General features: G+C 35.4%; 1 protein-coding gene and 4 long non-coding RNA genes across 7 annotated transcripts; 2 read left to right on the plus strand and 3 right to left on the minus strand.

Annotated features, from left to right (window-relative positions):
- The first annotated feature begins 1,317 nt into the window (after positions 1-1,317).
- LOC126815633 (uncharacterized) lies at positions 1,318-10,106 on the plus strand. The gene is made up of 2 exons (XR_007678006.1): positions 1,318-1,586; positions 7,876-10,106. It is a non-coding gene; the product is annotated as an uncharacterized LOC126815633 (long non-coding RNA).
- Positions 10,107-14,454: 4,348 nt separating this feature from the next.
- LOC126815750 (uncharacterized) lies at positions 14,455-19,783 on the minus strand. The gene is made up of 2 exons (XR_007678047.2): positions 19,258-19,783; positions 14,455-18,189 (listed from the first exon to the last, which is right to left on the minus strand). It is a non-coding gene; the product is annotated as an uncharacterized LOC126815750 (long non-coding RNA).
- A 4,837-nt stretch (positions 19,784-24,620) lies between these two features.
- LOC126815820 (uncharacterized) lies at positions 24,621-31,942 on the minus strand. Of its 3 annotated transcripts, none has more exons than XR_007678073.2 (4): positions 31,267-31,942; positions 28,313-28,463; positions 26,139-26,207; positions 24,621-25,992 (listed from the first exon to the last, which is right to left on the minus strand). It is a non-coding gene; the product is annotated as an uncharacterized LOC126815820 (long non-coding RNA). The 3 variants fall into 3 exon arrangements; XR_008787722.1 differs by lacking the exon at positions 24,621-25,992 and adding an exon at positions 30,222-30,343 and having other exon boundaries at positions 26,032-26,207; XR_007678072.2 differs by lacking the exon at positions 24,621-25,992 and having other exon boundaries at positions 26,032-26,207; positions 31,267-31,940.
- Positions 31,943-37,610: 5,668 nt separating this feature from the next.
- On the minus strand, positions 37,611-46,975 carry LOC126815755 (UV-stimulated scaffold protein A). Its single transcript, XM_050541663.2, has 14 exons — positions 46,757-46,975; positions 45,737-45,880; positions 45,055-45,230; positions 44,585-44,739; positions 43,995-44,115; positions 43,230-43,777; positions 42,549-42,681; positions 42,161-42,241; positions 40,964-41,225; positions 40,434-40,494; positions 39,956-40,078; positions 39,493-39,595; positions 38,658-38,868; positions 37,611-38,338 (listed from the first exon to the last, which is right to left on the minus strand). Exons 2-14 carry the CDS (start codon positions 45,865-45,867, stop codon positions 38,239-38,241), a joined length of 2,205 nt encoding a protein of 734 aa, XP_050397620.1. The 5' UTR covers positions 45,868-45,880; positions 46,757-46,975; the 3' UTR covers positions 37,611-38,238.
- Positions 46,976-47,362: 387 nt separating this feature from the next.
- LOC126815712 (uncharacterized) lies at positions 47,363-49,440 on the plus strand. Its single transcript, XR_008787708.1, has 4 exons — positions 47,363-47,538; positions 48,080-48,142; positions 49,069-49,112; positions 49,424-49,440. It is a non-coding gene; the product is annotated as an uncharacterized LOC126815712 (long non-coding RNA).
- The last annotated feature ends 20,470 nt before the right edge of the window (positions 49,441-69,910 follow it).

The raw sequence follows: 69,910 nt of genomic DNA on the forward strand, positions 1-69,910 counted from the left end.
TTAGTCATTTTTAGATGCTCGTAGCAGCGCTAAGGGTGCCTCTGCGCCTCTGGGGGTAAATTGTTAGCCGCTACAGTAACAACTAACAAGGGCAGCCTTTGTTATCTACTATTAGCAACCAACAAAGGCTGTAATAGTTAGTAGACCTATCCGCTATTAGCTTATTTATAAATCATTATTTTCTCGATCTCCGATAAATGGGAATAAAAGATAGAATTTGTATAGACTGCCTTCTTATGACGACCCGAACAATCTTCCAAGTTAGAACAAATCTTTCAAAAAACTTTGGCCTAAAATATATAGCCTACCGCCCGTCGATCCTCGCCACTGTATGTTACCGGGGGATCGAACCCGTAGCGTTGAACCTGGGTGTAGATTAGTCTATAGCGTAAAAGACTATGGAGTGCAGTAATTAATAAATTGTTTTAATAGCATTCGGTAATTGAACTGGAATATACAGGTCACACTAAAAGATTATATGCAACACAAATACCGTACTGCTTATTAGGCTGGAGGGGGGTCTGGAGTTTGCTCCCGGTGTGAATCCGTCGTGATTTTTTAGGCAAAGTTTACCCTTGTCAGTAGGACAGGGCGGAGTGCCTCAAGGAAAAGCTATATAGTCGTTCAGATGGGACAGAAAGGAGGTCCCGCGTACACGTAGAGGAATCCTTCAGTTTTGAATCGAAATAAGAGTACGCCGTACCCAGTACCGCCGAAGACCGGGACCCCCCCCCCTCACCCCAATAGCATACTGCATGCTGCATTGGGTCTATATGATGTTATTGTTAAATCCCATTTCATTTCTCCATGAACGGGAATCTTCGTTCCCTGCATTGGCCAAGAATTTCATCGGGTTTATTCGACATGGTTTCCCCTTAATTGTCAGTGGTGCAAGACGGAAGGCCTGACAAGAACAGTTGTCTAGTCGTTCGGATGCGACGAAAAAAAGAGGTCCCGTGTATACATTGGCATGCACGTTAAAGATCCCTTGGCAGTGGGAATTCGATATAAGAGTAGGCCTAGACCATATTTCCACTGCCCGGGCCATATTTTCCTTCATAGCACACTGTATGGCGTATGCCCGTCTTCATTAGCCCAGTCGGGGCCGAACAGTAGGACATTAAACCCCAATCATTTCATTTCATGAACGGAAATCGTCTTCAAGAATCGCATTGTGAGTTACTAGGGTTACGCTGTCTCTCGAACTACTTTCCTGCGCTCTTTTGGACAAGGTCCAAGGTCAACAAGGTGGGAAAGAGCGCCATATTAATATTAATACTTAAAACTTAGAAAATCCAAAATACGAGGTACCGGTATCTTACTTTATTTTATAAAAGATCAGACTTAAACAGGGGATAAAACCCATCCAAAGACTGGGCTTTAATAGTTAGAGAGACAGAGAGAAACTCGGACTCGGGACAGAGAGATGCCAGATGGCAGATGGGGATTAAGTCTAACTAAGATTAGCTAAACTAACTTAGTCTCTAAGTCTAATTCAATATCATCCACCAAAGTCTTACTCGTTGAAAACACGAATTATTTGTCAATTCAAATCAACATTGATGTTGTGATCTTACCGGGAAAAGGTAAGCTTCTGATAACCAATATTTAAAATAAAATAAATATTTTACCATTGCATTGGTACACGAATCGTGTACGGTGCCATAGTACGTTTGATTGTCATTTGTAACAAAGGACCGAGGCTAGACATATTCCACAACTGAATACTTATATCAAACGGTGACGCCATGAGAGCATGCGCAATAGACTGAAATAACCAGATACTAGAAATAGCGATTCGGTTGAGACTCATGCCATATTTCGCTGGAGATAACTGATTTGAAATTAGAGTCAAAACGGAAACAATTGAATGTAAATCAGTTTATTTATACAATCAGATTACATTATTATTTGTTGCGACCCATTTGGGTCAATTTCTAGGTCCCAAACATTAGCGATTTACTTGATTTAGCTCCTTTAAAGTCCACTCGTCTCGACCACTTGACACAATCCATTAAACTAGGCCTAAATCATTTCGGGACTAATAGGCCTATTGTTAAATTCACTTGACAGTCGACCCATGCACGCCGTGTTAGGCTCAATGACAGATTTTGTGAGATAGTGCTAAACAATATTCCTACTGCCATCAAGATCAAGCACTATTAGTATTTGGCCGTACTAGGTTTGAAGCCTACTTGTACTTGTAGCCTAAACTACTAAACTAGGCCTATGTTAACTATGTAGACCTACTGGTACTAATGCCATTTCTGATGATATGGATTTTGATGATATGAATTTTGAAGATATTAATATGATGATGAAACAAAATGAAATGAAATGCTGAAATGGGGTTTAACATCCTACTTTTCTGCTCTTTCTGGGCTAATGAAGAAGGCATACACTATCGTCTATCAATATGTTATGATGAGGCAAATTTTGGACAGAGTGACACTAATGTAGCCTACGTAAGCTTACTCTTTTTTGGAATTCTGTCTGTAGGGTTCTTTTAGTTCTATGTGCAGGACGCATTTTTCTTTCCATCCAAGCAACTAGGCACTGTTCCATGCAAAATTCAACCAGAAACATTATAGCCTGTTTTTGTGGTTTAACAAATTCCAATGGCAAAGCATATACTGATCTATAAAAGCATCTATAATGCGACTCTAGGCTGGGCCTTTCTATTCATGCTAATTAGCGAACTGAACAGCAAGTCATATGTATGTGTGCAGCATATGCAGGGGGGGGCGTACTTATTCTTTTTAGAACACCTGATAGCACTTTTTGTTCACATTACCTGGTACCGTACGGTAATATATAATTAATGTTTTTCTTTCGTATTGTCAAAGAATAATCTGAATCGACCTATAGAATTAAAAGTGTACTCATAATAAAGTTTCAGTCGATAACTAAACAGTCCTTTGCTTGCTTCGGGTGTTAAGAAACATTATTAAAATTTCATTTCATTTTACAGAGGATGTAGGCCTAGCTCAGAGTTCAGAATAGATCACACTTCCTCTCAACAATAACTGATAAATGAGTATATCAATCCAAATGGTTATGCCTATTGTAGCTATTGAACATTGTACTGTATCCCTGACCTCCCCTGCACGCGCTGTATCATAAAGTCTGTCATTGAGTCGAGTCAGTCGACAGGCGTGGTTTTGAATCCCCGGTTGTACGTGACAAGGAGTAGGGTTGCCTGTCCAACCTCGTGGGTTTTCTCCGGGTCCTCCGTTTTCCTCCCACTGCTAAAGACCCCTAAGCGCATGCGAATTATTGAAATAAAATTAAACCATTTGTTAGTCCCGAAATGACCTAGTTTGTGTCGAGTGGACGTTAAACCCCATTTCTCTCTCCCCTGACCTCCCGAATATGATGTAAATAAACCAATGCCAGTGGATGGTGTATCAGAATTCATGAATGGACAGATAGACTACTTTTTTTTATACGCCAAAACTGAAATGTGGGCATATTATTGTCCGGCCGTCTGTACATCCACAAGTCTATTAAAGTTAATATCCGATTGATAAACAGTTTTTAAGGTCATGAGACAAAGAAGCCTATAAATTTTCAGTGAAAGTTATGGTTCTTATTATCGTATTGACATTGAATTTATAGTGTTTAAGGTCATGATACATGATATAGGACTTTAAACCCCATTTCATTTCATTGCAGGTCATGAGACGAAGAAGTCTTAATTTTCAACGATTTCTGATAATTACTGCCAGAGTTACGGTCCTTGATCACATAATCAACAAGAGCATCGCTAATGCTGCAATATACGTCCACATTCCACCTTTGATTGATATGGTACTTTTTAAAATGAAGAGAATGAAATATGAAATGGCTGTATTATGTTCAGAGGCAAAGAAGACTAGGCATCAAGTTTGTTTTGCCAAATTTACAGACAAAATACTAACAATAAAGTGGGTGTGACACTGCCCCAGGAGGTCGGGGCAAGCATCAAAATAAATAGTTGCTGTCTTTATGGTATAAGGAATAAATATGCAAAGTTCCCAGAATTGCAGCCTGTAGACGATAAATACAAAAACTGGGCGTGGCTCTGCCCATGGGGGTTGGATATGGAAACAATATATATAGGTACCATCCTGTTATTGAAATGACAACATCAATAGTTGCCGTCCTTAGGGTATAAGGAATAAGTATACCAAGTTCCAAGATAATCCATTCAGAACTGTGGCCTTTGAGCGTTAAAGGCAAAATCTATAGTTGATGCCCTTAGGCTATAAGGAATACATATGCCAAGTACCAAGTTGATCCATTCAGAATTCCGGCCTGTAAACGATAAACATAAAAATTGGGCGTGGCTCTGCGCCTGGGGGTCGTGACATGCAGTTGTCGTCCTTAGGCTATAAGGAATACATATCCCAAGTTCAAAGACAATCCATTAAGAATCGTGGCCTGTAGGCAACTCACAGAGACACAAAGAAAAAATGGGTGTGGCTCTGCCCCTGGGAAAAGGGAAAAGGAATAGGTATGCAAAGTTTCAAAAGGAAATATTAAGAATCGTGACCTGTAGGCGATACAAAAGGCACACAAATTCTGGGCGTGGCTCTGTCCCAGGGGGTCTGGCATGCACCAAAAATAATAGAGGTCAGCCTTACGGTATAAGGAATAAGTATAAGAAAGTTTTCAAGATGATCGATTAAGCATTGCAGGCTGTAAGTGACATACAGACACACAAAAACAAAATGGGCGTGGCTCTGTCGCTGGGGGCTGGGCATTCACCACAAACAATAGGGATGTTCCTTAGGATAAAAGGAGTAAGTATGCAAAGTTTCAAGGTGATACATTAAGAAATGTGGTCTGTAGATGACAAACAATGAATACAAAAAATGGGGGTGGCACTGCCACTGGGGGTAGGGCATGCACCAAAAACAATAGGGATCATCGTTAGGGTATAAGAAATTCATATGAAATTTTTTCAAGACAATCGATTAAGAATTGTGGCCTGTAGGCGACACACAGACACACAAAGAAAATGGGCGTGGCTCTGCCCCTGGGGCTTGGGCATGCACCCCAAACGATAGGGATGTTCCTTAGGGTACAAAGAATGTGTATGCAAAGTTTCGAGATTATTAGTTAAGAAATGTGGCCTGTAGACGACAAACAAACAAATACTAGAAATGGGCGTGGCTCTGCCCCGGGGGGTCGGGCATGCACCAAAAACAATAGGGATCTTCCTTGGGGTATAAGGAATAAGTATACCAAGTTTGAAGAAAATCCATGAAGAATTGCGCCCTGTAGGCGAACCACAGACACACACACACACACACACACACACACACACACACACACACACACACACACACACATACATACATACACACACACACACACACAGACAGGGGCGACGGCATAATACGTTCACATTATGAATGTGGACGTATAAAAATGAAATGAATTGGAGTTTAACGTTCTATTGTTTTTCTCCTATACTGGGCCAATGTACAAGGGCATAGGCCATACAGTGTGCTTTGAGGGAAATTTTGCCCGGGCAGCGGCACTATGGCCTACTCTTATATCGAATTCCAACTGCCAAGGAATCTTTTACGTGCAAGCCAATGTATAAACAGGACCTCGGTTTTTCGTCTCATCTGAATGACTAGACAGTTGTCCTTGTCAGGCCTCCCCCTTCGTCCTGCACCACTGACAAGATGAAACCACGTCAGAATAAAGCCCATAATCAACCTTGTGATTATGAACAGATTGAAACGGAATTGCCATTTAATAATCTAATTTAAAAATGGATGTACAAGACTTTGTGTATATCGTAACAAACAGTAGCAATGAAAATAGAGACTACACTGAATGCAGTAATTTTACTGAAATTTTCAAATTATTCCTTGTTCAAAATCTTTAATTGTTTTTTTTCTTCAATAAGCTTACGGATTACAGTTTTTTTTGTGTTTACAACATTACTATAATCCTTTCATCCTACATCAGGACTACAGATATTTCTTGTGTTTTTTAAAATCGTGTAGTTCTTTACTAATAGTACATGTTTAATGTATGCTTGACAGGTCAGATTTTATTTGTTCCCATCTGCTGTAAGATGGCACCAGTAATGGTTACTCAACCCAAAATTTAGTTACATGTCTGTTTTGTCTGGTCCATAACACTATCATTGGGCATGATGGATTCTTCATATCGTAATACTCCTGTAATGTATTTATTTTAGATTTGTCAAAAGATGAGGTAAAAAAATTATCAATGGAGGAAAGCAATGCTTCAGGTTCGCACCTTCATCAGTCTCAATATTGAAAATTCTGTATGTTGCAAAGAATTAATCACTTAAACATACGTTATTCAAGAGCTCAATCTGCCTATTGCAGGTTTTTCTTTAGACCTGAAATTTTATATTATATAAACTATTAATTAGACATTTATTTACATGACAAGCATAAAATCAACTCTTGATACCATCGGATATCTCTGATATTAACTAGATTAGAACGGTTCAGCCATATTTTGATTTAATTTAGAAATGAAGGAGCGAGACTTAGCTTCGAACAACCAGTACGGTGGTTGCAATTATTGTACATGTCTTGTCAAACCTTCAAAGGCTAATATCTTTGCTTGCAATAGAGTAATTTGAACGAAATTTTCAATATATTCATTTTGCATTATCTATTTTCAAACTATTATAATAAGAACGGCCTGCTCTTTATCTATATCTTGCATAATGACAATAATGTATCTTTAATCTTTTCAATACACGTGGCCCCAGTAATTGGGTCATCACACAGGTCACAGCCTAGGTAACAATTTTCTGTGGGATCCAGTAACTGGGCCTATTCCAAGCCATGAATTAACTAGAATGCTTACAACCACATTCAATTAAACAAAGTAGGACCAAAAGTGAATAGGCCTAGCTGTAGTAGAATGATGATCACAAAGCTAGTCACCACAGTGACCAGTAAGGAATAGATTAAATGGGTATCAGTATCGCTGAGCAATTCACTGAGCAAAATAATACTTTTAAAATTATGTGTCTTAAAGATATATTATGGGAGATTTTAATAGAGAGTTGGCCATTCTTGCTGTAAAAGTCCAAAAATAGATGATGAAAGAGGACTATATTGAAAATTTCAGTCAAATTACTTTATTCTGAACAAAGTTATCACCATTGTAATTTTTGACTAGAAATAGGCGTCAACTCTTTCTTCGCCGTCTCCGAGAATGGCCGATCGTTTGATTGACAGGCGTTAACTCCACCTACATAATCTTGATTATCAAGTAACATTTTCAATGACTATGGTACCGTTAGCCTATTCGGTTTGAGATGGGGTTGCACAATTCAATTCGTATCACATTTATTTTTACTACAAATTAAAAATAAGACTTTTAATATATATATAAGAAGCGAAAGTTTGAAAAAGAATGGACCAAAACAATGAGGATAATTATAGCTGTATATATCGAACTTTCAATCACATTGACTGACATGCGGCATCGCTCAACAGCGGCCTAGCTTCGTACACTCTATCATTTAGCCTCGATCTTAAATTTCCGGGAGTATGACGTCAACTTAACGGTCTACAGAGTTGATTTTGTGCTTGTTGTGTAAATAAAGATCTAATTTATAATTTCTATGACATCTGAAGTCTAAATAAAGACTTGTAATAATCAGATTTAGCTCGTGCATAATGTATGTTAAAATATTTTTTAAGTTCTTTGAAATCCTATCGTCCTGTTTAGTTGAAATCCTGTCGTCCTGCTTTGAAATGCTAAATGATCACTTAATACCCTCAGTTCTCATATATTTGGTACCTTATCTTTTATCTTAATACACACCTTGGTTATTATTATCTTACTTACTTTTTCTTCAAAAATACTATTTGTTTTTTACAGGAGTCAAGGCTGGAAGGCAACTGAAGAAAATCAGTATTAACTAAAGATCACTAAACTTACCTAACAACACAACAAATACCAGAAGGGAAATCTTCAGCAAAAAACAGATACATTTGAATACAGTGTAACATCTAATTCTCTACACCCGTTAATAAATTATTACTATGATACACTCTGAGAAGAAGTCGAGCTACTTCAACTGGACAAATTAACTGATTACTAGAAATCTGAAGGAGCTGCTAATGCCTCAACATTGTCTCACAGTTTACAAACAGAACAGGTTTGTTTAATGCCTAAAGTGATAATATGCAAAAATATAAAACATGTTCGGAAAATTGTTCTTGCGGATGATTTCACAGAAAGCACTTTGTTTGACTATTATGAAAATGATGATGACGGAGATAATGATAAAGATATAGAATGTGTACATGTGTTGACTAATAGTTCATTTACCGAGTGTATTGATAAATAGTCTGTTTATCAATATATGGAGTGTATTGTTTATCAACATATTGAGTGTACTGTTTATCAACATATTGAGTGTAGGCTATTGATAAAGAATTGGGTGAAAAAACATATTTAGTGTACTGAAAAATAATTTTTTATCAACTTATCGATTGTATTGATAACTTTTGTTGATCACCATATTGACTGCATTAGATAAAGTGTTATAAACTTGTTGAGTGCATTGATACATATAGAGAATCTCTTATCAGTCTTTTTTAATATCAAAAAATATCAAAACAAGTTGATAAAGTAACAAAAAACAAGGCTCTGCCGAGTTTTTTTTTACTTTATCAACGAGTGTTGATATTTTTTGATATAAAAAAAGACTAGTAGGTGATTTTATTTATCACCCAATCCCTTCTTTTAAAATTATGTGTCTTAAAGATACATTATGGGAGATTTTAATAGAGAGTTGGCCATTCTTGCTGTAAAAGTCCAAAAATAGATGATGAAAGAGGACTATATTGAAAATTTCAGTCAAATTACTTTATTCTGAACAAAGTTATCACCATTGTAATTTTTGACTAGAAATAGGCGTCAACTCTCTCTTCGCCATCTCAGAGAATGGCCGATCGTTTGATTGACAGGCGTTAACTCCACCGACACAAGTTAATAAGGTAACAAAAAACAAGGCTCTGCCGAGTTTTTTTTACTTTATCAACGAGTGTTGATATTTTTTGATATAAAAAAAGACGAGTAGGTGATTTAATGTATCACCCAATCCCTTCTTACATCCACAAATAGATAAATATAATTCTTTGCTGTAGATTTCACTTTTACTGAACATTACGGCGTAGTGATACATCATTTTTGACAGCAATTCAACCATTGCAAAGTCTTTTATATTGACCCAGTGTTTCCATCAAGGTCAATTGAATAACAATAGTTCATTTTTAATAAAAAAAAAAGTTACGTTTAATAAGAAATGAACTGTTCTTTGAAAATAAAAAAAGTAGTTCCTTTTCTACTGACCAATCAAATTCATGTAAAGCGATATCTCCTTAGGAGATATCGCAGTAGATTATGAAATATATCACACAAGCGATATCTACTGTAGAATGTATTTGGATGATAAAATTTATTAAGTGTTAAGAAATGTTTGTTTATCAGCTTATAGACTGTATTGATATAGTATTACAAACTTTTATCAATATTACTGTAAATAATTTTATGTTTATTTTCTTAACTATAGTGTGAATAATATGTTCATTTTATCAACTATAGTGTATCAAGTGTATTGTTAAATTTTGTTGATCACAATATTGACTGTATTGATAAAGTGTTATAAACATATTGAGTGCATTGATACATAGTTTATTCAGTGTTATGAAGTGTTTATCAGCTTATTGACTGTATGTATAATTTTTTCATTTAATCAACTATAGTGTACATGGCGTATTGCTCATTAGTTAAAATAACTTATTGTTCATATGAACTATAGTGTGAATAATTTATTTCTCATTTTATTGATTATACTGTGAATAATGATTTGCTCATTTTATCAACTATAGTGAAAATAATTTATTTTGCTCATTTTAACAACTGTAGTGAAATTAATATATTGTTTATTTTATCAACTATAGTGTGATTGATTTATTGGCGATTTTATTTTGTTAACTATATTGTAGATAGTTTATTGTCATTTTATCAATTATGGTGTGAATAATTTGTTCATTTTATCAGCTATAATTTATTGATTGATTAATAAAAGGATGTCGATATTATATTTCTTGTTGTAATTCTTCATAAATTGAGAAAACTTGCTATTTTGAAGGAAAATAGATATGAAATTTCACATAAATTAAAATAATTGTAGCAGACAATTAATATTCAATGGCAATTTGATAAATGTCAGCACGATTTCAAAATCAGAGAGGCACTTTAATTAAATCATTCTAGAAAACGACTTACTAAATGGATCAAAGCATGACACATGACACATTGGTCAGAATAACACTGGCCACCTCAACGGCATATTCTTGTCCTGCCATCCGCAGTTGATAGCAATACCGACTCTTATCTGTGAAAAAAAACCGTTCTCCAGTCTGTCTCACCAGTTCTGGTGTTGTTGGGTAAACTGTAGACGTTCACGTCGATGGCGTGGGATGGGGATCGGTCCACGGTAAGGTCTACGGCAATGGATGTTCTCTCTGTTAAGACGTCGGCGCACTGTATCGGTACTAATGGGTCTTCCGTGTGTTCCCACTGTCTGACGTGCTGTCTCAGATGCCTGTGTGAAGGGATTCTACAATTGCTGTCGCAGAACATGGCAGTCTTTAGGCCTTGTAACCCGTGGTCTACCAGTTCGGGGGGCAATCATCCGTGGTGTTGGTGGCTCGAAAGCGTTGCTGAAGCCTGTAGATGGTCCGAACATTGACCTGGAAGTGATTGGCAACGGCTTGGGCAGTGTGGCGAGCGTCGAGTCTTCCAAGCGCCTGGTCCCTCTGAGCTGTCGTGAGTCGTGGCATGCTGCTGACGTTGTAGTGTGAATGATTCAACCAGGTATGGGGTGCATTTTATAGGACTGGTCCCGGTGAACAGCACGTGCAGCATGAGTTACTTGAAAATCATGGAGAACACATTACCATCTCAGAAGTCAGGTTGCGTTTTTGAGAATATTTCCTGGGTTCAATTCCGTGTTTGAGAAGGAGCCTTATTGCTCAGGTAAGGTTGGAGATGTGGTCACAAATAATAAAAACATTTGACATATTTTATGCAATGCGTCTATTCAGATTAACATACCAACCCGGCGTTTCGTTTGCTGCTTAGTATATGTCATGTACAGATTGATCGATATGGAAAATTTACACAAATTAAAATAATTGTAACAGACATTAATATTTAATGGAAAAGCCATTGTTAAACCATTATTAAAGAAATCCAACATGGATCCAGATATTCTGTCGAATTACCGTCCAGTCAGTAATCTATCTTACATTTCAAAACTGCTAGAAAAGTGTGTTCTAAATCAATTAAATGATCATATTTATTCCAATAACCTTCAAAATCCATTACAATCTGCTTACAAACAATACCACAGCACAGAACTGCTTTACTCAAAATCACCAACGATATCTACCGAGCTTTAGATCAACAGAAATGTGTTATCCTGGTACTCTTAGATCTTATATACATATAGATCGCTCAGCCGCATTTGATATGCTCGATACCGAAGATTTTCATGATGCATTATGGTGTGAAATTAGCTTGCGTGGTTCTGTCTTTAACTGGGCTAAGTCATATCTAACCAATCGCACCCAAGCTGTCAGAATTAGAGATTCAACATCCGATGTGAGGTACCGCAAGGTTCTGTACTCGGACCTGTACTTTTTATCATCTTCACAAAGTCTACCATTAAGATTGATGAAGGCTATGGGCTAAATATTCATGTGTTTGCAGACGACTCCCAACTTTATATTGAATTTGAGACAGACTCTCAACATTCCACGATACAAAATATAGAACTTTGTCCCACGGAAATTCTTGGTTGATGACAGAACATTTTTTGAAATTAAATCCAAATAAAACAGAAAATCTAGTCGTTGGAACTAACTAACAACTCTGAAAAATTGATCATACGCTAGTTAATTTTGATAAAGAAGTGATCACAGGATCCTATAACTCTCGAAATATTGGTGCTGTATTAGACTCGAACCAATCGTTGAACGATCACATACAAAGTATTTGCTCCACCACCTTCTATCATATACATCGAATTTGAAAGATCCAACGCTATCCCAATTATGAAAATAAAGGAGAACTCATTCACGCATACATCTCAACTAAACTAGGTTACCAAAATGGTTTACTATACGGCTTACCAGACTATCAGATTAACAAACTACGTCATGTTCAAAATTCAGCAGCTCGGTGCCTCACTAAAACTAGAAATAGCAACACATCTCCACGGTATTGCAATCTCTACATTGGTTCCCAATTCAGCAAAGAATTAAGTTCAATTTACTCCTCTTTATCTGCAAAGCGTTAAACGGCCAAGCTCCATCTCATATAAAAAGTCTTGTAGAACCCTATACCACCAGCAGAAATCTTCGTTCTTAGAAAAAACATATTCTAAAATCTCCAGCTATTAACTTACAACTTGGAAAACGTACCCTTTCTTATACTAGCCCTTTTCTTTGGAATGACTACCACAGTCAATGAAACAATTACCCTCTGTGGGCCATTTTAAATCTCAACTCAAAACATTCTTGTTTCAAAACCCTGATCTGTAAATAATCAGTGAATATAACCAACAGCGCCTTAGAAACTGTTTTTGTTCTGTATTAACGCGCTTTACAAATAAACGATATCATTATTATTATTATCAGGATTACTATGGCCGACATTAATATAGTAATATGTCAAGTACAGATGGATCGGTATGGAAAATTCACACAAATTTGGGGAATAACAGATCGATCGGTATGGAAAACTTACACCAAGCAAGATAACTGTAGCAGCCAGTTAATATATTATGGCAATTATATTATCCCCACACACCTTACGCGTTTAACATGGCAATTTTGTAATCGGCACACACCCTAAATGCGTATTACATGCATTTGTGCACGGTATTTTAGGGTTACGACGGCCGACTCTCGAATTGTGTAAGTATAGATATACCATTTTGTGAAATTCACACACATTCACGCCAAAGAACATGATAAATCCGTCATATAATTATGCATTTATACGTTTGTGGGTGAGGAGACGTAATCCTCCCAACGAGCCACGGTGTAAGACGCTGGTTCATTAATCAGGGTATCCGATCTAGGTGCTGGCCGAGGAAGTTTCTTGGGATTTCCAATCGCGGTTTCCACTTGTCAGTGATGCAGACAGTGTCTAGCCGTACACGTTGGTAATCAAGTAAAAGAACCCTTGATTGACAGTTGAGTAGTTGAATAAGAGTAGGCCGTGTGATTTGATATCCGGATAAAATTTCCCACATAGCACAATGCATGTCGTATGCTCGTCTTCAGTATCACCTGCAGTTGGTGCAGAAAAGTAGGACGTAAAACCGCATTTCATTTTGTAATCCTCCCAACGCATATTCCGTAACCTTTTTGTGCGATCGATGTTACCGGTAGTTATGTGTATCTCAGTCAGTCAATATGGAGAACCCGACGAAAACCCACTAGGCTACTGGTTGGGTAGAGATGGTTCCACTACTGATGTCTTCCGCCTTACTCCAGCCACAGTCCCACATAACAATATGATGTTAATTTTACGTTACATTTACGTAAAAATGGTCAGTCAGTTTACCATCATTTTGCTCATCTTTTTAACGATAATTTTACGTCAGGAAATGACGTTAATCTAACGTAAACTTTACGTCATTTTTACGTTATATTTACGTCATTTTCTGACGTAAATCTAACGTAAACTTTACGTCATTTTCTGACGTAAATCTAACGTAAAATTTGCGTAAAGTTTACGTCATTTTCGTTAGATTTACGTCAGAAAATGACGTAAACTTTACGTTAGATTTACGTCAGAAAATGATGTAAATATAAGGTAAAAATGACGTAAACTTTACGCTAGATTAACGTCATTTCCTGACGTTAAATTGTCGTTAAAAGGATGAGCAAAATGATGGATATCTAACCGATCATTATACCGTAAATCTAACATTAAATTAACATCATTTACGGATGCAATTCTAAAGTCAAATTTTGATGAGCATTAAAATCTTCAAAATTATTCATTATTTGCGGCAGTAAATGGGAAGTACATTCAACCAATAATCAAATTTTCCTGACCCGTGGGTGAGGCTAAAAGTTGAGTGGTCCAACGTGTGCGCTTTAGATCATAAGGTCTGTCATTGAGTCAAGTGGTTTGTTTCCACACCCAACTTGAACATGGGTTTTCTCTGGGTCCTCCTACTACTAAAGATTCCTGGTGCGGATGAATTATTCAACTTGAATTGAATCCCTTAGTCCCAAAGGACAGTTTATGTCTATTGGATGTTTTACCCCATTGCTCTCTATCTACCCATAACCAGTCAGAATTCTAAATGTATTGCACAGAAATGTTAAAAATCTAGCAGAATTATATGACAAAATATACTACAAGTATGTATACATATACTTTATTTAAAAGACAAAAATATAATGTTATAAAATACAAAATACACATTTAAATATTAACAGTTTTTATCCACAGCTGTTTGAGAAATGAAGACGGGCATATGCCACACAGTGTGCAGAGCTATGGCGTACTCTTATATAAAATTCCAACTGCCAAGGGATCTTTCACACACACACACACACACTTGAGTTTACACTGTACCTTGATTTTTTGTCCCTTCCGTATGACTAGTCAGCCATCCATGTCAGGTCCTCTGTCCGGCATCACTGACACGGGAAAATGTTCAAGAAAAAGGTCTACATTAGCGCTATGAAAGTGTTGATATGCATATAAGAAAGAAAAAACTGGGATATTGACCAAATTGGGCCAAAACCTATAGCCTCTATCTTATTTGCTCAAGGTATTGATGGAATAGAAGTTAACTTTGGAATGAGTGAAATGAAATGGGTTTAATGTCCTATTCCGACAGGGCTAATGACATGGAAATATGCTATACAGTGTCCTATTATGGAATTTTATCCAGACAGCGGCGCTAAAGCCTACTCTTATATCGAATTCAAACTGCCAAGGGATCTTTCACGTGCACACCAATGTGTGCACAGGACCTCGATCATTCGTACCATCCAAACGACTAGACTAGGGAGAATTAACCAAGGAAAGCAAAGTCCTGAAAAGCTGTATATTGATAATGCTTGTCCTCTCACAATCGGAATGATTCACATTTCACACCCAGTGTACGGACAAACAGGGCCAAAATTGATATGTGGGTGTATAAACAAAGATATATACTACACCAATATTACATGTGTTGCAGAATTGGTTTAACACATTTCAAATATAATTGTAACACGGATATTTGCAATGGTTGATCCATGACAAAAGATTTGAAATATTTTGAAGAGACGCAAAAGGTTACGCCATACAGTGTGCTATGAGGGAAATTTTGCCCGGGCAGCAGCGCTATGGCCTACTCTTGTATCGAATTCCAACTGCCAGGGGATCTTTTATGTGCACGCCAATGTGTACACTGGACCTTGTTTTGTTTTTTTGTCCCATCCAAATGACTAGACAGCTGTCTTTGTCAGGCCCTCCGTCCTGCATCACTGACAATGGGAAACCACACCGGAAAATCAGGATGAACTTTCTCGGCCAATGCAGGGATCGAACACCCGACCTCAAGGCTAGCGAGTCAGCGTCTTACCCACTTAGCCACATGATCCCCCCTTGGCCTCTGTACATGTAGAGATGAATTTTGAGCTACCTTTATATATATATTTCTATTTTTAAAACCCGCGACAAGTATATTCATATCAAGGATGTAACCCTCTATCAGTTAACCCGTCACGGATTGGTTGCATTGGTGAACCGGTTAAAAATATTCGTTTCATATCATACCTGACCTTCAAATCCAGGAATTGTAGCCACAACGGGGATCACGTTGGTTAAGTCGGTAAGACACTGGCTATCTAGTCTGGAGGTCGGGTGTTCGATCCCTGCATTGGCCGAGAAAGTTACTCCAGATTTTCGGGCGTGGTTCTCCCTTGTCAGTGATGCAGGACAGAGGGCTAGACAAGACAGCTGTCTAGTCATTAAAATGGGACAAAAAAATGAGGTCCCATGTACACATTGGCGTACACGTACAAGAGCCCTTGAAGTTAGAATTCGATATAAGAGAAGGCCGTAGTGCCACTGTCCGGGCAAAATTTCCCACATAGCACACTGTATGGCGTATGCCCATCTTCATAAGCCCAGTTCAGAGCAAAACAGTAGGACGTTAAACTTTCATTTCACTAGCCACAGCTCTGTTTTCTTTCAACAAAGGGGGGTGGGGGGGTGGTGGATGGCTGAATGGTTAGCGTGCGCGCGCTGTATCATAAAGTCTGTCATTGAGTCGAATGGCGTGGTTTCGAAACCCCGGTTGTACGTGGCAAGGAGTAGGGTCGCCTGTCCAACCTCGTGGGTTTTCTCCGGGTCCTTCGGTTTCCTCCCACTGCTAAAGACCCCTACGCGCAAGCGAATTATGTAAATAAAAAATTAAACCATATGTTAGTCCCGAAATGACCTAGTTTGTGTCGAGTGGACGGTAAACCCCATTTCTCTCTCTCTCTCTTTCACCAAAGGGGGGGATCAAGTGGCTAAGTGGGTAAGACGCTGGTTCGCTAGCCTGGAGATCGGGTGTTCGATCCCTGTATTGGCCGAGAAAGTTCATCCTGATTTTCCGGCGTGGTTTCCCTTGTCAGTGATGCAGGACGGAGGAACTGACAGACGGACAGCTGTCTAGTCGTTATGGGACGAAAAACCGAGGTCCCGTGTAGACATTGGCATGCACGTAAAAGATCCCTTGGCAGTTGGAATTCGATATAAGAGTAGGCCGTAGCCCTGCTGCCCAGGCAAAATTTCCCTCATAGTACACTGTATGGCATATGCTCGTCTTCATTAGCCCAGGTTAGGAGTAGGACGTTAAACCCCATTTCATTTCATTTCATTTCTTTCACCAAAGACCACATAAATACTTCATTTAGCACTTGTCATTTGAAACAGTTATAGCCTATGTCTTGTCTGGAAGAGGGGGCATCATCACATTACCATACAGGGTATAAGTCGATGTTGAGTATAAGTCAAATTGCCAAATTTTACATTTTTCCAACCTACTTCCATAATTAAGTAGAGGCGGTATATAAGACTAATGTTCTTCAACTCCATGAGTTTCGGGACTGTTATCCTAGTCTAATACCGTGCCGGTGTACGCCGAAGAAAAGTTGGGCCATATAAGTAATGAGGGTCTGGGACAGTTGTCAATAACACTTGCATTTATAAACAAACATGAATCGTGATGACGAATTAGGATTCAATAAAAAAAACAACATAGATATGGCCCATGAAGAGAGAAATTTTACAATAAAAAAAATTAAGAGTGTTGGATATTGAACTGACAATGCAATCAAATGGATTTTCGGAAATGGCATTCTTATATAAATTTCATGGGCGTCAACATCTTGTTTTAGGACTAGTTACCTCCCTTAGACTTTGTTTATGATAATGTAAAAGACCGGATAATCTAGCCTATGACCGATTATTCTCAAATGTTGACAACGCAACCACACTAATATTCGTAGAATATAGAATATTTTTTTCTAGATGATAGAGACTAATAATATGCCAACATTGAAATGTGTGCATAAATATGGTATATACTTAACTACACCAATATTATACCTATGTCATAGAATTTGTTACACACATTACAAATATAATCTTAATAGAGATCTTTGCTATGGTTGATCTATCAATAAAAATTGGAAGATTTGTAAGGAACGCAAAAGTTTATTGTTTACTGGCTGCAGCAGGGAGCAATAACAGGAACACAGATGATTTTCAACTCACTGATACAACTCAGTTTAGACTTTAAGCCAAAGAGCTGTTATATAATACTGTGACAGGATATCTGCTCTAAACTAACTAGTCATCAAAGAATTGACTGTCAAAAGTTCAGACAGAAAGTATTTTAGGCCTACAATGCTTGTAAAGCTTTGGCCTACATTCTGATGATATTTGTGCTACCATAGATACATATATATTTATATCATTACATTATGTGACAAGTAGTAGTGTTTGGCAAGTAGTAGTGTTGTCTAACTTTCATTATAAAGCCCATATAAATCTTTTTAGAACTTCTTTGTCATTACTGCCACCAAGGGTGCTCAAATATACATGTAGGATCTGTAAAAAAAAATAATAAATAAAAAGCAACTTTATACTCCCAAAAAAAAACGTAATTGGGTTAAACGGCCTACTGTTCAGCTCCAACTGGGCTGACAGCCAACCTACTGTGGATCTGTAATGAAATGGGGTTCAACATCATACTGTGCTGCTCAAACAGGGCTAAAGAAGTTGGACAAATGCTTGAAAGTGTGCTGTGATGGAAATTTTGACTGGCCGTGTGTACAAAAGAGCTTGGTTGTTTGTCCTATCCGAACAACTGTACATTAGCCCTTACCAGCCCCTCTGTCTTGCACCAGTTAAAAGAGGAACCATGCCAGAAAATCCTGATGAACTTTCTTGGCCACCACAAGAAAAAATAAGCTGGGGAGTAGGACTGAAACCTTTATGTACAAGTATGTACGGGCAAACTTGTTATTTAATGTTATATCATTTAAATAGGCCTATGTATATAAGCTTAAAGTCTTGATTATCCATTTTTCAATTAAATTAAATCATTAACATTAACCGCCAGTGTTTGAATATGTGAACATCTCGAGCACCCGATGGCATTGAGACTTGATTATAGACTTAGCAAGTTAATACATTAAAATGTCTTATAAAAAAATTTAACATTTACAGTCTCAAGAAATACCTACTTAACCTACGTACAATATATAGATTTAGCTCTTGCATTATGCATTATTAAATTTGCAAAAAAACCCAACCTGAAACACCCATAAAAATGTTTAGAAAATACTACATGTACTTATATTATAATTAGCACAGCCTGAATTTTAACAGTCTACATCATTAATAAATTCGTTATGTGTTTGATAATTTTTTAATCCAGATTTTTTAAAAACAATTTTGGAACCAGTATTACTTTCGATAACTTAAAGCAATGTTGATTTTGTTTATGAATAGTATGGTTTACGGACAATGTAACTGCATCGTGTTAAAAACAAATACTGACTGTCTGATATACAAAGTTGCGTGCAAACTTTTTCCACGGCCAGATTATTTTTTTATCAACATTAGATCTATCGGTATACTGTCAACGGAAGTTCGCATAAAAAGTGCACTTACCTTCAACTTTACTTTGCTGAATCCAAAATCGTCTGTGTATGTGTGGAATAGCTTTATTTAACTTTAAATCACGGCATCATTTCTTCTTTGGGAAAAATAATCACCTATGCCGCCATTTTAAATCCCAGAATTCCGTACGTTCCGGTCAAACGAACAAACAAAAAATATTTAATAAATAATAAAAGCAATTTAGATAAATAACAACAATAACCGTAACCTATAAAAAAAATATTGTAATGTGAATAGAAATAATATGATATAAACCGATTTAAACACAATCATCAACCGTGAACAGATCGTGACCTTGACCTTGCCCGAGACGATAAAAATATATTTGTACATCTATCTCTTAAAATGGCGACTGTTCGTTTGAAAGGCCTGTAATATTTCTGATAATGAATCTATTCATATAATTTGTTTGTATACGCTCTACTATATTTTATATGAGGTTACATAATTACGTCATATTAAAAGAATAATCAAATCGGGGAATTTTAATTTTCAGAGATAGGTCTTTTATCGAGAGACGATAAATATATATGGTCGTCCGCTTGCCAGCCTATCTTTTATAGTCCCATTGGTGCAGAAAAGTAGGAAAATTAAATAAAATTAAATGAGATTAAACATCCTACTGTTTTGCTCTGAGTGAGCTAATGAAGACAGGCATACACTATATACAGTGTACTATGACGGAAACTTTGCACGGATAGCGGCACTATGGCCTACTCTGATATTGAATTACAACTGTCGGAGTGTCTTTTACGTGCATGCCAATATGTACATGAGGACTTGATTTTTTGTATGACCCAAACACCTATACCTTATCCCTTGCCAGATCCTCCGCCCTGCCACAGTCCATAGAAAATTTTCGTCATAGCACTCTGCATTGTGTATGACTATCTTCAATAGTCCGATTGGTGCAGAAAAGTATGAAAATGAATTTTAAATGGGGTTTGAAAATCCTACTATTTTGTTCCAAGTGGGCTAATGAAGAAGGGCATATGCTATAATGGTTAAAATGTTGTGATTTCGGGTTAAAATGCCGTGATGTTGGGTTATCGGTTTACGAAGGGTGATATCAGTCACCATATCTACTGTGTTTCTTTAATACTCATATTTATAGTATTTTATAGAGTCAGACTAGTGGACTAGTGAATGCACGGATTAGTGCACCCACGGACTAGTGAACCCACAGACTAGTAATTGGTAATGATGGAAAAGTGTGTAAAGACCTGTTTTACAGGTTGGCGTGCACTTAGAACTATTGGTAATGACTATATGCGGAAATGCTGCTCTCCAGGCAAAATGTCTTTCCTAGCACATCGTCATTAGTAAGTGCGGTAATGCTGCTGTCCAGGCAAAATTTCTGTCATAGCACATCTTCATTACTAATTTTGATAAAGCCACGGTGGCTAAGTGCGTAAGATGCTGGCTCGGTAATCCGGAGGGCACGTGTTCGATGCCTGCATTGGTGGAGAAAGTTCATCAGGATTTTCCGACATGGTTTCCCCTTGTCAGAGGTGCAGGAACAAGGACAGTAGTCTAGTCACTCAGATGGGACAAAAAACCGAGGTACCATGTATACATTGTCTTGCACGAAAAGATCCCTTGGCAGTTGGATTCGATATTAGTAGGCCATAGTGCCGCTGCTGGGGCAAAATTTCCCTCATAGCACATTGTATGGTATGTACCTGTCTTCATCAGGACAAACCTACATGAGGAAAAACCTACATTTCACAAACTTAGTAATTAGTAACGGGGGGGTTGGATGGCTGAATGGTTAGTGTGCGGGCGCTGTATCATAAAGTCTGTCATTGAGTTGACTGGCGTGGTTTCGGATCCCCGGTTGTACGTGACAAGGAGTAGGGTCGCCTGTCCAACCTCCGGTTTTCTCCCACTGCTAAAGACCCCTACGCGCAAGCGAATTATGTAAATAAAAATTAAACCATATGTTAGTCCCGAAATGACCTAGTTTGTGTCGAGTAGACGTTAAACCCCATTTCTCTCTCTCTAGTAATTAGTAACACACTGGCTAGCAAATGAGGGGTTCAATTTCCGTGTTGGTCGAGGAAAATGAAATGAAATCGGGTTTAACGTCCTACTGTTCTGCTCCTAAACTGAGCTAATGAAGACGAGCATACGCCATACAGTATGCTATGAAGGAAATTTTGCCCAGGCAGCGGCGCTATGGCCTACTCTTATATCAAGTTCCAACTACCAAGGGATCTTTCATGTGCACTCCTGTGTGTACACGTGACCTCAGTTTTTCATCCCTGACTAGACAGCTGTTCTTGTCAGGCCCACCGTCCTGTATCACTGACAAGGGGAAAACACGCAGGAAAATCTGGATGAACTTTCTCAGCCAATGCAGGGATCGAACACCCGACCTCCAGGCTAGCGAGTCAGCGTCTTACCCACTTAGCCAACGTGATCCCCGCGTTGGTCGAGAAAGTTCCCTTTGTTAGTAGTGGTGTAGGACAGAGGACCTCAAAAAAACAGTGTCTAGTCCATCACGTGGGTGTGCACGTAAAAGAACCCTTGACATTTGGAATTTGAAATGAGAGTAGATCATTCATTCATTCAGTTTCTCTTTGTGTGTCACCTACAGACCGCAACTACTAAAGGAGCTAGATCTCTATTCTTGGGCACTTAGAAATGGATACAAAATGTAATGAAATGAAATGGGGTTTAACGCCAACTGTTCTGCTCCGAACTGGGCTAATGAAGATGGCCATACACCATACAGTGTGTTATGAGGGAAATTTTGCCCTGACAGTGGCACTACTCTTATATCGAATTCCAACTGTCAAGGGATCTTTTACATGCATGCCAATGTGTACACGGGACCTCGGTTTTTTATCCCATCTGAACAACTAGACAGCTGTCCTTGTCAGACTCTCCCTCCTGCATCACTGACAAGGGGAAACCACGCCGGAAATCTGGATGAACTTTCTCGGCCAATGCAGGGATCGAACACTCGACCTCCAGGCTAGCGAGCCAGGGTCTTACCCATTTTAATGACTAGACAGCTGTCTTGTCAAGCCCTTAATTGTTAGTATCATGACATTAAACTGACATTTGTTTTACGTTTTACAACTAATATCAGGTTTATGTTAGAAAACTAACGTTAGATTTATGTTAGAAAACTAAAGTTAGATTTATGTTATAAAATTAACATTAGATTTACGTTAGAAAACTAACGTTAAATTAACGGTTAAAATTATGACATAAAACTAACACTAACGTTAGATTTACGTCAGAAAACTAACGTTAGATTTACGTCAGAAAACTAACGTTAGATTTACGTCAGAAAACTAACGTTAGATTTACGTCAGAAAACTAACCATAAACTAACGGTTAGAAACCTGATGTAAAATTTACGTTAGATTAACGTTAGAATTATAACCAATAATACATATATAATTATTATGTCTGAATTCCGACTATATATCAATTGTTAGAATGTGCACACACTTGTAATGTTATTTAATCAAGAAGTATTCAAAGGGAAAAAAATTGGTTAGTAATCCGTCATAAAGTTTACGTTACATTTAAGTCATTTTCTGACGTAAAAGTAACCATAACCATTATGACGTAAAAGTAACGTAAATTTAACCAAAGAATTTTACCATTATTGGACGCTAACCAAAATCTAACCATAATGACGTAAACTTTACGTAAATCTAACCATCAATGTTAACTGGGGTAGCTCGTCCTGCGGAGTTCCTTTGCGTAAGTTTTTTTAGTCAAATGACTACAAAAAGGTTACTGACCTACAGCTCCCTTAATTTATACATAAACTGGCCCAAAACTGTACTGCACATAGCTTAACATATAATAAACCAATTCCCATTGAAATAAAGGTGAAGCCTTACCGCATAATTATATGATATGAAACCAAACTGCTACGAGTAATTTTTCGCCTACCGAACTTATTTCATCTGGCCGGTGTCATGGCGGCTTTCACATTATAAGAAACACCGCTTTGAAAATGTAGATCGCATTACCACAAAGTAACTACTTTAGTGGTCCAGTCTTCACTATTGTGATAGAATTACTATATCAATTGTAGCGTTAAACTGTGTGTTTAACTATACATTTAATTGTAGCTAATTGCCTCATGCTGATTGCAAACTTGTCTCAAGTTTATCAAAAGATAGGTTGACTGGCAACTAAACATGCGCCCACAGCACCTTTGTCTTCGGAGAAGTCCGTATGGTCATATTTGTTGTTTTGCAGGTGGAAACATCAAAATGACACAAAAGCTGATCAAAAGAAACAACCTATTAATAAGTAATAAAGTAATTAGCCTGTAGAGAGTCCACAATATGTTTCAATGTCAGTGAGGGCTATAACTCTGCCAGTAATTATTGGTAGTCACTGAAAATCAATGTTTTTTTTTCGTCTGATGGCCATAACACTTACATCTTGTATAAGAGAGAGAGAGAGAGAAATGGGGTTAAACGTCCACTCGACACAAACTAGGTCATTTCGGGACTAACATGGTTTAATTTTATTTCAATAATTCACTTGCGCATAGGGGTCTTTAGCAGTGGGGGGAAATCGGAGGACCCGAAGAAAACCAACAAGGTTGGACAGGCGACCCTACTCCTTGTCACGTACGACCGGGGATTCGAAACCATGCCAGTTGACTCAATGACAGGCTTTCTGATACAGCGGGCACATGCTAACCATTCGGCCATCCAACCCCCCTCCTGTATAAGTCAATTGGATTATAACTTTAGCCTTTAGAGCGTCTTTATGACCTCAAGAGGGTCCACAAGCTAAAAACGTGTTTTTTGTACAATCAGGGGACATAATTCAGGAAGCTATGGTTCGATATATGTGAATATCTACTGGAACAGAGATCCTTTGGATATAAACATATTATTTAAGTTTCATCAATATCGGATAAAAACTGTGACCTCTTTAAAACATTACATACTTTTCCACTATTATCGCACAAGGAGCGTCCATTTTCACGAAATTCGAATTCAACCATCATTAGGGTGTAACCATGATATATTTGAATAGTTTCGAAAGAAACCGAGATGTTTGGGTTGTAAACATACGTTTTAAGTTTCATCAAAATCGGATAAGACTTGTGACCTCTGGAGTGTCCACAAGCTAAAAACGTGATTTTTTGTACAATCAGGGGCCATAATCCATAAAGTTACAGTCCGATACATGTCAATATCGAAAGAAACAGACATCTTTGGACAATAAACCTATATTAAAATTGTGACCTGTAGCGTGTCCACCCAAAAACAAATCGTGGACGGACAGACAGACAGGGACGACAACAATATACGTCCACATCAAAATGTGGGCGTAAAAAACTGATCTAATTATTTCACAAAGTTTAATCAATAATGATTACGTTACATATGCATGAATTAAAACCAAATCACAGTCTAGATATTTCAAAATTAATAAACAATTATCACAATTTTCCATAATATATACAATATTTCAAAATATAAAACAAAATGTTACATGTATTTACATTCAAAATTTGTAATGAAATAATAAGATCCAATGAAAAAAGTTCTTTATTGTTACATTATCATCAACTCAACTGTCTGTGAAGAAACGATGTAATAACATAACATAACATAACATATTACATTTGATATAGTGCACATTACTGCCATGCATTCAATGGCGCTTCACAAAGTCTTACACAAACGTTAAAGAAATGCTTTACGAAAAAAATATGTTTTGAGTTTCTTTTTAAAATCCGTTACAGTTTGACATTGTTTCACACTTTCTGAAGGGTATTCCAGAGCCGCGGTCCTAGCACACTGAACGATCTGTCTGCAAATGTTTTACTTTTTGTCTTGGGTATAAATAACATGTTTTTTGATGACGATCTCGTATTGCATGATGAAGTTTGGGACTGCAATAATTCAGAAAGGTAGACAGGGGCAAGGTTGTGGAGACACTTATACACCAGTACCAGTAGCTTGAATTGTCATCGGACTTCAACTGGCAATATATGAAGTTCTTTCAGAGCACCAGTCGAGCTATGGCCGTAATTAACACCAAGAATTAGCTTTGCAGTAAAATTTTGAATTCGTTGGAGAGGTTGAAGAGTAGTTGCTGGCAAACCACAGAGCAGACTATTTCTGTAATCCATATGGGAGAAAACTAAAGAACTGGCAATTTGAAGAGATGATTCTCGCGAAAGAAACGGACTCAATTTCCGCAAGTTGAACATTGCCGAAGCAGCACAACAAGTCTTCTGGGCAAAATGACTCTTTAAGTTTAAGTTTTCGTCCAAATGCATCCCCAGGAATTTAACACGGGATGAAGACCCAACTACAGAATCCCCAACTCTTAATTCGTGGATGGTAGACTTGTGGAGCTAACGGCTACCACCGAAGATAATAACCTCAGTTTTTTCGTCGTTCATCTTTAGTCGATTATGCAGCATCCAGATTTTAACGTCGTCTAAGGACTCTGATACGCGGGAAGCAATATGAGATTCTGCATCAAGATCTCCGGCTTTAAAACTGTCATACAAGCTGTGGTCATCGGCGTAGCCAACTAATGTTTGATTGTGTCTGATGCAGGATGCTAGTGTACTGGTATAGCAGATAAAGTAGATCGGACCATTGATGCTACCTTGTGGAACTGAAAAATTTACATGTTTTACATCGGAGAAATCATTCTTAACTTTTACACGAAAACTCCTGTTTTGTAGATATGACGCCATCCACTCTTTTGCAATTTCTGCAACACCAAAATGATTCGACATTATCGTAAGCAAAAAAAGCTTGTGGTGCACGGTAATCAAAGGTTTCTATTTCTAGAATTCAATTTTTAATAAGCTCAATCTTGAAATGCATTTACTAAGCTCCATCTAGAAAGCATTTTACCAATCTAGATCTTGAAATTTCTCCTGTACCATTTTTCTTCTGGTATTCTTCTCTAGATTTCATTATTCCCTACAATGATATATTTGATCAGATAATTTATGTTACATACAGTACACAACCCATCACATTATATGATCAGCATGAATTATAATACCAATATAGATCACCTGAAAATCAACCAGGATGGTCTTCTCCAGGGCTCCAATATTAATATAAATGCCATTAAATCTAAAAATGACAACACAGGTGAAGTGAATACAGAGGACATGACCGTTCATGCAGCCGGAAATACTCCTGTAACAAGGTACTGCTTAAACTTTGCAGTACTTATCCATTTTTACAATCTAGTAATACATTTCAGGCCTTGATTTCAGTTTATTGGATTAATATATTAGGAGTTTCATCGCTCTCACATAATTAGAACTAAAGTTATCGTGTCCCAAAGCATCAACCAATCAAATTGCTTATCTCTGCTTACCCTAAGTAGAAGATTCTCATCTTCTAAACACCTACGGCAAGTGTGAACATTCTAACTCAATTAAAATGATAGGTATTGTGTTCCAAAGTCTCGACCAATCAAATTGCTTATCGCTCTGCTTACCCCGAACATGCTCATTATCGAACTTAGTCAAGGTATTGATGTAATGAAACTATACACCAAGTTTCATCACTCTCACTTAATTAGAACTAAAGTTATCGTGTCCCAAAGCATCAACCAATCAAATTGCTTATCTCTGCTTACCCTAGGCAGAAAGTGCTCATCTTCGAACTCCATCAAGGCATTGACCTAATAAACATCTACAAGAAGTTTGAACATTATAGCTCAATTAGAAGGAGAGTTATTGTGTTCTAAAATCTCTGCCAATCAAATAGCTTATCGCTCTGCTTACCCTGAGCAGAAAATGCTCATTATCGAACATAGTCAAGGTATTGATGTAATGAAATTATACATCAAGCTTCATCACTCAATCAATTTGCTTATCTCTACTTAACCTAAGCAGAAAATGCTCATCTTTGCACTCATCTTTATTAGGTATTGACCTAATAAACACCTACACTGTCACCAAGTTTGAATATTCTACCTCAATTAGAAAGAGAGTTATTGTGTCCCAAAAAGTGTGACGGACAGACAAACTGACGGACAGACAGACAGACAAACGAACCCATTTTAATAGTTCCCTGCTTTCTTCGAAAGGCGGGGGACAATAATTTTTTTTAGAGAGTTCACAATACAAGATTCACAAAATAATACACAGTGAACGTTAACAAAGTGATGGTTGGGTGACTCTTCGAACTAGCCAAACCCTTACAGAAATTCTGACCTGTAGGGTGTTTATGAAGTATATTGTACAGTAACAACCATTAAACATACATTATGCATGAGCTAAATCTGCCTATTGCAAGTCTTTCTTTAGGCCTGAAATGTTTTCTAAATTATTAATTAGACATTAATTAAAAATACATTATGTAAGATTTAGATAAAGAGCTAGCCATTATTGCTATAACAGTTTGAAAATAGATGATGTAAAATGAATAAATTGAAATTTCCTGTAAATTACTCTATTGCGAATGAAGATATGATCCTTTGAAGTTTGACAAGATGTGTGCATTAATTGCAACCACTTTACTTAAGCTAAGCCTTGATACTCCAATTCTAAATTAAATCGAAATACGGCTGAACCGTTCTAATCTATTTAATATCGGAGACATCCCATGGCATCAAGAGTTGATTATGGTCTGGATCAGTTTATTAATATCTTATTAATAATTTAGATAACTTTTCAGGCTAAAGAAAGACCTGCAATAGGCAGATTTAGCTCTTGCATAATGTAAGTTTAACTAATCATCTCTTGATGTCATCTGATTTCTCTGATATTAGCTAGATTAGAACAGTTCAGCCATATTTTGATTTAATCTTAAAAAGGAGGAGCGAGACTTAGCTTTGAACAACCAGTACGGTCGATGCAATTATTGCACACGTCTTTTCAAAACTTCAAATTCTAATATCTTCGCTGGCAATAAAGCAATTTGAATGAAATTTTCAATATTATTCATTTTACATTATCTATTTTCGAACTATTATAGCAAGAATGGCTAGCTCTCTATCTAAATCTTACATAATGTATCTGTAAGTTGAAATGAAGGCACATAATTAGAAAGTATAAAGAAATTACTTGAAACATATTCCCCCCTTAAGTTCTTTTTGGGATCATTTCACTTCTGCTGAAGTCTTTAGTTTGATTTTTTCAACTTAAACATCCAACATCAATACATTCTTGTGTCTTTTCTCTTCTTAAGGAGCTTTATTTTTCTCCAAATCAACTTCTAAAAAATATAAATAAAACATAATGTGAAAAATTATTTAGCTACTGCCATGTACATGTACACTAACATAGTTAAAAATACCGCATTGGTTAACCTTCACTTCACTACACAAAAGGCCAATTCAGAATTAGATTGGAGGCCTTGTGCATGTTTAGGCCTATAGTTTACAGAAACTATTCTGAGATGCATCAATGTCCTTGTACGTTGTAAATCGCCACAAACTGGATCTGTCTGTTCTATTTCTGGTCAGTTTAACCCCCCAATTTATTTTTAGCTTGAGAAAATTGTAAAGTAAGTGGGTTTAAAATGTTTATTTCCTTCTGGTAGCCTATTCAGAAGCTTATATTCAAACTAGTTCAAAATTGCAGGGTATTTAAGACCGAATGCTGTTGCACATGTCGTCATTTTGCCAGGAACAGGCTATAGTTTACGGTACTGTGCATGCCCAAAGCAAGCTGGAGCCAGAGATTTTAAGACGGCTACAGGTGGGGTTGTTAAACTGGTTTATTTGGTCCCACCTTTGTGTTCAGACGATATTCAATCCAGTTCAATGTCAACGTCTGAACGCACTATAATATAAAAGGAGAGTCTTTGTGTGCTGGTAAATTTGTACAGATAATCTAACCTTTACTAATAACTTGGTGCAGTAATAATAAGCTTAGCTTTTTCTATGGAAAGAATCTGGGTGGCGATTAATTTGTTTACAAATTAAATTTCCAAAATTAACATAATATTTAACATTACCTCACTTTCCCTTACTAATGACATACACATGTGCTTAGGAATAGTTATTGGGTCCATGGACTGTTTTTCTTTTTTATATGTAAGGTAAACTTATGTACCAGCCACCCTCCTCCCTTCGTTCACTCATTGTTACCAGTCCATGTTTCCCCTTGTCAGTGAAGCAGGATGGAGGGCCTGACAAGGACAGCTGTCTAGTCGTTCGGATGGTACAAAAACCTGAGGTCCCATGTACACATTGACGTGCACGTTAAAGATCACTTGACAGTTGGAATTCAATATAAGAGTAGGCCGTAGCGCCACTGTCCAGGCAAAATCTCCCCTCATAGCACACTGTATGGCATATGCCTGTCTTCATTAGCCCAGTTTGGAGTAGAACAGTAGGACGTTAAACTCCATTTCATTTCATTTCATTTCATTTCTAAAAAGGCACAAACGTAAACTATATGAAATGGATAGATAGACTGATAGCATGGACAAAATTACATGACAATTTATACTAAAGAAATGAAATGGGGTGTTTATTGTCATACTTTCTGCAACTAATCCCACTAGTGTAGAATGTAGAAAACAACAATTGAAGGTTGTTTGGGGAATTAAATTCCAAATGGGATTATTCGAGCTATGGAAGACGGAGATGAAATGAAATTGGGTTTAATGTCCTACTGTTCTTTTCCGCCTGGGTTAATGAAGATGAGCACATGATATGAGTGAAATTTTGCCCGGACAGCTGCACTATGACCTACTCTTACAAGTTATATATCCAATTCCAACTGCCACGGCATCTTTTACATGCACGCCAATGTGAACATGTGACCTTGTTTTTTGTCCCATCCAAATGACTAGACAGCTGTCCTGGTCAGGCCCCTGTCCTGCACCACTGACATGGGGTAACCACACCAGAGAATAATGAAACCGATATCTGACATGCAGTGTACTAGTACATGTATAAAGAAATTTTGGTTTGCCCGCCTACTCTTATTTCAATTTCAAACTGTAAAAGGTTCTTTTAGTTACCGGTATGTGCATGTCGTGTACAGGGGAACTTGTTTATCGTACCATCTGAATGACTAATTCCTGTCAGAACTGTATCTAGCAGACAAAATTCTTTGACCATTCCTGTCAGTCCAAATGGAAAGCTTCAATAAGAAAATACTGAATTGTTTCAATCGCATTTAGTAATTGAACTGGAATATACAGGTCACAATTCTCTGGAATACAATTACTGCTTATTACTGAGCGATGTTTCGACTGGGCTTCCCTACTCGAAACATCGCTCAGTAATAAGCAGCACTGGTAATTGCAATCCATAGAACTGTACATAAATAATAATAATCAAATTTTTTGCTTTTTTTAAATAGAATTTTGTGATTCAAAACACTTGAAAATGGTGATAGATTATTATCAATATATAGCCTATTATCAAATGTTGTGGAAAATGATTCCTTTTGGCAAACAAAGAAATACAGTGAAAATAGAAGGAAAAGACTCCAAAATAGCCTTAGACAGAGACTGTGGTAATGGCTAAAAGAGTTGTATTTTCATATTGTGGCTTAATAATAATAAGGACGGACAGGAATTGACAGAAGACTTTGTCCGTGAGTGACCGTTACGAAACAAAACAACTGAATGACTACTAGAGCAGGTCACACTGTTAATTCCTTCCAGCTCAGTAAGACTAAAGTGTCTAAAAGTAGACTAAAACTAAAGCCGCAATAATTTAATATGTCATACATTGCCTATCTTTTTGCTTTCGTCCTGTTTTCACATTCAATCTATTTTGTAAAAATCGAAAAATGATATCTAATTTTGCATCATTGTCTTCTTTTTCAGTAAGGGAATTTCTTCAACACAGGCCCTTATAATAAGAAATAACTAATATAATAGGCCCTAATAACAGTAACAATAAATAACAACGCATTGTTACATGAAATCAGAAAATTTGCCTGGCCTTTTAAGTTCAAAGTTTTGGTTCTATACACATTTGGCTGTGAGAGGAAGTAGATCTAGTAGGCTATGTATAGAAAAATTTAATTATTAATAAACTATATGAAATACTTACCGTTTGGGTCTTTAAACAAATACTGTAGGCCTATGTATAGGTCGCGAAACAAATCAACGTGTTCTTTGACTTCATAAAAGCATAAAAGGTTAGATATAATGATGCCATGGCCGTGGCGACATGCTTAGGGGGTTTTTTTTGTTTTTTTTTTTCAGTCAACCCGATTGATTCAGTTTCAAAACTTTCGGCCTCATTCCTTGAGACGATAAATTTATCTAACGATAAAAACAAATTAATCTCAGAATGTCTGATATTGTATTGACGAGACATTCGACCCATTACACGTTCTCTTCCGTAAATAAGATAATCCTAAACAGTTTTGTTTTTTTTAAATTATATTATTAAATTGGTAACAGAATAATCAGATTCTGAAAGCGAATTATTCGGGTAAACGCGTCGCATAACCAGATCACCGCTCGAAATGGAACCATATCGCAAAATAGTTCCAGTTTTTGACTGGATTAAAGATAATAATTAATTGTGTGACATAATAAATTGACTTAGCTGCATTCGATATAAAATTTTGACAAGAAGAAAGTCCCTGTTACAGCCACGGTTATACCTCCATTAAAAGTCAAATCGGAATCTAGGCCACGACGAATCCCTAGTAACTCACTATTTTCAAAAATGACCGAAATATAAATTTACATTTGTTACAGAATCAGAATATTCCAAATCTTTCTAGAACTTTTGATTTGATGAATTTACATAGCTTACAAATGTTTTCATACTTTAGCATTGAAAAGAGATATTACGAATAACAATTTAACGTTCGATACATTTAAAACGAAAGGACAAATTACGTGGGTTTTTTTTATTTTTATTAAATTAGTAGGCCTACAAATCGTTACTGCTATAGTCAGAAATACGATTGGAATAGATAATAGATAAGATCAGATTTTAATGTACCAAAACATCCATTAAGACGGGAAGAATACTCCTATAGTAAAGGGAGCAAATTATAAAATGGTGGATCAAAAAGCGACTCAGAACTGTTCGAGAGACGTTTATGCAATGTACAGTGTATATGTTATAATTGTCGAAATTAGAATATAGGGACCTCTGAAAAGAAAGTTCATTAAATAATAATATATATGCATACAGCGCACAGTTTCCTCCTATAAATAGGATAGGGCCTTGATTATCTACACAAAATCTCATCTTTAATCCCTATTTTAGTATTATTCATAAATATTTTGGCCGCAGTAAAATATGAGTAATTTAGTTGTTTATTAAATAAGTCCACATTTCGTCAATAACCAGAAAATGGGAATAAAGTTAGTTTTCCAAGTCTCGATTTATTTATTAGGAAAATAAAAACTATACGGCCCTTGTTAGTTGCTACTATAGTAGATAACAAAGGCTGCCCTTGTTAGTTGTTACTGTAGCGGCTAACAATTTACCCCCAGAGGCGCAGAGGCACCCTTAGCGCTGCTACGAGCATCTAAAAATGACTAACAACTCTCTACTACTAGCAGGCTAATAATAGGCGGATCGGGTGCAATATAACGGAGGACACATACAAGGCGCAGTTAATATTTATACGAAACAGTCTATTGATATTTTATTACAACGATCAGAAAAAGCCAGACCCCAGATTCTTATCTTCCATTGTGAATTTTCATCCAAGAAGGCCCCTACATTGTAAGTAGATTATAAACCCAATGTTCTATTCGAAATCATTGGAATTTCTATATAAAACACAGAATAATTGCAATGATAAACCTGCTAAATAATGAAATAAACTGTTTCTTTCAGATTACCTTACTTGAGATCAGAAGATCGTGTTTTAAACTCTCAAAACTATCCAAGATTATACTACCCAGAAGTCTATATTCTACATGGAGGCTACAAAGCCTTCTACGAACATAATCAGGTACATTTTTAACAATTCAATTATCTGCTTAAATTTACGTAACTCAAATTAAGGAGAATTTTCAATTTAGATAAATACTAATTCCTTCAATATTTATCATCTCGATGTCATTCTATGGTGTAAGATATTTAGCGATCTGAGAGAGTATATGTCTACCTACATTTAAAGCAAATGCTAAACGGCTCTGAAAACGGAAATACGCTGCTTAATAATATCAATGAGCTTTTTTCAAGTTCCTTTTTTTTTACAATCTTCACAATTATATATTTTAGGATTTGTGCCATCCACCTAGTTATGTTCTGATGCTACATGAAGATTACAGATCAGAATTACATCATATTCGCACCGTAACCAAATCACAGACGGAACGAGAGAAAACAAGAGGAAAAAGTAAAACAATGTCACGTGTGGTTAGGTTTTAAACTGTTATTGTTATTTATATAAATTTGTTATGTTTGAAATTGATTTTACTGTATATATTGTTGTTCTGTTATAATTTATTTTGTAAATACGAATCAAACAAAACTCTTGAATAGTAATAAATCAGGTGAAATGTATTCTGTGTTTTCCATTTATTCGTGAACGCTGGATTGCTTCAGCATTAAGGAATCCGTATTATACAATGAAATCCACTGGAATATATGAAAGTATTTGTTCTGGATCAATTATTTTGCTTTTCTATTAATTCACAACTTTCTTGCAAAGTGAAAACAAATACCCCCAGACTAGTTTGTCTTACAAAAGTTCACTTTTTGTAATCCCGCATGCTAATGGCATCGAATATATTTAGAAAAGTCGAAATTGTAGAGCGATTAACAGGTATCTATTCAGATACGCCCTGTGATTTGGAAAATAATTTCAAAATCTCTCACCTGTTAAGATATTAAAAGAATTGAACGGACCGGTGGGTGGCAAGCTACACAATATACAAGCCAAATACCAAGACCTCACCGAGTTCAGTTTGTTGGCTAATCAAAGAAAAATTCATTGGTCAAAAATGCGCGCATTGTTTCTGCAAATATACGTGAAAATTGTTATGAAGAAATATTTTCTTACCTGCCAACGCAAGCATAATGTCAACTGTACGGAAACTAATACTCAAATGAGATGTATCATTAAAAGCGCGGACGTGATAGAAAGACAATAGGACAGACAATGACATAACGTCATGTTCAATATTTGTTGATATCATTATTTCCACAAATTACTCTTTTTTTTTACTATAGATACAATATCCTAATGTAATTATATTTTGGGGACAGCTACGATATATTAAATAATGCATTGGGTTATTAAAACAGCTGGTAGAAAGTTGTTATAGAAGACACTCTAAAAGTGGACGCAGGAGAACCACGCCATGCACAAACAAACCCCTGAAGACAAAACCGCGACAAGACGCATAATATACATAGTCATTCAAGCAAATGAACCCAGTGCTAATCGCAGGGGTCCACTTTGCTGTACAGTCCCTGGCCTGTAATGATACAGATTCCCTTCGAAATGAAAGCAGACTTACACTATATAAGGGTGACAAACATCGAAAAACGGGGGAATATTTGCCAAACGTGTCCATCATTACTTTATCATAAGTAAAATATATGGTACTATTTCATTAACGTACCTCTTCCAGTTCCCATGATCGTAGAGACTTGAAATTTTCAGGGGGTGTTCATGGTGCCTAGCCATGACCCCGCACCAAATTTCAGCCGAATCTGCCAATAACTTTTTATTTTTCCGTAGTTTAGCTTGTAACGAGAGAAAGTTTATCCGATTTTGACGCCATTTTGTTTGTTGGCTATTTAGACTCGAATAACAAGACAGGGTTAGGGTTAGGGCTAGCCCTGTCTACATCTTGAGACTATGACGAAATCTACAGGTCCAAGCCCTTACCCTGCTAGGTAAATTAAGTGTAGCCTGTCACATGGGAGGAAACTCTTTAAAGGATTTACAGGGCTAAGACTAGTAATTATATTCCCTTATTTCATGATGACGAATGTAGTGCGAGTTATAAATAGACAATTTTTCCCTTGATTGTTTTCTCCCCTCTTCTTGTATTTTTTGGTTGACTTTTTGGTCTAGAATCGCAGAAAAGGGCTCAAATTTGCAATTTCATAGCAGTTTTGGGTAATACTGATAATATTACAGCGGGGGGATGGGGGGTGTAAAGTGTCTTTCTGCAGAGCAATCATTGTGTTGGAATTGAGATTTTCACCATAGTCAACATTAAATCCCAGTAGCAAAAAATCTAAACGGTCAACCCCCTACAAAATTATGATGAGAAGATTGCCAAATGTGGTCCCCATCGTGCCTATAAGGATTGGAACCAACGAAATGTTGAGCAAAAATCTACAGCCTGTGATGTTACAGCTATTTAACATTGGAGTCAATGGGCAAATAATTGCTAGTCTGAGACCTACACAATGACGTATCGTTACCTCCCATCGATCTTGTTAACACGAATAAGCCTAACAAAATTCGTTAAGATGTACATTAAAAAATAAAGTTTATAATAATAAACACACTTGTTATCGTGATTAGCTGTTGTTTTAGTTATCAGTAGTTACACGATCGACGGATCTAAGTTGATTGGCTTGAAATTGATAGTTCTATCGTCCGTGATTTGTTGCGGTTTTTTTTTGTTTTTTTTTTTACACTTTCTGATGTTTTAATGATTAACTATTTTGTACATTGAATATTAGCCTTTATATGATTGGGATTTCTCTGTATCATTGTTATTTTAATTTTGTATTTCTTAATAAAATGTTTACTTCACAATATCTGTTTTATTACTCATATTAGGGGTTTCAGGTCACGTGAATTTAGCGTGAACTCTGAAATATAGCCCGCCTCGATCTACGATTCTGAATTACTAGCTAAAAACGCGATTTTTCATAAAATCAGGGTCCATAATTCAGGAAGTTACGATCCGATATGCGCGAATATCGAAAGGAACCAATATATTTGGGTTATAAACATGCATTTCAAGTTTCATCAAAATCGGATGAAAATTAAAACCTACAAAGTTTCCACGAGCTAAAGACGTGATTTTTCGTAGAAAGCGGGGCCATAATCCAGAAAGTTACAGTCCGATATGCACAAATGTCGAAAGGAACCAAGATCTTTGGATTATAATCATACATTTCAAGTTTCATCAAAATCGGATAAAAAATGGTGACTTCTATTATAGCCGGTCTACGAGCTAAAAATGCTATTTTTCGAACAATCAAGGGCCATAATCCAGGACGTCACGCTCGGATATGCACGATTATCGAAAGGAACCAAAATCTTTGTGATATAAACATAAATTTAAAGTTTCATCACAATCGGGTGTAAATTGTGGCCTCTAGAGGGTCAACAACCTTAATATACCATATATTTACACTATTTGCGTCCGAGGGGCAACCATTTTGTCGGGCAGTTTTTGTCCGATTTTCACGAAATTCGAACTCAACCGTCATTAGGATGTAACGATGATATATGAAAACGGTTTTTGAAATTGGATAAAAACAATTACCTCTAGAGAGATCACAAGCTAATAACGCGATTTTGTTCGTACAATCAAGGGCCATAATTCAGGAAGTTAGGATCCCATATTCACGAGTATCTAAAGGAACGAAGATCTTTGGGTTATAAACATGTATTTCAAGTTTCATCAAAATCGCATCAAAATTGTGAGCTCTAGAGGGTCCACAACCTTGATATATCACATTTTTACAGAGTACGAAGGCGGCCTGTTTGTAAAGCATGAAATTCGAACTCAACCTTCATTACGGTGTAACGGTGATATATTTTCAATAAGGGGCCATAATTCAAGAAGTTAAGATCTGATATGCACAGATATTGACATGAACCAAGATCTTTGGGTTATAAACATGCATTTCAACTTTCTTTCAAATCGGATGAAAATTGTGACAGGGGCGACGACGACAATATACATCCACATGAAAAATGTGGGCATATAAAAATTGTGACCCGTAGAGTGTCCACAAACACATTGTGCACGAACGTCCGGATGGGCAGGGGCGACGGCATAATCCACATGATCATATTATTGCTTCACACCAAATAGTGGTGGAATGCTAAACATCGAAAAGGTTCATTCTCTCTTAGGAGGAATCTTATCGAAATTCAAAATAATATATTTTTGGAGTTATCCCTGTTTTTGTACTCAAATTCATGCATTTATTTTGTTCACATTATAACTGTTATCAGTTTTTTTCTCAAGTAATACAACACTAGGCATCCAAATTTTATCATCGTTCTAAAACAACCAAATTATGTCATGTATTTCTTAGTTGTTTAAACAAAAGTACCATTTAGAAATTAATAAATGGCAATGAAAAGATTCTTTAAGTCTCTTAGGAGAATGGGACTCTTCATTTATCCTCCCAGCTTCTTGTATCATTAACAGTGTGCAACTGCATGCTTTGTTGTTGCTTTAACAAATTTCGTTACAAAACAATAAGAATAACTCTCTTAATTAAATCTATCATATTTTTATATATAATATGAAATGTATTACAAATAAAACTAGACCTGGTTATAGTCTCTGGTAGATGTGAGGTAGATCAATAAATTATTACTATATCATAGATGTTATTTACAAATAATTTAACAGCTTATGTAAAATAATACATACATTAGTCTTCTAAAACATTTCATTCTTAAGATAATCTAATTGTGGACAATGTAACATTTATGACATTATTTTTACTACTCCAGTAGTCACAGGTGAAAATTCCATATAGTCTTATATCGAAGAGCATATTATTATTATTATTGGAACAAATTGTTAAAATCTATCAATCCCAGTCCAAGTTATGACCATCTCAAGTTCCAATAACATTCTATTGATTTCATGATGCCATAGAACAATGTCAGTCCTCTACAGAAGAATAATTTGTTTCCATCCATGAACATTGAGATCAGATTTCCTTTTTAACCTTTAATAATATTTTTCTGGGGCATTTTATGACTATTTGCAAAAGCCTAAAGACAAAATATAAATTATAGCTATCACAAGATTTCCATGTTCTAAATTCTATGTATGACATCATTTTATTTGAGCATGAGATTACAAGTACGTTTTTTAAATATCATCTTTCATGGGCATAATTAAACTGATTTCCAAATTTATCTCTCACTCTTTTAAAGTCGGCAGCATCCATCACTGAAGTAACTCTCTTCATTGTTCTTCTGAAGTAAATAAAAAAAACTTGTCTTTAGACACGGAAAACCAACCATAATACTTATATAGTCATATCCTCTATTTATTATTAAAATTAAGCAGTAGGATGAAATGGAATTGGAAATCTTTGGGAGTACATGGTAATTTTTTCTGCAGTTGTAGGTACAAAGCTTGGTAGGTTTTAGTCAGTGAAATATCATGGGACTATATTTCCAATACATTTTTTTTAGAAGTCAATATTAACTCCTATTAACTTGAGAAATGACTTTCAATTATTATCAATTATCTTTATTTTACCAAAACTAATAAAATAAAACCTAAAATTACCTATTAAACACATGTTTTTCTAATCGACTTCTAGATGTATTCTTTATTTCTTTCACATCAGTTAAATTGGCATATTTTTTATTCTTGCCCTTTCCCTTGCCCTTGCCTTTTCCCTTTCCTTTAGATTTGGATGAACTGGATCCTAAATCTATACCGAGAGAAAGCTCTATATCTCTCTGTAACTCTGGATCCCTCCAGTCAGGAACAGAATCTACAAATACACAAATATACCACCGTTATATAACAATTGAGGCCAAAAGAAAGACCTGCAATAGACAGATTTAGCTCTTAGATACTGCATCTTTAAGCATTGCTAATTCAGTACTATTCACTTATTAGTCCATTATAAATGTATTTTGATCACAACAATTTTCCTGCTGTTCATTAACAATTTTGGCATTAACAGTATCAAATGTTAACATACATTATGCAAGAGCTAAATCTGCCTATTGTAGGTCTTTCTTTAGGCCTGAAATGTTATGTAAACTATTAATTAGACATTTATTAACATGAAAAGACCTTATCAACTCTCAATGTCATCTTATGCGTCAGATTTTCACTGGATTTGAATCCGATCTGTGGTCAACGCTCATTGATTAAATCAAAAAATGGATAATCGAGACTTTGTTTTTTACCATACCAACTTTAGTAATGATGATCGAGGCGAGGTCTAAAATTCAATCGCTAATATCTCGCTTGAAAGTAAAGCAATTTGACTGAAATTTTTATCACATTCCCTTTACATTATCTAGTTTTTAACTATTATAGTGAGAACTGCCAGCTCTTTAATCTCGAATAATGCCCCTTTAACATTGAACATTGTCTATAAACACACCTTCCACTTTTTTAGCTTCTTCTGCTGCTAGTTTTCTTGCCTCTTCTATATTAGTAGGTTTGCCAGTATTATCACGACCAATAATTTTACCATGAAACGGGCACTAGAGAAATATATACATAAAAGAATAAGTTATATAACAGATTTTGGTATATGTCATTAAAAATGATCCAAAATTTGGAAATTAGCACAAAATCTATACAATCAATAAACACAATTCCTTTGTTGTATTCTTCAGATAAGAAGGAATTTTGAGCTATAACTTAGCTTAATCTCACTATTTAAACATTTCAATTGGACATGTTCAAATGGATATGCACAAAGTTTGCAATAAGCCTGTCCTGGATCACTTTGATATTATATCTTATAAACTTATTAACTAACACTCATTTTCTTGGTGAAAGTGATAATATCACTTTATTGTTCTAATTTATACAAGGATCATGTACGAAACATTTCTTACCTTTACTCTATCCATTCGTTCACAAAGAGAACCATTTGGTAGAGGTGCTCGACATTTCCATGTAACAGGCGTAAATTTGCCAGCATAATGAAAAGTACGACTTTTCAAAGCTTCTAGATCGTGCTGAAAACATAAGATTTTGAGTGAGTGCTGATTCATCTGAGGTATGTAAAATGCAATGGGCATCGTGGTTACCAGTATTTAATAGAAGAATAGCATTACACCGTTACACCAGTACTTTTTTTTTTACGCTGCACATTTGGATTTTCCTACTGATAAAACAAAAGGCACCTCTTCATCATGAGATGTTCAGTATACAAAGTTTTGGGCAAAAACATTACATAGTTTTTGAATCCTCCTCCAGAAACAAAAGGAGACGGTTGGACAGGGTAATGGCTACATAATGCTGGTGGGGTGTTTGGGGGGGGGGGGAATAAAAATTGTGCAAGTGTAGTAAGTAATGATGTTTATAAATTACCTGTGAAGCCTTTTCACTCTCGTGTTCAGCTGGAGTCCAAAATCTATGTAATGAATCATATCTGAAAAACAACATGTATAACCTTTTGTTGACTGAGATAATTATTAAACAAAGATTCATATTACTTAAAAAGAGATATTATCTCTCTCTCCAAGGAAATAAATGTTATTAATTATGAATAATATCAAGGAGCTAAATCTCTATTCTTTGGAACCTAAAGAAAATGGAACTTACAAAAATGGTCAAAAAGTACATATTAATGTAATGAGTGATCAGTTTTGCTTGTTGAAATACATCAGCAGACCAAACATTTGCCCCCTGGTTAGTCCAGTCTACATTGGCAAATTGGCCTCAAATTTTGAATGCATGACAAATCAAACATTATTTTCTTATCGGTGGGTCTTTAAGTATTCTAACAGAAGATATCTATGATGTACAAGTATATATCGTCACTCATTTTGATTGGTTAGCATGTTTTTCTATGATGAACCAAGCTCTCATAAATGAACAAGATAAAATATTGAACTCACTTAACCATCATAGGTGCTTCTATTTCATCTGGGTTTTCCCAATGTGCTAAATCAGGACCAAAGGGAACAATTGGTATATTATTGTTTTTATTTGAAGATGTACCAGGTTTATTAACATCTACATCAAATAAACCAAATTTTGATAAATTAGCTGCTCTTGTTGTAGGATCATGTGTATCACCAGATTTCGATTTTAAACTCCAATCCTTATTTGTTCTTTTTCCTCCCCCTCGTTTTCTCCTCTCTTCTTTCAGTCCCATCTCTAGATTAAAATAAAACATTAACAATCAAACACAACTGATTTTGGCTTTGCCATCTGTAGTTCATCATCTAAGTAAAATAAAATGGGGTTTAACATCCTATTTTTCTGCACCATCCAGCCTAATAAAGATGGGTATATGCCATGTAGTATTCTATGAGTTAAAATTTTGCCTAGCCCCGAGTTCACAAAGCATTCTCAGCCTTAAGTTAATAATTTACTCAAAATTGTTCGCTTATTTTAACTAAAATATAGCCCTTTATAAAACTTTTGTTGTTTTAATGTATCAAATATGTCAACAAGAAACTATGTGCAAAATTTAGTGTTTCTGGATCAAAAATATTTTGATAAACAGTAATTGAAACTCGGGGCCTGGACAAAAGGATTTCTACCTGCTCATCAACTGATTTCCAACTATTATATGTTCTTTTACATACATGCCAACGAGTACATGGGTGGACCTCGGTCTTCTGTATCGATCGAATGACTGAACACTTTCTCCTTGCACCACTGACACGGAACAGAGAGAGAGAGAGAGAGAGAGAGAGAGAGAGAGAGAAGGGGGTTTAACACAAGAGGTTGAACAGGCAACCCTACTCCTTGGCACGTACAGTGGGGGAATCGAAACCACACCACTTGACTCAATGACAGACCTTATGATGCAACGCACACATGTTAACCATTCAGCACCCCCCACCCCCCCGTCAGATAAGACATTTATTGGCTCCCATTTTGAATATCAAATTGGTTAAAGGAAAAGGAATTTTTGACCAATATATGATATGAAGAGCTTTAATAAAGTTCCTGAATTTTTTCTCAAAAAATTTACAAACGAAACAGCTAACAGGACATTTTACTCAAATTACAGGTATGTGTGTTGTTTTTCAAAAGTTAAATATTTCTAGAATTATATTGAGTGTTAGTGATAATATTTCTACCTGTGGCAGTCAAAAGATGAAAGGGTACTTCTGCTTCATATCCTTCCTTCTCGGGTACTTCTTCAAAATCATCATCATCATCTGCAAACATGATTTAATAACATCTTATATTTTCTTTACAACAATTAATCACTGAGTATTCCATATTTATTTGTACTTTTGGACCAGGTACTGGGCCCCAAGTCCTGCTTATTTTCTTGTGCTTCCGCTTAGGGGTGACAATCTCCGAAAAAAGCCTATGGCTTTGCCAATTCCAGAATGTTTGACTTGAAACTTGCCATCCTTGTTCCTTGGACTAATTGTGCTGTGATGTAGTCAAGCTCAGTTCTTGATCCATAGTATGTTCATACTTGTCTAGCAGCTCTAGATTTCACATTGATTTCTTTACCTGATTCATAGTCTAAATCAGCATCCCCTGTAACTTTCATTTCAACACATTTATTTAACAAGACTTCTAACTGATTCTTTAAATCTATCATTTCTTTTATTTTATCTTGAGATGCACCCGCTTTACTCATAATCTGTAACAAATAGATTGCATATCATCAAATCATTTTTTTTATTCATTTTAACAGAGTGGAAAATTGGGTTTTAATAACAAGTCAACACAAAATTAGTCATTTGGAGACTTAATATATGGTAGACTGTTATTTCACAAATTTGCTTGTACACACAGGGGAAATCAGCAATTCAGAGAAAAACACAGAAAACCAACTCGCTTAGGCAGATTTGGATGAAAAAAACATGCCAGTTTTACCATGTGGTCAAAACTGGTCAAATCTTAATTTTATGAAAATTAGTTGTTCCAATTTAACTTCTATAACACAACAAAATATATAATAATGCAAATAGGTTAGGAATGTAAAAGTTTTTTTCAAATCCTATTTATTAAAATCCTTACAAAAATACACCAATGTTTAAAACAATACTTCTTAAAAAGTATGTTATTTGTTCAGATTCAATATGAAATTAAGGAAAATAAAAGTTGATCGTTTAAGGATCAGAAAAGCCCTACGCTTGATATATGAATTAAATGAATTAAAAATACTTATGATATAGGTCTACCTACCTCCAACCATCTTGTTACTTTAGGTAAATATTTTACTTTCACCATACGTATAGAGTCTCTTAATGTTTTGAAAATGTCTTTATTATCATCTGTTTCTTCTATAAGAAATTTTTTAGGTTTGATTTCAATATTGAGATTATATTTTCGAGAACCTAATCCAAAATCATTTACAAAATCTGTTCTTGTTTCACTATTTACAAATTCTTCTTCAACATCCTCCATATCTGAATTATCATCAGAATCACCTTTTGTTGTAATTTTATCACTAGAATCAGTCATGATGGTCTCAAAAGAATTGTTTTCAATCCCTGAAATATTTTCATTAGATGAAATTTCATCTGTTTTTGTTAAGCCACCATTATTCTTTATTGGAGATTTATTGTTTGAATGTGATGCATTACTGCCGTCTGTTGCATTGGGGGAAGAAGTTGGATCATTATTACTCACTGGCTCAGATTCACTGATGAAAAAGTCATCTGGTGTAGGTAGTAATAAATTTAAACAATTCTCTATCTCTGTTTTACATGTTTCAATATCTGGTACAGTTTCTTAAAAAAAAAATATTAATATTTCCTGAAAATCTATTTGTTAAGTCAAGACTGACTAAAAATACTTTCAGTATTCATATCATTAACCCCTTACATTTTAATGATAAACTAAGCAGACATAAAGCAAACTTATTATCACATCAATCTGAATTTGTCTGAGCTCTAGAAACAATTGTTGTACTTCAAATTTTAAGATCATAATACATCATAAATATACCTTTAATCTCATCTAAAGCTTTACTCAGTTTCAGGTCTAATATTATCTTTCTCTTTCTTTCTTTTTCTTCTTCTCTCTGTCTTTCAGCTATTGTTCTAGTTCTAATGTCATTAAAATCGACCTATACAGAAATATAATACATTTACAAACAGTAAAAAATATAACATTTTATAAAATCTCGGTGAAAATTGTTTGATATATTTGGTAGATACCTTCTTGGGTCAAAAATCATCTATGAAGAGATTTAAATATCATTAAAGTTACTGAATATCTGATTGTAATGAAGAAATTAAACTCCACCTGGGTCAACAAAAACCCATCACAGAATGATAATGTGAAAATCAGTCAATTTATCCCTAGGAGTTATAGATAGATGGCATTGTTAGGTCAGTGTTAAAAAAGTTACATTTTTGCTGCATATATATACAGTTTAAACTTAAGAAAAATGCTGAAAAAAATGGATGTAATGATGAGTACTAGTATGCAAGATTATACAACATATTTCCAGAATGAACATTGCCTTATAATAACCAGGGTTAGGTTAAATTTTAAAACATATAAAATGACATAAAAGAACACTAAACACTTACTAATTTACATGATTTAAGAAAGTTGTAACCCAGAGAAAGTTTTTTATAAGCGTCACCAAATTTTTCAAACCACTGTTGTATGGCTTTTAAAGTTTCAGCTTTAAGTTTTTTAGCAACAGGCAGAGGAGGTGGTAGCGGTTGATCATGATCTATTTCTGTAAGGTTAAAAATAGGCCATTAAAGGAATAACATTAACTAATTTAAACTTTAAAAAACAGTACTTAGCTGAGCAGTATAGCAACTAAATAATCAAGTTAAACCTGACTGCCTCAATTTCTTTCACAATCACAGTACACACAGTAATGGATACATTTTGTGTGCTTCAATCCACAGACATTCTCAATGAGATTTTTCAATTAAAACGTTTAAAATATTTGAAATTTATCATGTATATGTTGCTAGATAGGGTATGCCTTTCAATTTTTAGCAGTTTCCAAAAACAAGGGAAAACCTAACTTACATTAACTTACCAACTGTTAATTCTAAAAATCTTTGAAATTCAGACACCAACAGCTCACGAAAGCAGTGAGATCTATTAAACAGTTCATCAATCATCTTGAATGTTGACAGACGAATCTCTGCATGATCATTTTCTAGCGTACTCATCAACATATGGTAAGCATGTTTTACATATAAATCTGAAATCCTGCACAAACAAAAGAAAAAAGTTGATTTTTCTATTGAAAGTACAGTATATAAATCAATTTAGTAATCTGGAGGAACCAATCTACAGAACGCTGCATGTAGTTGGTCTTTATCACATTAAATAGAAAGTACTTGATAATCATGATTCTTAACGATTACATGTACGCAAGGATTCACAAACATATGCCAAAAAAAAAAAAAAATAAGTAAAAGTAAAAAATATAGAAATAAAATTTGGGCCTATCCAATTCAATTGGTAGCTTCAACAATATGCATGCCCCTATGATCTTTGTCAAATATAAGGAGAGATAGTTTGTTATCTTTTGTTATTTATTTTACAGATAAACAACTAGAACTGTCATTAATTAGGGACTTTGGCCTTGCAATGATGCCAATACTAAAATCTAGGCAAGGGAGAACCATAACATCATTGAGTTCTGAATTATTTCCCTTTAAACACTAAACTGACCAATTTTCCTTCAGTGAAACAAGTAAAAGTATAAAAACCTGCAAATTTTCTTAAATTTCTTCATGACCTCCACATCAATTATTGTTTCACCAGATAGAGTTATCTTCTCAACATGTTCGGCCATCTCGTCACATAAATGATGATCTAAACAATTTAAATCCACTGCCATCTTTAGCTGTTCCCTTTAAACACAATTTTGAAGATACATGTATGACACACCATACAATTACTAATTAATGAAATGAGCAATATTGAGCAATTTTTAATAAAAGAATATTGTTTGATTTGTGGTTGACATAAGTTTCATCTTAACTGCAGCTACATATGATTTGTGGTTGACATAAGTTTCATCTTAACTGTAGCTACATATAGCCAACTTTGACAGAGCATAGAACCATGGGTTATCTGAATATAATATAATCTGAATAATGATTATACAGAATAGACTTATCCCTTCAATGCTTCATAATCCAAAATTATATTTACAGAAAAAATATTTGTGGACTAACTGAATTCTAAAATTGGGATGACAAGTTTATATGCCGACAGTGAGCAAAACATCAGCTCAGTGGAAAACATGTACATTGTACAAGTAGGCCTATAGAAATTTAACATAACATATGGTACCTTACTGAATAAAAGCATAACAATTTTTAGATTAGAATTCACTTGACTTTCATTTGAACATTTTGGAATGTGAACATGGTTACATGACACAGGAGAGAGAGAGAGGGAGAGGGAGAGAGAGAGAGAGAGATGGGGTTTAACCTCCACTCGACACGAACTAGGTTATTTCGGGACTAACACATGGTTCAATTTTATTTCAATAATTTGCTTGCGCATGCTCCGTAGGGGTCTTTAACAGTGGTACCGGTACTGTCATCTGTTTGATCATGAAATCTGTTTATTAGCTCTCTACCTGTGGAGTTAAGTTCTAAATTAAGACAGATATATAACAAAAATTCTCATGTTTCATGAATGATCAATGAAATATTCAACAAAATCAATACTTTCTTTTTTATAATGATGATGAGATATTTTTTTGACTGATATATCACCTTTTTTATTTAGTGTAGGCCTATATAAAATTGTTTAGCGACAAAAATATGACCACAAACTGCCACTAAATCCACCAAACCTTTGCTATACAAAGCATTTATACATGTTTACATGTTGCTACATTCTGGACAAACAGCCAGACCGCCAACAAACCCATTGCCATTGTTGTTAACTTTACTGTCAGCATTTATTTTAAGATTTTTGGTTGTTGTGAAATTTAAGAATAAAGTGATATGTAAAAATTGCTTCATTTCAAAAACGCGAAACGAAATATAAAGTCTTATTTTGTAAAAATTATATGCCATAACTCTGTATATTTATAATTACATAATACAACATGCCTCGCATTTATATTAAATTTTAACATAAAAACACAACATTGGTTTACATTCTCCTAACTTCATAAAAAATTCGTTCCATATATTTCTAAGGTATTAAATATTAGTTTCTCTAGAATGTAAACAACAATGGCGTCTACAAGTTGGAATCAGGAAACAAAAACTCGTTTAAATGAGAAAATAGCTGCAAATATCAACGATATTGGGTCATTAACTCGGCAAGTTGTCAGATGTTCCAAGTCGTCTGATGTAATTATATGTTTTTTTTTATATAATACAACTGTTTTCGATACGGCAGGTCCGTCATTCATTCCACACGGTAGTTTAAAGTGTGGACTCCAGCCAGGGCAGTTGTTTATAGTTTTGACTTTGTATTACCTAATGATGATACCACAATGTCCATAATCAGACAAACTCACATAGTGTGTAAAATATGGATGGACGTGAGTTACATGTAGGCCCTACTTCTTTTCTTGCCAAAAGTAATCTGGCCATATCTGATATACATGTATAGGCCTAATCAATTATAATAATTCAAGACTATTTTCAAGTTGAATTTTGCGATTCAAAAGCATTAACAAAAGAAGTTTAAATTGGTCAGCCATAAACCTGGGTTTATACTTTTTACACTACCAGCCGCCGCAAGATGACGGTGAATGGAACGTCAAAAATGGCATCAAATCTACAGTTTGCGGCGGTCAACGTATGAATGAACACAAACCAATGCGTGTTATTGAACTAGAAGAAACATGGGAGATTTTAGAGACGAAATTAACTTCTACAAATTCAGACATTGGTGTTATTACTGACCATGATGGACAGATCTGCCTACCAAAAGGTCAAAGTGGACAATGAGAAATGATCTGATCTAGTTATTAAATAATGTATTATCTATGGCATCCTCACCACAAGTATATTTATTTCTAGGGTGTTGATCATTATCATCTATGTTCAGATATACAAACATTTATATTTCTATTTCAGCTTTTATCACAAGCTGCTAAAAATTTTGCATCTCAAGAAAGCTGCATTACACACACTATGGAGGTGAGTAGGCCTAAGTGTAGAAAAAAAAACCATGTATACCCACTGATAGATGAGTTACTAATAAATATATGTATTATGAAAACCAAATATCTTGTGACTTACATCTAATTGGGTACCGGTAGAATGTTAAATGGGTACTGCAAGGCTGGACAGAAGGCATGTGCCACAGAATCTGGGTAGAAAACTTGATATGGTCCCTCATGAGGCACTGGCCCTAAGTCTACAATTAGGGCCCCTAACTTTAGTGCAAGACTCCTTTGCCAGTACTATATGAGTCATGTGCCATCCCATCCGTCATCAGTGCTGTTTTGCCAAGCCAAAAATGCTTAAAGTATAATGTAGGTGTCAACATTGTTTTTTCGACAGAAGGAGCCATGGAGGCTCAGTCAGTAATATGCTGGCTAACTAACCAGGCAGTTCTGGGTTTGATCCTGATGTTGGTCAAGAAAGTTTCTCGTGATTTTTCAGTTTAGTTCTCTCTTGTAAAATTGGTGCAGGACGGAGGGTAGTAAATTGAATATAATCCTTAATGGTGTGGATAAAGTGCATTATAAATATACATATTATTGTTATCATTATTTAAAAGTCTATTTGAAATCATGGCCATAATAATAGAATCCCATCCTAATTTGTCATTAGTTAGACCTTTATATGCCTTACAGCATACATAATACTGTAGATGTAATACTAACAATATTCACATAAAATGAATGTGAATGGAATTTCAACTAGATTTTATTTTTATATGGATCTCCTTGTAACCTTTATAGTCTTGGTACAGGCCTATTTAAAATAAGAGATTTGTACATGTAGGTACCATACAAAAAACTGGAAAACTTTAAATGCATTAAGGTTTCACAATACACAGATCCGAAAATGAACATAACGTAAGAATCAAAATGATAGCTTTTTGTTCTGTTTTTTAGAATATGAAGAAAATGGATGCAGTTAAATCCCAGCTAGAGTTCCAGTAAGTGTACTGTAACTGAAAAAATATGTTGATTAGTTATATTAATATAAGGCCAAGAATATAATAAGCTCTGAAAAAATAAAGTTATACCACTTTCTTGATATGACAAAGTAGCCATTATTTTTTTTTTTGAAAAACAGTTCTTTGGACCGGAAGTGAAAAACTATAAAAGTATTACATTATATAATTGTGTTTTCTGTGTAACATTGTAATTTCAGTGAAAAAAATAATAGATTATTTTCTTGATTTAACCCATTTTGGTTATTTTTGTTAACTTTCTAATAAATGTTTTTTTATATATTTAATTTCAGCTATTCTGGAATTGAAAGAAAGTAAGTAAATCTATTAAAGATACTACTATTATTGTGAATAAAATTTTAGTTATAGCTCTAAATAATTTGAAGAAAATCTAAATACATGTAGCCGGATTATCATGTAATCCAAGAATTAAAATTCACAATATTATTTACATTTTTGTTGTTTATTAAAAGGGCATTATGTAGGATTAGATGAAGAGCTAAAAGTTCTCGCTATAATAGTTCAAAAATAGATAATGAAATTTTAGAGGGAATATGTTATTGCCTTTAGAAGAACAGTGCAGCCTCAATTGTCATTGCTACCTTTGTTAAGATAATAAACACAGGTTCGATTTTAAAAAAGATGTGACTCTTAAATATTTATTAAAATTAGTTGTTTATGTTTATAATATAACCATAATTTTAGTTGAAGACTTTTATTTGTTAATCATAATGCTCTTTTTTAATTTTAGTTTACGATTATTAGATGATATCCAAGATCAGCTGGCTATAATACAAAGATGAAGAAATAATTCAACCTTATCTAATCACAAGAGGCATAGTGCAATTATTTTTTGAAAAGATATTTAGACCTGTGCATTTAATTTGACATCTAACTGCAGTATGTTGGGACCAGTGATGTTTAAATGTGTATTTTGTGTTTATTTCTGAAAACTAGATTAAATTATGAAGCAACAATAATACCTACCATACACTCTACTCAATCAACTCACAAATCTAATTAAAATTATTTTTTCTGTTCTTTACATTAGACTGTAATTTAACCATCTTTCTGTCATCAATATGTTCTGCTCGGAAGAATAACATTTATATAGATAACTATCCAAATTATAACACCCATTTATTTACATATACAATTTAACATGTATACCAATACCAACAATTTGATTAATCAAAATATTCAACTTCATCTGATCAGATCACGACCTTCAAACAAAATGTGTCAGATGTAAAAGCAGTACGATAAAAAAGAAAAGAAAACAGAATTAACATTTGATTTTAACCTCCTTCCATGCTACCCCTATCCCAATTCAAAAAAAGATGAATAAAATATTTATTTTTAAAAAAATCTGATTCAGTGGAAAGTTGGCTCCTGATAATTACTATAATAACCCTTTTTTATATGCCCACATGGAAACAACTTAAGTTGTGCGATCTGTATCAAATTTTCATGCTTTATTTAAATTAGTAAAACGAAGAAGCCTATTAAATTTCAGCAATTTCTGTTTATAACTTTTACAGTTATGACACTTGTTTTATTTTGTTGAAGCGTGAACATGTGACAACACTTGTGGACTGCCCAGACGATTTAGCTGCTGTGGGCATATGTTTCTTTTATTAACGAACATCAACTACCTGTACATGTAAGGATTTATTAATGCTAGAGTAGTCACAGATCATAGTTGCCATATATTTATTTGTCATAAATAAAGCTCAAAATATGTTGTATATATGGTTATTATACATTTTATTTTCTATTTATAATGAGTGGATTCTCGAAGCAGACCAATGAAGCATTGTTAGAGTAACTGACAATCCAATAGGATTTCATTTCCTGAAAAGAAAACAAAGAGTAAATGTTAAAATTAAAAACAGTTTTTCTTACAAACACAAATTATAGCTGTCTTTGCACACATTTGCATAAATGTCATCTCACTTTCGTGTAAGATTGGCTATGTGTCAGATTGGCTATGTGTCGATGCAACTGTAATAAGCTTATAACCCACTTATTTATTTATGTATATTGTGATTGTGGGGGTTTTTTTTATTGCTTTACTGTAGATGTTTGTAGAATAAATAAAGTTTATTTCACCCTTCAGTCTGCATTTCTCAGTCAAATATATGGCATTGTGATTCAAGATGATGTTTTAGCTGAACTCCCGTTACCCTAGCTAGGAGAACGTAGGTAAAAACGTTGAGATATATTGATGTGTTTGTTTTTAGTTACGACTGGATGACTTTATTTTCACCTGGCAAACTTAATGTCATTATTAATGCATGTAACGTCTTAAAAAATAAGTTAATTTTAAACTATTAGGACTAGTCAAACATACCCAGCCCAATGTAGTAAAACAACTTTCTTTTATCTTAAAATATTGTCAATAAATTTATCAAGCGGTGTTTCTAACATAATTGACAAGGTCATGTTTGCGACCTATTATAAGAAATCCTACTCTTCGCATATTTTGATTGGCTATATTGTACATGACATATTTTTAGAGCCGCCTACATGATGTGACGATGTCAAATTTAAAATGCCGGGAAAGCCAACTATTATCGATTCGATTTAAAGAGATGATTTGCACCCATGTCCGGTAGGATTATATGCTTAATTGTGGTCCAATTCTCAGAAGTTTCAGAACGGAGCTGGATGATACTTAACGGAGTCAAACTTTGTAACAACTAATTGACTGGTCATGGAAAAAAATGGGGAAAATTTACACACTATTTACCAAACTGATTGGCTATTTACGTGGCATAGTGTATCATTACTTCTAGACCCAAGGAACAGGCTTGGTGTGTCAAGGTCACCGCTTCCTTCAAAAAGCTGCCAAATTGTTCTTCACCACGACGACTGATAAAAACGAGCAGACGTCATGCTGTGTGGTTTAAGTGAGGTCGCCATTTACTCTAAATCGAATTCCAACCGTCAAGGGTCTTTTACGTTCACGCCAACGGGACGAATAGACGCCATTCCTTCACCACTGGCAGAGGGAGGCCACGTTGAAAACCCCCGAGAACCTTTGAACTAAAACCGCGGGACCTACCAGTCGGCCAGCGTCTTATTCATTTTGCAATGAATGTATCTTTGAGAAATGGTAAACGTATAGCTGCAATAGCCTATATTATAGCGGTGTCTCAGCTGGAGCCAGACGGAAAACATCAGTAGGGAACCATTTCTTGTGAAAGTATTGTAAATCCTATGCCAGTGTTGTAATCTTACCGTTAGTCAACTATAGTATAGATGTTGAGCAAAATTGGAACATTAAATGAAATGAACTGGGGTTTAACGTCCTACTTTTCTGCGCCTGAACGTTATGTTTTCTTATTATTGAATTATTTTCCTTACATTCTAATAAGCCATTATTATAAAATTTAATTTATATAAAGGAATATGGTGAATTTCCGCCCCACTCTGTTCGATGTGTGCGCTTATAGATATGGCTCTTTTAGCCAAATTTGTAATTTATGTAGATCTCGGGAAGGGAGAGTGCGGGAGGGGAGGGGGCATATTCTGGTCTTGTCTGCCACACTCGTACAAACTGCATTTGTGTCATTATCGTAGATTTATTTGGCACAAACACAAATGACATGCAACATATGGTAATGTACAGTTTCGGAACTAATTTGAGGACCCCTTTAATATTGGGGTCCTTGGCTACAAGCCAGCCCCTTACCGCTCAATCCGGCCCTTTATGTAGATGCACTCTAATACTAAGCTGACCATCCATTTTATTTCCCTTTACAGTCATACAGTACATCAAATGTGCTCTCTTACGTTAACAGGGCTTTATTCTAAAATATCTTGGCATGTTCAACACGGATTGAAAACCCAACTAAAAGGATGCGGCGGAAGTTGTGATCATAGTGTACATATTAGGGGTCATATAGGTAATTTGTTTTCTCTGCAAAACGTTGAATAGTCAATAAAATCTGGGCCCACCAGTTTTTGGATGATGTAAAGAGATTTCCCCGAATTCTTCAATGCATGATTGTTGTTCGGAGTAGAACAGTAGGACGTTAAACCCCATTTCACATTTCGGACAGGAATAAATAAATAAATATGATAGAAATCTTTAAGCTCTTTCGTTTTTACTTCGTCATTTGGGGAATTTCATTTGTAGTATAACAAAAACATAATTATTTCATCACAGCAATTTTCAACATCTACTTTTTGAATACGTCTGGTGCTATTATATATTTTTCTTTTCGTGTCTTTGCCCCTCGTCAGTTATCTACGTTATTGTGGTTGTGTAAAACACATAAGAATAATATAATTGATGGTTCAACTTTGATATTCAGTATATACACGGATTACATTATATTAATATCCGCCACATTTTTTACCTCTTTCATTTTACAGTTGTCTCTACAATTCTATTCAATGCGTTTCATAGCATGGGTATAAAATAATTAGACTTAACAGAACATTAAGGATTATAGATAAATGTGTTCTCCAAAACCATTTGAAAGAATAATGGCACCAAGACGTCTCTGAAATGAGTGACATCGGAAAAGTTAACATTTTGCTATATAGATAAAAAAAAAAGAATGCCGTTTAACATCATCGATTCATACTGATAGGCGATAGCCTAATATTAATGAAATTACATGAAATGACGTTTAACGTTTAACGTTCTACTGTTTCGCTCAGACTGGGCTAATGAAGACGGGGAATATTAATAAAGCCTAGAAACTGGTGTGGCTCTTTAGAGATGTGACTAATAATTAACTTGTAATACATAATCGGGAAACGAATTTTATTTCAAAATTTAAATCATAACATAAAATCAAATCAAATCTACACTTTCGGCCCAAGATAAAGAGCCCGTTGCAATTTAACTTTAATTCGAGTTAATGTAAGTGAAAAAGGCTCTAAATAAACATAATTGAAGTATTGTCAGCTTGTACAATTCTATTTCTGTTGCATTAGGCAAAACATGAACAACTCAGTTGTATTAATCAAATCGCATTTCGGTCAAAACCAGTTTGAACTATTGAATGAGTAGTCCATTATATTTGTTAATGGGGTGATATGACATGCAACAAGTGGGAAGTTTGAAACCTTTACAGCCATTCGGCATCTCTGCTTTTCTTAACGACGTTAAATCGGGGTCCCTTTAAGGTGAAAGTAAAGTATTAGCTTAAACTAACTGAAATAACAAACGCATCATGTCAACCAGCTGATTTCACAAGTTTAACGGGCAGCTGGGCGATATAATTCCGACGTGTTTGGATTTATACTCGGATATCATGCGGACGGAAGAGTTAGCGAAGGAAGCAGGAACGGTAATATGCCATTAAGATTTAGTACCGGAAAGTACTACTAATTCACTTAACTATTTACAAGGTTGGGGTAGGTCGCTTAATTCGTACTTAAAGAATTTGCTAGTCACATGTTAGATATGGCGTTTCTATAGCAGGAATAAGAACTTTAGACTAGTTCTCTTTACCATATGAAAACGCATACGGAATCGAGGCAAACCGAGTCCCCGGTACCATTACTTTAAACTATACATGAAATTAAAATACTATTTATCTTGGACGTTTCTTACATTAACTAGTAATAAAAAAATCAATTTAAATTTAAAACAAAAATACAAAAGAAACAGACAGGACCTCCTTCCGAAAATTATCGTCTTGCGTGAGTTTCAAAAGTCGGTCAAGAAACTATTTAGTCAAGCTTCGATAATTCACTCTCAATGTCTCGCTCTCATCTTAAAAGTACTCAGGATTCCTTTAATTATATCGTCATCTGTGAATTTACTTGTAATCTAATCACGAACGTCTTATTAAATCTTGTGTGACATTAGTCGTCAAAGAGCACCTCCAGACCATACCAATGTTTCGTGTGTTTTACCGAAAGGCTAGACCGTGGTCATATTATCTGGTTTAATATGGTGGTCTCATTTTCTGATGACTTTATTGTGTTGGCTTGATAAACCCTTTTCCAACACAGTCTTCCTTATCAATTATCTTTTTTTCTATCTTAGCCCTCGCCCAACGCGTTCCTAGCGTTCAAAATCGTGCTTAGAAAATATCTGAGACACCCTTTCAAGTAATTAGATATATAGCCACTTTATCCATTCCAAACGCCAAATGGCATCCCAGAAAACGAAATGAACTAGTTACAGACATTACGTTTTCTTAGAAGGCTGCCTGTCATTGATTGTTAAGAAATGCAAGAACCTGGCAGACCAGTTTCCCATGCATTATGTAAAAGATGATAAAGGTTTCATAATAGTGACCTTTACAGTAATGCTGCAGCATTATTTGTTATTCAAAATTATCGTTCATTTTTGTATTTTGGATGAAAACATTACCCTTTAAAATGACCAGAGCGCCCAATGCACCCTAAAACATGCACGAAACACAACGAGAAAAAATGGTTATATTCATAGTGAGAAGAAAGTCGAATCTTCGTAGCATTCCCCAAAAGAGTGGCGTGACCTCTTAAAGACTTTGATTTGGTCCAAGAATGAATTTATCGACTGTGTTTAGATATAACTGATTTTGTGTTCCAGTGTCGACACAGTAGGCCTAAAATGAAACCATAATTAGTTAACCAAGCTAACTTTTGTAACAAAAGCTTGACCCATCGCTGATATATTCAAATTAGCACCTAAATATTGTACTATTAAATGTCCCATGTTATTGGTAAAATTTGTTAAAAATTTGCGTTTTATACAGCCGTTTCAGATTCCGGTAGATTTCTCAGTAAAAAAAAAAAGTCGCTTATGCCATATAGTTATCCCCCAAGGCATGCTGCGGATTTCCGTTTCGCGGATTTCTCTTGTTTTATTCTGGGAGCATTAGCATCATTAATGTTCTGTATTGGTGAGTGTTCTTTTTTTTAACTTGACGAAATGAATTTATATAATTATCTGTCCTTCAAAAGAATGAAAGAATGAAATAGGTTTTAACATTCTACTTATCTGCACCATCAGGATATATTTAACTCTTCAACAGAATTACATTTACAAATGATATTGTCACGTTTAAATCATACAATAAACAACATCTGCTTACGGTTGAATACTTTTTGTAATTATACGAGGGAATAACAACATTATATTCCCATAGCTTGTTCATTTCCTGCAAAAATAAAATGTAATTAATTAACCGAAATACAGAACAAAATAAAACAACCCTTAAAGTTAAAAATAATTGAAATCGTCGTTTTTGTTTTTGCTCTTTAGGCATATTTACTGAAAATTAATCTGATATCAAATTCTAGTGTTATATTTCAGGTTGTTAAAACGACGTAATCGGTGAGTATTACACCAAAGTATAAAGTGCAGGTTTTATAGTGAAACTAGTAGGGTTGGACTTGTTAAATTTTAAGCAAGATTGTAAGATTTGCTTATTTATTGATTATTGCACTCAAACCTGTGTAAAATTTATTAGAATCATTGTTGCAAAGCAGTGTAGTTGTTTGTTTTTTGTGTGTGAGGGGGGGGGGTCTAATGACAGAAAACTTGAAATCAGGCCTAGGTTGATTCTACAAGAACTTTAACTGGTCACCAGTCAGATTCTACAAGGACTTAATTAACTTCTAAAATATCCATCAGACCATTCTACAAGAACTTAAACTTACAAAATATCCATCAGACAGATTCTACAAGAACGTAAACTTGCAAAATATCCACCAGACATATTCAGCATTAATTAATATGCAGCAATTAGATACCCTTCTAAATATATTGTGAACATAATTTTAGTGTGGATACGAACTTACAGCTTAGTGGTACAATGTGATTTATTCCTCTATGCACGCCAACTGAGTTAAGAATAACAAGCCAACGACGAGGCTGGTGTCAAGGTAATGCGATAACTCAAATAGAAACATAATTATTGTGCTCAAAGGTCTTGAATCAAATTGTTGATCTCATAGCCTAAGCATAAAATGCTTAGCATTGAACTCAATCAAGACATTCGTCTAACAAACACCTATCATCAAGTCATTCGTCTAATGCGCATCTGCACCAAGTTTGAACATTATTCTACACGTATATTAAGATACAATATACGATAATATTTTGGAACATTTACACTTCTTTGTAAATATGGTAATAGTTACTTAAACGTCAGGTGTTAATGAAATTAACATCAAATTGTAAACCCCTAGAGCGCCTCTGGCATTCCAAATTCCAACATAAAACCCTTTAAAATCCATGATGGTGAAAGAGACAAAAGCCTGATTATTCACAAATGAATAGACTTGTAAAAAGGTTGAAAACTTTCATCATTAGGGCATGAGTATACATGTAGACCCCAGAAAAGGGCAGGGTACCATGTGTATGCCCTGGTACCCGGGTTCCGGCGCCCTTGCTCCCAATGTTTACCGTTCACGCCATTTTGTCTATAAAGATATTCGTTCAATTTGGCGATCGAGACTGGATATAATAATTTATAAGAATTTTTTTACACATTGTAAGCTCTTTTCTTATCTGAGTTACCTAACTGTTGCGTTAATGTGCCTCTAAAACGTTGCCCTGGCATAAATGACTTTTGTTCGTGGTTAGGAGCATCCGAGGTTATTTTAAATATGAAATTGCGAAAGTTATAATTTTCCGTCAGAATGTCTGGGATACGATTAACTTATTAATTTTGAATACCTTGTGTCACATGCGTGACATAAGTCATTATTAGCACCCAATGACAGCGTAGATACGTGTTCATCATTAATAATTGCAGACCGAGAATACGGCGGTTTAATCAAAGTTTGTTACTATTATTACAGTATATCCTGATATAGTAAACATTACTTGTAGGGATATCTAACTTGAACAAATCCAGAATTACAGAAATTCTTATCCCAGACTATTTATATACATGCATCAAAGTGTTATACACTCTGTTGGTATTGTCGGTATTGGCTATCAACCCGTTCACATTATGTTGGTATACTCCTGTCGGTGTATCCACTGTACATATGACTATCAACCCGTTGACAGTTTTCGTTTTAAAAAATAACATCTACACGTGATGAGGTCATGATAATTCATCGAAATCTATCGTTTATTACAATTTTAGGCGATCAAACCTTCTAGAAACTATTGAAACGTCTGGAAACAGTGTTTAGAAATAATTGAGAGGTTCTGGAACAAGTTAGAAAGTTCTAGAATTTCCTAAAACTATATAAGCCGGACTAGACCAGCCAGAGGGCAGGATGATTTCTCAGCACTTGGTACAGAACTCAAGGTTTATCGTGAGTTTCTATTTGACCCACATGGTCTGTGCTGTCGATTTATTGCGCGGTTGAGCAGTTTTCTGGAAATGGCGCATTATAAGTATTTTCATTCATTTCTTGCTGTTGCACTTATTGTGCCCTTTTGAGAAAAATAATCCCTCTGTTTCATTTTGTGCTGTTTTGATTTAGGATTACTGTTGTGGATTATTACCATGTCGGATATACTGATACAAGGGTTATTCATCCTGTCTTTGGATCATCAAGATCCGGTGTTATTCCGCCAACTTGGTAATTACTACGACAGCGTCGAGAATACACCTGTAAAGGACTGTCTATGAATTACTACTTCAAAGTAGTAGAAGTACCAAGAGGAAAGAAGACTTCAGTCGAATACTATTGGACTGAATACTACGAGCAATCCGGTACATTGATTCTGATCAACGCTGTTATACTCAAACCTATACTCATTTGTCCCAATATCATTTTATCATTTGTATATGTTATTAAAACAACGGCTGTAAACTACAATCGATACTCGGTGGTTGCAACAATTGGGGGCTTGTCCGGGATATATTTCTAGACCCCCCCCCCCTCCGAACCTCCGAAAACACTGTTTCCAGAGGTTTCCATGGTTTCTAGTAGTATCCAAATGATGATTCTAGAAAGTTCGGTCGCCTAAAATGGCAATAAAAGATAGATTTCGATGAATTAATATGAATTAACAGATTAGATTTTTTCAGATTTATCTTACAGAATTGGTGGGATTGTTGAGATAAGCCTATGTAGTTATTTTTCTTTCACAGCATCTCGAGATAGCTGTGTTTGGTGTTTACCTGAATAATAAGCCACATGCTTTATCGTTAAATGTATTCAAAGCCCAAACAGATTTGTTCTATAGTATTTTACATGGTTATCCTTCGAGTGATTTTTTACATGAGGTATATCTCAGATTCCACCAATGGCTTTTTAAAAACATTTCAGAAAGAGAACTCCGGGACTCTCACCAGCACGAGTTGTAACTATTCCTCTTGGGGGCTCACTTTTAGTTCTTTTGACCAAGGCCTACCATCTCATAAACAGTCAGTATAAATTTGAAAAAAAACCCTCAACAACTCGTAGTCATGCATATAGAGGGACATTTCCCCAGATTAAAAAAGAATTTATTGAGAATTCATGAGGAGTAATTGTTCATCTTACCAATAATAAACGCTTTGAGAATTTATCAAAAATGCACAAAGAGAAAATTCTTCATATGAGTTTTTTTTGTTCTTAGTTTGTATGGCTTATGAAGACCAAGCGACAGCATAATTACTTTCGTGTCCTCAATAAGACACCATTTTTTATTTATTGATTTAATGGCGATAATTTGTTTCTAGGTATGGATGGCAAGGGGGAATAATTTTGTTGCCCACTTAGATATTTCATCTGCAATAATTTGTCAAGGGAGAATAATTACAAACAATTTCCCTCATTGAACAACGCTGAGCAGAAAATATTAATCTCCATTTCATACGATTTCAAACGCGACTACGTCAATTCTTCTTAATCGCAGCGCTATTGATCGAGTAGAGGTTGTTTAGCATCTCATGGATAAGAGCATTGTAAGATTAACTCTTTGCCTACAATGTATTTGATTCTTAAGGTAAATTATCCCGTCCTTTTAACTTTTATTATTATAAAGACTTAGCCTTCGCAGAGCTTTTTTGGAAAGGGATAATTAATAATCATGTCATATTCTTTGTTATATGGATTTTTAATATTTGACATTTCGAAGAGATTTTCTTGTCAAAATCAATTTTGAATGAGGTGTATGACAGTAAACGTCAATTGTGAGACAAAGATATCTCTTAATTAGGGTATTTTTTGTGTTTGTCTTTTTAGATTTTGATTTCTATATTAGTTTTCTTTCTTTTTCTTTTTTCATATAAATACATGTACGTTGTTACTGCGTTAGTAATAAGACAACACTTCATGGTAGTAAATATACTTTTCAAATGGTTCACTGTTTCATTGCCTGAATATGACCAACTATTTTGACAAAACAAATTATAGCCTACTTTTGCATCTTTGCTCTCAATTAATTTAAAATCAAAATGCGCAATTACAGTTCTGAAGCGCACACGAGAGGTGGAAATGGGGTTTAACGTCAACTCAACAAAAACTGGGTCATTTCCAGATTAACCTGGTATATATCAATCTGTTTCCGCGTAAGGAAATAACCTAGGATATTATTATAGATAAAGGTGTATCCAACCTCGAGGATTTTTTTTCCGGGTACTTCAGTTTCCCCTCACTTCTAAATACCATACGCTCAAGCAAATTATTGAAATAAAATCGAATTGAAATTAACTGGTTTGTATCCCCCCCCCCCCAACTCCCCGTCCGTAATGAGGTTGAATACTTTACACTAGAGTAGGCCTTGTCCCGCGGCAATTATCAAGTCCTAAAATTACATCTTCTAATTTCTGGTTTAAACTTTCCCACCTGCATGATACAAGTATCAATCTGTTTCACAGAGGTATTGCAAAGGCCTTCTTATAGCTCTGTATAAGTTTCTGACCTTTATAATAAGTTCAAGTATGTGACGTCACATGACACATCGTCGATCATTTGCTCGATAGCGCGTGCGTTGTTTAAGACGCCGTAGCGTAAACTGGTCCGCGCAGAATGTTGCCTTTTACTCATTTTATATAACCATTTACACTAAGTAGGAAATATTTGTATCCAGATATAGTCCCAAACACCTTTATATATTTTTCTGATACTTAAAAATTGTTATAGAATTTGCTTTGTAGAAGGAAAAAAGTTAATATTGCGAGCTAATTAAAGTTTAGCTCACAACCCGCCGTACGTGGTTTGACACGGACGGGTCGATGGATTTGGTAGCTCGCAGACCTGCCGCAAGAAACCGGTTGAAAATTTTGTATGTGCAGGACCAAAAGTCGCTACGACCAGTCTGCGATCTTCTAGGGTGCCGAACACACGCAAGTTACGCACAAGTCTCAAGCGCGGGTTTACTAAAAATTTCCCCCGTAGACAAACCCGTACTGCGGGTTGTGAGCTAGGCTTAACCTGTCAGTGATTGTAGAGGCCCAGCGAATATACACTACTGATCAGTGTGGCATGATATCCGAGTATAAATTTAAATAACCGAAACTTATTGAGGAATATCCATTGAGAATCGAGACCGCAAAATTCTTCAAACGGAAATAACTCCACTCAGAATGAAGTAATTTGACTGATATTTTCAGCATATACCCTTTTCATTATCTATTTATTATAGCAAAAACTGTCGACTTAATATCCAAATCTAACATGATTCATCTTTAAAGAAAGATGCAGCATCGGTGGCTAAGTGAGCTAACGAGATTATTCAGGAATATGGCTAACCAGAAGACCTTTCGGACGTACTTTTCCTTGTCAGTGGTTCAGAACGGGTTGAAGGGGGGGGGGGGGGGGGGCTTCAAGTTTGATTTGTAATTACTAACGCTGTAAAATGACCTATTTAATTACATTGGAAGGTGTATAATGATCAAATAAAGTCTCGTTGGCAATAAAAACGACAGGAAGTGTTAGAACTAGTGAGTATTGTGAGATGATAGCAGACGAAATGTCTTGAACGTGTGAAAACAACATGGCCAGTGAGGAACCTTCAATATAATGTAATATATAGTCAAGCAATAGTAAGAAGTTTTATTTTAATCCCTTCAAGTGCCTGTGATTATATGTGTAGTAATCTCTAATCTGACGAATTACTTAAATGCTTTGAATGCTAAGGGTATTGGTGGAACGAGTTTTATTTATTTGAGTTCCGAATAATTCAGCAATATCGAATGCCGCGACAATCTAGATTCTGGTGGTGTGATACGCCTTACAAAGAATAACACATTTAGGCAAACAGAGCAATCCGTACAATTGAAGCTAAAACGTGCTCATTATTACCTTTATTAATTTTACCTAGCGCAAGTATTACTCAACATGGGGTTTGTCGAATGCATGTGATTTTTCAACATCCATTATTAACATTATATGAGACCCCTTGAGATTGCATCTTCCTCACTCTAGTGTTAATATGGTGTAAGTATCGTTTAAAGGGCAATATTGGTGCTAGTCATTATCACATATGTGATAGAACTGGTTAAACACGTTCCAAATATTATTTTATCACAGAAATCATTGCTACGATAGATACGTAATCAATGCTTCAACGATCGGAAGTGACGAACGCAAAGGGAGGCAGACCACCATTAATTTCCCCATTGACTTCAATGTTAATTCTGTCCTCTTTGCCCACCTCCAACTTTTCCCCAAATTTTCGTTGGGCTGAATGCTTTTCACTACAGACAGAGGAACAAATGATCATGTCTTTGCACTAAGATTTGTATGAGGTTGACCACCAAAATTTTGAGATACATAAACTTGAAGAAGCATACTAAAAACATGTAACTAGTTGCCGTACATATCACCGTTGCCAACCTGATAACCCCGTTATCCTTCCGCCTCAAAATCATGAATATTTACCAAAACCTGGCAGAAAATGTTAATTCAAACCCTTTTCATCCATTCTAGACCAAAAAATGTGTATGCAAAAGGGGAGAAAAGAGACACAGAGAATTGCTGTAAATAGACGAAGTACAATTTGTGGGTATAGAGATGGTGAAATTTGATGGTGGTCTGCCTCCAAACGGAAAACACGAGTTATCCCTCTATATAACTGACTGAAGTGACGGGTGATAACAGATACATGGGCGAATTTCTGCTCAATAATAATTCCTTCGAAGATCAAAAAGTTGTTATATGAGACTGTAAGAGTATATCTGAAAATTCAAAAAAGTAATTGAATGTCATTAGATAAGAGCTAGAACACGTGAAAAATAGAAACAGTCCGTACATTCACGTGTGTTTATTCATTCTATACTTATAAAAACATGGTAATGCACGGACTTGTTCTATTTTTCTTTCATGTTCTCTTATTATTATTAGTGAGCAGAAATTCGCCCATGTATCTGTTATCACTCGTCACTTCAGTCAGTTATATAGAGGGATAACTCGTGTTTTCCTTTTGCGTTCGTCACTTCCGATTGTTGAAGCATTGATTACGCATCTATCGCAGCAATGATCTCTGTGATAAATTAATATTTGGAAGTGTTTAACCAGTTCTATCACATATGTGATAATAACTGGCACCAATATTGTCCTTTAATTTATTAATTTCGGCCAATCAACGCATCAGCCGGGTTCCACTTCCGGGAAATCGTCAATTGAAATAGGTCGCTTTGAAATTTACAGCCAAATATTTAAACCACGCTGCAAATGATATCAATGTTTCGGCAATATCGTAAGGAATAAGTACGAATCACAGTTAGAAGACAAGGTTTAGCAGTTTTCTTTCCAATTCCTACCGTCGTGAATCACGATAGCTCAAGCAAGATTGAAAGGTCTGTGAACGGTCAAAGTGGCTATTTTATTTCTAGAAATAATGGTACGCTTCGACTTCTTATGCCAAAGTCTTCATTATCGTAGATACGAGAAGAATTTAACTAATAATTACATTGTACTATTCGTGTGTGTTTCTCGTGGATTAGAAATTTTATACATAAATATATATGTTCAAATTATAAGGATTCGTTGTATTTCCTGTACCAAATGACCCCTGGCGGGTGCTTTTAACTCAGATTAATCTACACAGAAAATACTCTCTTTAAATCAGTGAGGATATCTAATTATTTACTTGTATTAATCTCGTAATAATCAAATACTTGGCCATCTGGAATAATCGGGTTTTTTTTGGCTTAGTTTTTGAGTTAATTTCATCCCATTATTCCAATCTCTGGTCTGTAGTCAAACAGGACCATCATAATGGCGCATATATTACTCTTTATGAAATTAAACCACGGCGAAGATAATAACAAACTCGACATTTCATGTTGTTCGCGCCTTTTAGTATTTTCTAACTTGTGCAAAATAAATACAGTTTTGTCCCTGCCACGGACACCCTGTGTCATAGATTATGGGATTTTCCTTAGACGTGAGAGTTTAAAACTTTTGAGTTTAACTCGCTACTTGGAATTAAAAGAAACAGCGCTGTAATACTTGTAAAACTTAAAAGACGGAAACAACCCTAGAATAATCTGTTTTGCCGGATTGACCTAATTCAAGATTCGCCTTATCGTAAATTATTTTTCTTTCGATTAAGCTCAGGCCAGCTATTCCGAGTAACTTCAAAACAAATCCGAAGACCAACTAATGAAACTCACGATTTTTAATCAAAGGGGTTGCGGGAACTATATACCTATAGACGTCTTCAAAAGCATGTGAAAAAGAACTTAAAATTAGAATTAATATTCGTGTAGATTATATATTTGATAATTATATGTTGAAATCGTGTCATATTTTGTAGTTTTCTGAAGGTAGACCCGGGCGTTTAGAATAGGAGAGAGTATGTGTATATACTAACGGTATATTAAAGAGCGTATAAATACAAAACAATTTTGGGGTCCGACTAATTACCGACAAATGAGTTTCAAAATGTGACTGTATGCTATATATTATGTATAATCTAAATATCATATCCATAATTTAAAAGATTTCATATAATAAGAAGCTAACAAAAATCTTGATAAATGAAATTTTGACATATATGCGCACCGACAGGGAAGAATTATAGCTTGTACTGACCGACATGTAAGAAATATAGCTTTAATACACTGGAGAAACTATTTATAAAATCTACTGATAAGACTAAATCTGTGATAGATGTGTCATGCTGAAAGAGCATATAATAGTCCAGGAGCTAATGACAAAATAATATGGTCATCAGTTACAAAAGGTTTGACCCCCCAAATTCGTAGCAGGTGTCCGTACGAGTAAAAATCAGTTGGTCAGATCGGGCACTGCTGGGGCGTATAGCCCCAGCAGCACCTTAAAGTAGGCCCCAGGGGGCCTAAAATTAGGTCATAAACTACATGGCTGAAACTTTGTAGAGACAATGGTATCCATAGTCGGAGTAAATATTTCACAAATCTAACCAAAATTTCCGGAGCTTTCCCCAAGTCAGACGACACCCAATATCGCCTCGTGGGGCTAATAATATGGTCATCAGTTACATGGCTGAAACTTACCAGAAACAAAGATCCACACTTGGTAAATACAATTTTCAAAAATCTAACCAAAAATTGGGGGGCTTTCCCCAAGTCAGATCGCTCTAAAGTATGTCGGACCACACCCTAAAAATGGGGCTTTTTATATGGTCATAAGTTACATGGCTGAAACTTACCAGAAACAAAGATCCACACTTGGTAAATACAATTTTCAAAAATCTAACCAAAAATTTGGGGGCTTTCCCCAAGTCAGATCGCTCTAAAGTATGTCCGACCACACCCTTAAAATGGGGCTTTTTATATGGTCATAAGTTACATGGCTGAAACTTACCAGAAACAAAGATCCACGGTTGGTAAATACAATTTTCAAAAATCTAACCAAAAATTTGGGGGCTTTCCCAAAGTCAGATCGCTCTAAAGTATGTCCGACCACACCCTAAAAATGGGACTTTTTATATGGTCATAAGTTACATGGCTGAAACTTACTGGAAACAAAGATCCATACTTGGAAAACATATTTTTCAAAAATCTAACCAAAAATGTTGGGCTTTCCTCAAGTCAGATGGTCCTAAAGCCCACCTGGCCACGCCCTAAAAATGGGACTTTTTATATGGTCATCAGTTAAATGGCTGCAACTTACCAGAAATATTGTCCCATGCATGGAAAATGTATTTTTCGAAAATCTAACCATTAATGTGGGGGCTTTCCCCAAGTCAGAAGGGTCTTACCATTGCAGCCCCACCCACCCCCTCTATATCAATCATCTAAACATATTTACATTTAAAATTAAATAACAGTGTTGTACTATAGTTTATAACTTGGGTCTGGCAGTTCCCATGGTGATCATTAGAACAGTTTATCTCTGTGCCACCAACAATGAACTTTTTAATCTCATAATATAAATATTTTGTACAATATAATATTCTATAGGTGTACATGTATTGTATATTAGTCTTCAGTTACAGTGTCTCATAGAGTACAATTATTTTGTTTTCTTCCACACAACAGATATGCAATTTTTACAGTCGGAACAAATTTCATTCATTTTGCAAGTTGAAGCCTAAGAACTCATTACAACATGGAAATTGAAAAAGACGATGTTAAAATCAATCCAATTGGTAATATAACTGAAATTTCCAAATATTCTGAATTAAGGCATAAAGTCAAGCAGTAATACATATAAGCATGTATATAGATTAGAGTAGATCCAGTACAAATATGTCCATGTTTACGGTAGATAAATACATACAAAAATACAAATACGTCAAGTTGGAAAAATCAACCACCCTTACTTCTTTATACTGGTATACATCATATCGTACGAAGGCTGGTGCTGTCTTCATCTAGCAATGTTCCCGATGTCGGTCGGATTCTTGATTTTAAGAAAGATACTATTCAAAACTGTCAACAAATTTTAGAAATCCGGAAAAAGTCACGTTTTAAGTATGCTAAAATTATGCTCCCCAAAGTTGTTAATGAGTTACCAGGATTTCATATGGAATGATGTAGAAGATTTACGGAACTATTTAAAATTCAAAAGAATGATGAAGTACAAGAAAATGACAATCCAAATTCCAATCCCAAATTGATGAGATCATGTTTAACATTGACTTCTGCATCTAGTTCCGTTGTGTTCGAGTAGGTCTGCCTGTTTTGCAGAAAATCAAACAGAAAACATCAAGGTCAGAAACAGAAAGTAACCTGTGTCACAAAGACAATCGAAAACAATATTCAAGAATATGCAACAATTCTTCAGAATGAAAATATGCTCAAGAACATCCAAGATATAGATTTCATTGGCAAGACATTCATTATCATGTAATGTGCAGAATAGAATATCAACGCAGAGCTGAAAAGATGCGAGAAGTAAGCGGGTCATATGATAAAAGTGAATGACATGATGCTAGGAATATACCTACCAAAGCATTTGATGCTTTATGTAGTTTTGTGACTGACATTATTCTGGAAAAACAAGAGATCTACCTGTTAAATAGCTTACTGCAATACTATCAGTCATGTTTATTAGAATTTGGTGGCGGAAACTATACAGAGTTAGGTATTTTGCCCAGCGATTTGCAGAACAAGCTGGTTATATTCTTTGGTGAGAATATTTCAATTGACAGTGGAAATAAAAGATGTGGTAATATTGTCTTCAGTAAAGGTTTAAATGTTGATGACGCTGTTCGCAAGGCATCTGACAACGCCAGATAAACTGAACATACAGTTCAGGGTCTCACTTTCTTACTCCGATGAGAAATATTCAGTACAAAAAAAATTAAACTGCCTGAAAATTTAACCATACAACATATCATAATTGGTAAAATAGCAGTACCAGACATGGTCTCCGCTTTCTTTACACATCCACTAGTTGATCCATAATCTAATGGTGGATAAAACAAAGTCAAGAGAATTAATTCCATTAGTCAGCATGTCATTTTAACTCATTTATTCTTTAACCAGGGGTAGAACTAAGCCACCAAAACACCTATAACTGGGTCTTGCAGTGAAAAGCCTTACAGGCAGTAAAAAAGTTATTGAGATTCTTAATCGTTTGGGACATACATTAAGTTACAATAGCATTGAGGAACTCGAACAGAATTGACATTTACATCCACTGAGCGCAACCAAGAAACACCCATTGGCATGATGGTGTCACCACACCTATCAACTGGGATTGTTTTTAAAAATTACGATAGATTTGTTGAGATTCTTTCTGGTAAAGACACTTTTCTTGATACAGTAGGCATTCAACCAATCGCCAATAATTGCAAATAAACCAATAAGCCGTAAAAGGAGAAAAAGATTTGAAGCATCCATGCACTCACTGGCTTTGATCTTGCTGCATCGTTTAATAGGAAAGGGAATGCCCGACCTTTAAAATTATTAGAAGGGCTGTTTATGTCCAGAAAGCCTTGTTTTTTGCTCGGTAAAAGCGAATCCATTCTTTCTGGAGTAAATAGTTATTGAAGGATTTGTTTGGATGCCTAAAAATGGATGTCTTTCTGGTATTAAAGGCATAGTAGCAATTCTTTTGCCGCCATGCTCACAGGTATTAACTTTGAAAATCAAGAGAGCGAATTATATTTGTAGTATCTGAATACTCACCCCAATGTCCATCCAGAGAATAGAGGGTGGGTTTTAAATGATGATGGGGTGTATGAATTAAAGTGGTTTGATGGTGATCGATCATAGTTGCTCCCATGTCAGTTGAGAGTATTTGCATAGATTAAGACAGTGACCAAGAAAGCAAGGAATCCGATGACGAATCAAACAATCCTTGTAGTGATGATGAAAGTGTGACAGGTTAACTATTTGCGTCATCCAGCCACACTTACTCACTTATTTTAAATTATTAAAATGTTATGTGGAACAAATATTTGCCAATGAAGAGGAAGGATAACTAAAGTTATATGTATTAAAACTATGAACAGATTTCATAATTTCAGAAATTCATCACTGACTAACATTTTTAAAAATCCATTAGGTTGTTATTCATTATCGAAGATCGGGAAAGGCAAAATCTACCGAATTCAAACCAAAGCAACTTATTAAACATGCATTATGCAATAGTTAAATGTGCGTATTGCAGGTCTTTCTTTAGGTCTGAAATGTTTTCTAAAGTATTAATTAGACATTAATTAACTGACCCAGGCCTTAATCAACTCTCGATGGCATTAGTTTTCTCCGATATTAAATAGATTAGAATGGTTCAGCGATACTTTGATTTAATCAAATATGGAGGACCGAGACTTAGCCTTCAAAGGCTAATATCTTCGCTTGCAATAGAGTAATTTGAATGAAATTTTCAAATTATTCATTTTACATCATCTACTTTCGAACTATTATAGCAAGAATGGCTAGTTCTTTATCTAAATCGTACATAATGTATCTTTAATCCAATAAATACTTTCGAAATATTTGTTTGAATTTTCCACTTTGATATAAGATATTGAATAACATTCTGAATCATTGTTGAATCACTTGAATGGGTTGTTTTGATGGAATACAAAACGTTTGAAGACATAAATTTAACATCAGTCCTAACTATCTATTCATGACATGTGTCGTGAATGAGGTATGACATGCTTACTCTTCCTACAACACTTGATACCATTGCTCATTTTAGGATTTCAAATAGCTTATAAACATTTGTTCTATTTTTGTGCTATAATTTTGAATCTTGATGCGGATTAACAATGTATTATTGATATTACATTATTATAAGCTTTATATAGAGAGGGTGGGTGGGGCTGCAATTTTAAGGCCCGTCTGACTTGGGGAAAGCCCCCACATTTATGGTTAGATTTTAGAAAAATACATTTTTCATGCATAGAACAATATTTCTGGTAAGTTTCAGCCATGTAACCAATGACCATATAAAAAGTCCCACCTTTAGGGCGTGGCCATGTGGGCTTTAGGACGATCTGACTTGGGGAAAGCCCCAACATTTCTGGTTAGATTTTTGAA

The sequence above is a fragment of the Patella vulgata genome, chromosome 3, assembly GCF_932274485.2.
Source record: "Patella vulgata chromosome 3, xgPatVulg1.2, whole genome shotgun sequence".
Classification (NCBI taxonomy): domain Eukaryota; kingdom Metazoa; phylum Mollusca; class Gastropoda; family Patellidae; genus Patella; species Patella vulgata.

Excerpts from the sequence above, each read along its gene's own strand:
- LOC126815755 (XM_050541663.2), bottom strand. The coding sequence starts at position 45,867 with ATGGCAGTGGATTTAAATTGTTTAGATCATCATTTATGTGACGAGATG. Across the intron at positions 40,079-40,433 it reads AGAGTGAAAAGGCTTCACAG|CACGATCTAGAAGCTTTGAA; the intron begins GTAATTTATAAA and ends TTATGTTTTCAG. Across the intron at positions 39,596-39,955 it reads AACGAATGGATAGAGTAAAG|TGCCCGTTTCATGGTAAAAT; the intron begins GTAAGAAATGTT and ends ATATTTCTCTAG.